Genomic DNA, 60,948 nt, shown 5'->3' with positions numbered 1-60,948 from the left:
GTTTGCAGTAAACAGACCTGACAGGTGTGGATCGGTTAAAGCTGACAAAGACGGATGGGCTGAAACGCCTCTGTGAGGAAACTGCCTGCGTGTCTGGCTGCAGTTCAAAAAGAGACGTGAGCTATGAGAGCTATTTTTATTGTGAGGAACGTGTGAACAGTTCAGTTTGGATCATCTTGTTTTACAGAATGTATTCAGTCACTATGATTTGCTGTTTCATATTGGAATGTGTTCAGAGTTATGAGCTGAAGAGATCCAGGTGAACAGGTTGCTTTTCACTAAGAGTACCACAAATACTGCAGTCAGGAAACAAGACTTAACGTTGGCAAGGAATCAAAAGGTGTTTCCAAAAAGTTATTTTTAAATATTTACATACGTGTTTGTAATTTATTAAGGACGATAAATACGCAACAGAGACCTGACATCTTCCATCCCTCTCATAATGTTGAGACCAAACAGTTCATTATTTTGGAGAAAAAAAATACCTCCCTGAATGTGAAAAATAAAAATAATAAAGTTTGTTTTGTCATTTTTATGAACTTTTCCAGCGTTACTTTGAAGGCCAGTAAAAACGTTATTTGCATTTATAGCAACAACAACTAAAAAAGTGTATATTGTCAAATATTAAGGTATTTGAATTGAACATATTTATAATAATTGTATTGTATTTAAGTTTTAAAATGTGTTCCCATTTTTTAATCACATTGTATTGTATTTATGTTGGATAATAGTCATGTATTTTAATAATGTATAGCTTTTTACCATGCTGGAATTATTAAAAGCTTTTAATTAACACATTATAATCATTTGTGCCTCTCGTGTATTGGTTTTAATGGTGAAGTCTTCTAATTATTGTGTCTGAGGAGGTCAATCTGTCTCTGAGCTGTTTCAGAATATCAGATCTGATCTGAAGGATGTCTGACGCTGGTTAACTTCACTCTGACGTGAAAACCACAGATGAAACTTCTGATAAAGACAAACATGTCCTCTGTATTTCTGTGACTATGCTTAATATATAATTATGTTACAACTATTATTCAAATTAAACTAAACAATTATTGTACAGATAACAAAAATGTAGTCAAATCATTGAGCTTGTAAAGATATAATGTTGATAAAGCCCTGTATGTGAATGTATCTGTATATTTAGGACTATTTTTAAGGCATTGCAAAAATATGTGTACCACTTAAAGCTATGTAACTTTACAATGGGAATAATATAATATATATTTAATGTTGCAGGCTGGCAGCTGTAAAGTTTGAATTCATTTTAGCTAAGTTTATATACTCCTATAGTTTCATATATAATAATAGTAATAATAACAAAAATAATAATCATTTTTATTAATAACCTGAATTTGGAAAGTAAAAAAACTTAAGTGACGTAAAAAATAAGAAGTAGCATGAAATTGAAATACTCAAGTATAGTACAAGTACCTCATGGTGCACCTTAAGTACAGTATCTGAGTAAATGCACCTACTTTTATTTCCAGCATGAATAATAACTCACTAATGTCAAGGTTGTGTCTTCCTGGTCGAATGTACTTATTGTAAGTCGCTTTGGATAAAAGCGTCAGCTAAATGCAATGTAATGTAATGTAATGTTTTCTGCCTCTTTATCTTATCAGCTTATTGGAATTCTGACTATATATTACTCTTTATAGTTTACTTAATCTGCATTAATTTCACATGTGCTCCAGCACTTAGTCTCAGTTTTATGACCGGTCAACTCTCGGTCACAGAGCCTGAGAGTCAGATAAGTGATTCAGTGCAGGTGTTAACGCCCCATCCCCCAATATGTGGTTTAACTCTCTGTAAACTAGTTAAATGGGCTATCGAGAGAGATACTGGGCAGATTTGACATGGCAACCCACCCGTGCAGTCAGAACCTTTGACTGTGTGACTTGTGAATTTCTCCGGCCGATGCTTGTATTAAAGATCCGTGTTTGACATCAAAGCTCCAACTCTCCTCGTGTCTCTCTGAGTCCTGACTCTCCATTGCTGCAGAAGTTTCCCTAACACTACTCTCTTGCACTATTTCTATTTTATTTTAATTTTTACCTTTGTTTTATTGTTTTAAGTCTTATATATATATATATATATATATATATATATATATATATATATATATATATATATATATATACTATGTTGCATTGTTGGAGGAGTCTGGGACTTCAGTTTTGCATTGCCATATCTGCACTAGCTCCTGAGCATATGACAATAAAGCAGGGGTGTCCAAACTACGGCCCGGGGATCAAAATGTGGCCCTCAAAATCGGCCCTCAGCAAATTCCAAAAGTATAATGACTTAAGTATAATTAACTTCAGTCAATTTAAGTTGAAAACATGTTCTAACAAATCTAAGTTGATAATAAAAAAGCCCAATAACTTATTTTCATAACAACCTTGAAATATACCCTTCATATTTCCTCTTATTATAGGCAATCTGAAGCTTCTGATTTAAGGAATGAGCTGCTAACAAAATAAATGAAACCCTATGGAGAGCTGTGATGTAGGCCGTTTTTCTCAAATATCAAGAATAATTTACCTACATTGGATTGATTTTTCCAACTTATAACGGAACTTATGAGGCAATATACCTCTAGGGAGTGGCACAGCCCTTCGTATATTTTTCTGTATGTGGCCCTCGGTGAAAAAAGTTTGGAAGCCTGTGAAAGTGAAGGTGCTGCAGTGCCCCCCGCTGGTCAGATGCCGCAAATATGTGCGCCAGTCTCCGCTGCTTTACGGTATTTGACGTGCGCCTCTACTACCGTACCTGAGACATGGCAGCGGCCAGCGAACAGCAGCTACTTCCAACTCACCGTGAGTCTACTTTTCCTGTTATTATCTCCTGAAATACTACATTACACTTCACATTGTTTCACCAGAATGTATGTGTGTATATCTGCTATGCTGTTGCCAAACCCCCTTTCTTATGTCAGAGTTTATTCAGCAGGACGGTGGTCTTTTATCTAACATTGTGGACACCCGGAAACGTCCTAATAAAAATTAACTGTCTGATCTAATATAACTCGCCATTCAGGTGTTTAATGTGATAGTCGGTGGTAGGATTAATGTGGTGATTCATTAGCATTATGCTGTCGTCCGTTTTCATTGTTGTTGTTTATTCAGAAACACGCGTCAGCTTAATGTAGCGTACTTGTGGCTTTAAAAGAAATTAAATACCTTATAATAAACAGACTGTAAAGGTAGGTATGTGTGAAATAGCTGGAGGGCACAGATTCTTAAGAGTTAGATCATTTATAGGTTTAAAACCCTTATGTCTGTCCCCTTTAAAGGACATGTTAACATGTTTTTATCTTAAGGGAGGGATGTGTTCACAGGGTCCACATTTTTAAGAGACTTGTAAAATAGGTTCAACAAGGACATGGATGTTGTAAATGCAGCTTCAATAGTAAAATGATCCATTCAGCGACTGTAGGGATACCAATGTTTAAAGTCAAGAAATACTATCTTGCTCATGGCCTTCAAACCTTAATGCTATATCCTATAGGTGATTTCAACATGTTAGCCCTGGGGAATACCTATTAGGATAGGAAACATAGCACCCTGGGGCTGGGAGCATAAATACCCTCTTATCTTAAGCACATACTCATATGAATGACAGAATAGTTGTGGTGTAATTCCTCCCCCTTTTCAAACTGACTGAGGAGATTATTTTCCAATTGTTGACATTGTTCTTGTCTTTGTGCAAAGGCTACTGTGACGAAGAAGTCTAACCAGAAATACATAAAACAGTCTAAAGGAGAGTCTACCTATTGTGTAGCTGCAAAGATGCCTGTAAACAAGGCATTAAACCCCCAACTATTCGTGGTGGTTCCATGACATATCTAAGCTGCCATGTTTATTATTGTAGCTTTATGTGATAAAATATACATGACATGTTTTTTAATATTAAGACTGTACTTCCATTTTATGTTAACTCCATTAATCCTGTTTTTGTCAGTTTTGGAATATCACCAAATCCAATATATGTGTCATTCTCCAATCTTGAGAAAGTTGATTACGCTTTTGTTTCAACACGTCTCAACTATTGCCACTCCCTGCACACACGTCTCTTTTCACATAAAATGCTGCAGCTCAGAACTTAACTCTGAAAACATGTGACCAAATTACACCTAATTAAGCTACTGTACTTTACTTTGCTTCCTGTGTATTTTAGATTTTAATTATTACCTATCTGGGTTAGCATCTCCTTATCTGGCAATATCCTGTTGTTCATTCCAAAGTCACGGCTAAAAACGTAAGCTAACAACTGTGCACTTTTTGTTGGAGCTTCAAGACTTTGGAAACGCCCTGTCTGAGGAAATCAGGCTTGCTGAATTAATGCAAAACATATTCAAAACACACTTGTATAAAACGGCTTTGAAGCTGTTATATTTTGTTTATTTAAATCCAAAAAAAGCTCCATTGAAATCACACCACTACCGTCTTTATTCCTCCGTTATCTGGCCATCTTTACAACACGTAATATTCATTTTATGAAAATATTAATGCTTACTAAATTAGCCCTATTATGCTTTTGGGGTTATCCCTTTCCTGTAGTGTGTTATGTAGATGTGTGTGCATTTAAATAGCCTGCAGAGGCTAACATGTCTGTGTTCCCTCCCCCCTCATTTGTTTCACGGCCTGTCTGAAAATGAGCATAGTATACGGCCCCTTTAAAAAAAACTCCTTGGTTTGGCATTCCCCTCCCCTCCCCTCCCCCTTCCTTTTTTACTTGTTTCAAACTAAATCTTCTACTTACAACCCCCAATCTGCTCTCCGTATCCTGTGGAAAGTTCCCAAAACAAGTACAGTATTCAGTCGGTCCTCTCCCTGGTCTGCTGCAGCCACAACTTGAACAATCTGCAAAAAATACTGAAACTAGACGTTTTTATCCCCAAGTCAGCCTTTAAGAACTCTATTATGGCCATTCTTGTTGATGCAGCTCCCCTAACCACTGAAGTTATCTAACGTCTGTCTGTCTGCGAGTTAAAGTGGTTCTATGCATGTTCTTGTTAGCTGTTTCTGTTTTGTATTGCTTGTCTTTCTGCTTGTGTACGCTGCTCTTGTTGGTTTGCTATGTCACCTGATGTTGTTGTTTGCTACTGACAAATGTTGTATGCCAGTCTGCATGTCTTTCACGTAACCATTGTTGTGATTGAATATCAGTAAAACAATGTCCTGTCAACCATATGATTGTTTTTACATCCGTTTTTGTATTTGCTTGCTTTATAGATAAAGTTATTATTATAGAATATATCCAAAATCCACATAAGAAAGTATGAAAATGGTTATGAAAGACAGGGTTATTATTTTCCACGGGATATGATTTTGATCTGTAGCCTGGGGCTGTGGGTTTCCTTGTTTACTGCAAATTAACATCAGTTGATAACAATTACTGAGAAAACGTCCTTTTTTCTCTTTCTACAGACACCAGAGCTGAGGCACGGGATCCAACGCTGAGCTGAAACTCACATCTATATTTACAAGAAGACGTGCCAACAGCTGATCAGGTTCATCAGGTTTCACTGCTGAGGGTTTTTCTAAAGCAAGCTTCCTGTTGGGATGACGCACATGTTGACCTGAACCTCTTCTTTTCATTTGTGTGCTTCCAGCCGCATATTACATCAATGCCTCGATGGAAAACGTTGTTCAGTCAACACTTGCGATGGTCCAACACCGTCACTCAAGCCCTGGTCCTGTCCGTCATCACGTTTTGCGTCATCCTCCCTTTGTGCTGCCATCGCCTGCTTTACTCTTACTACTTCATCAAGACTATGTACCTGGACTCCATGAGTGAGGAGGTCCTGCACGAAGGCCTTGTCCGAGGCCAGGACGCGCTTCAGTTCTGGCAGAGCACTTCCACCACAGCATCGTCCAGGTTCAACGACATCGCCCAGAACCCCGAGCTGCTGGTTATCGTAGTTTCAGTGCAACGAAATGAGGGGCGGGACTTCCACTACCTGCTGCAGGTGATGCGACAGATGAGCGGCCTTCTGGTAAGCTGTGGATCGCAGCGGTGTGCAGAGGTGTTGGTCTGCGACGTGGAAAGCGGTCCACAGGAAAACCAAGATGCCAAGATTCTCGAGGACTACTTCAAGGTGATCCGGCGTTCCCCTCTGGAGAAGCGGAGGAACAGGGATTCAGTCAACACCTTCGAGAGGGAGAAGAGGGACTACGTGTTTTGTCTCCGCAAGGGATGGGAGCTGGTGCAGCCCAAGAACATAGTGGTCCTGGAGGACGACGCTTTGCCCAAACAGGACTTCTTCACCGTCGTAAAGCACCTGCTGTCCCGTACGTTTGCCTTCCAGACTCTCTACGTGAAGCTGTATCACCCGGAGAGGCTGCAGCGATACTGGAACCCCGAGCCTTACCGCATCCTGGAGTGGGTTGGACTCGGACTTGTTGGAGCGACGGCTCTTCTCCTCAGCTTTTCTTACTGGAACCCCTGCTCCTTCTCCTTCACGCTATCGGTCACCCATCTCCTCTTCTTCACCCTCTACTTCATGGCTGCCATAGAGCTTCTGGGGCGGCACTACCTGCTGGAGGTTCGGAGGTTTTCCCCACAGCTCTACGCCGTCTCCCCGGCCACAGAGTGCTGCACGCCGGCCATGCTCTTCCCCGGAAACTCCTCGCTCAGGGCGGCGGAGTATCTGGACGGCTCGTTCTGCGTCAAGGGGAACGCCAAAGACATTGTTCTGTATCAGATGGCGAGGACGATCCCCGGGGAAAGGGCTCACAGCGTGGAGCCCAACCTCATCACCCACATCGGGGCCTTTTCCTCGGTCAGGGGCAACCCATTAAAGCCCAGACTGCTGTGAAAATGGACGCTGGATTTCATCAGGTTTCTCCTAACTTGGTTCTACTTTTCCTTTCTGTTGTGTCTCCTGCCAGACTCTTCATACATTCGAAGACAACGCTCAGAGAATATCGGTTTTGTGATTTGCAGGAGGGAAGTCAACAAGGCTCCAGGAGGGGAAATGAATCAAATGTTTGATTTGGTTGGTATTTTTAGATGTGAAGGTTGCAATTCACGGCTTGTGAAGTTGATACACGTATACATGTGTTCACCAGCAAATCACATGAACCACTTCAACTGAGCTTTGTTTTCAAATAGAGATCAATCGTCATCATCACTGCTGGAAATCTTCTTTAATCACTTTTCTCTCCTTCAGGTTTAGTGTTCAGGTGAGGGTCTAAATGTTTATCTACTGCCTGGGGTCATGAACTATTTCCACCATGATCGTCATCCTCCTAAACAAAAGCCTTTAAGAGCATAAAGATGGATTTCCTTACCACGTTTCATGGATATGATGGAAATGGTGTGATTATTAAAGGATTCATTCACTGTTTGTACACCCAAACCTTTTTAAAACTAAGGTTGGTGGACAACAGCATTTAATAATTTATAGAAGTGTTGTGCATCAATCAACATACTTTATTAATCCCACGGGGACATTTCGTTTTTTGACATTTGCACTACCATTGAACAAAAAAAAAAACATATTTATATAGACATAAGTTGAATTAAAAATGTGCAATTTTGACACGCAATATATATAGTTTAACTTTGTATGGCTTTTCAGATTGAGTCGACCATATGATATCGTGTGCAGACCGCGGCTCATTTACTACTGTTTTGACTTGTGTTGCTGGTTGCTGAATATACGAACGATATGGATGCTGGGTAGGCTAAAGTTGCATAAACGCTGGATTTAGGAATGTTAAATGGTTGCTGGATCTACTAACTGTGTTCACACCAAACAAGAAGCCACATTTTTGCTCGCAATTACACACAAAGTCAATGCAATAGACACGTTGGACGAGGTGAATGGCTCGGTTTGCTCAGGACACGAGGAAGTGCAATGTGGAGTGTGAATTTTATATGGGTGGTTCTCAAGAAAACTACAAGTACCATAGGCCAGCATTTAACAGTTTTAGAATAGGCTTGTTCTTCATTGGCACTAGTTGATCTAAGGATAAAAAGAGTTAGGAGATATGTAGTTTTGGATGTTAGCATCTGAGCTGAGGTCATAACCATATCAGAAGTTCATTGTGAGTTTCATTTTGTAAAACTAACTTTTCTCACTGGTTTTAAACATCCCTGAGTGATTACCAATCAGACATTCAAACACCACATCAGCCTACTTTCAGAAACCTTTTCTGGAAACCTGCAGTTTATCTTTCTTAGAACAGGTTAAGTTGACTTTTCAGTCAGCCACGTCATGTTTGGAATCAGGAAGTTGTATTTAAAAAAAAACACAATGAACAAATCTTTTAGGAGATAAATGTAAGGAAGAAAGGTTGCATGCCTTAGCAGTCTTTCTAATCCAGGATTCACTGATAGAATCTTAATAATGTTTGAGGACAAGATGATATCTGGATTTTCTGATTATGACCCTTTACCTTCTTTGTGGTTCAACAGAATATAGTAAAGCAATATTACATTGTCACGGTATTGCTGTAGGAGATACAGTAAGTCTTCAAAAGCAGAACCACATTGATAGTACCTCAAAATGTATGTTTAGTAGTGCAGCAGTGACACGAACAAACCTTCATACTGAAAAATGATGATAATAATGTTAGCTTAACGTTAGCTTAATGTTAGCTTATTCTTAGCTTAATCTTGGCCTAATGTTAGCGTAACATTATCTTATTCTTAGCTTAATGTTAGCTTATTCTCAGTTTAATGTTAGCTTAACATTAGTCAAAGGTTAGCTTAATGTTAGCTTAATTTATAGCTTAATTTATAGCTTAATGTTAGCTTAAAGGTTGGATTAACTTTGGTCTAATGTTGGATATACCATACAGACATGAGAGTGGTATCAATCTGACTCTATACGAGTAGAAAACAAATAATATTTAGCTAAATGTGGAAGTAAATATATGATATTCAGACATTTATCATGTTGCCACTCCACTGTGACAGTATGTTAGAGATAAGCAAACAAAATAATGTTTTTATAAATGTAGAAATTCAAAGATATGCTGGAAAATCACTGAATTTGCCTCAAAGAGTTTCACAGATTCATTATTTCCAAATTACAAATGTGGTTTTTTTCCGGACCGAATATTCAGCAGTATGTTTACAAAGAGAATTATTAATAATAAAAGTCAACCTAATTTATATACTGCCAAATTATAACTTGGGTCAACCCATGACACTTTGAACATGTCTTGATCGTACTATTAACTAGAATATATAAAAAGCCTTCATACTAGATATTGTTTATGAAATCTCTCAACTGTAAACTATATAATTCAGATTTTATTTTGGCACCTTATATTGATCATAAACATTATTTGTTTCAGCTTGCCTTATTTCTGACTGATAACATTTAAATTGCACTTTATTTAAAGAGTCACTATATAAGAGAAATACACAGTTTTAATTATTTTATAGAATAAATAAATATAAAATAGTTTTGAGATGATTGTTAGAATAAAATATATTAGTTTATTATAAATTAAATATCTCCTCGTACTTCAGTGTATATTTTACTTTTTGATGGTTTATTCAGATACTTTATCAGATCAGCTGAAGCTCAAATGAAATCATTTTATATAAAGTGTTAAGTTCCTCCACGCTGTTTGCTGCTAATGTATCTGCAGAGGAAATATGCTTCAATGCTTATATTCAAATTTAAGGATTAAAAAATGCGTTTAGGGTTTAATTTTGTGATTTCTGCCTTTTATATGTAATATTGTATAGTTTGAAGTAATCATCCAAATGTGTTCATCCTCTTCACTTCAACATTTAATATGAAGTTGTATTCAAGATTTAAGATTTTGAATATTTTTGTTCTGTGTGTTTGGTGTTTATTTTCTATCCCATCACTTTGTTGCATATTAATAACATCTAAGGACATTTATACTTTATGTATAATTTGAATGTAAGCATCAAATGATCAGCCATTATGCCTGAAAGCTCCAATGAACCAAAGATGGATTACAACTTCTCTATATATATATTATATATTGGTGAAATCTGACATTTTAAAATAATAAAGTGAGTATTATTCTGGTGACTGCAGGGTGATGCAAATCACATTTTGTTTTTGTGTTCAATATACCTTTTCACGTGACTACATTTAAACCACAATAAATCACAACGTTTGAAATGTCTTGGTTGTCTGGAAGTTTTTATTGGAGTAGATTAGATTAGACTAAACTAGTAAAATGTATTGTCCTTATACAAGTACAATGAGAAGAGTAAAGCTACTCATTTTAAGGTGCCATCAAAACATTCAGAATAGACAACATACAACAAAGACACGCAGCATTCATACTTACATACACTAATAACAAAATAAAGTGCAGGAAATAATCCAATTAGTATATGTATAATAAATAAGTATTGTTTTGCTTTTGGGGGTTTTCCCCTTTGCTGCAGTGTGTTGTATAGTTTGTTGTAATATTCTTAACGAGACATATGTGTGTGAGTGCATGACAAGTAGGCAAGCAATAAGAAATAAAGTTAAAATGGATAAATGGTTGAATTATGGTATCTACCCTATCTTCTGCCATTATAATTAAAGTGTACATTTGCACAAACACACACACTTAAACAGGGATATTTGTGATTGTATACTGTAACTATATTGCATACAAGTGTAAATACAATATATAAGTGTTCAATGACATCAAGTTTGGACAGATGGATGTAAAGAAGATGTCCCAGGATGCATCTGACAGGTATGTGTGGGGGGACTTTTAAAGAAAAAGGTTGGGAACCATTGGTTATGATGATTTCAGAGTGACCAGCAGGGGGCTGTAGATCCTCACAAATACTACAATATAAAAACCCAAAATGCATGAGAGTATTCAGTTGCAGTGTTGCAATGCTGAAATCACAACACTAGATGCCACTAAATCCTGCACACTGCCTCTTTACGTGGTGGTAATACAAAAGGAAAAAATGACTTTCACAGTGACACACAAGTAAGAATACTTTTCCTGAGTCATATTCAATTAGAATAAATGTAACTGCAAAACGTTTTTTTTTTAAAGATGGGCTTCATTCAGAAGCAGAGACATTCAAGTGTTTCATTTCAACAGAACCAGATGAGTTTACAGGGTCCTGAACGTGTCCATTGTGACGTGTAGGTAATCGTTTGCATGCTCTGCACCTTCACTGTCCAATCAATGGCTGTCCTTTATTATTTATTCTTCACATTTGTTCAGACACAGATACTCGTATTATTGTGTAAATGAATACCGTCCACATTTCCATTCAGTGTTTTTGGTCTTTAAATGTCTCCCTCTCTCCGTTTCCGTTATCCAGCTGCTTTGAGTCACATGGATCACATGACACCTTGTGCTGCATTCAATGCCTCAAAATAAAGTTCGAAAAACAAACGTTAGCCCAAAAACGAATTGACCGCAACCAGATGCTTACTTCCAAAACAGATGTTGTAGTGGCTATTTGTCAACAACAACAACGTTTCAAAAGGCCACTGAGGCACCAGTTAGCAGATCTTACGCAGATCTTACGCAGATCAGAGCCGGTAATTAATCCATTGTCCAGACAAGGCATAGACGTTTTTGTTGTATTTATTAGTTTCACCTTGCGGGAACAATACAGCAAAAGGTGTTTTAAATTACATTACATTGCATTTAGCTGACGCTTTTGTCCAAAGCGACTTACAATAAGTACATTCGACCAGGAAGACACAACCTTGAAGAAAACAGAATCATATAAGTACATCAGGTTTCATAGAGCCAAACATTTCAAGTGCTACTCAACTGGCTTTAGGTAAGCCAGTCCTTTATTAGTATAAAAGTGCTTCGTTAATAGTTCTAACGCTATGACAAACAGCTTCTCAGAGTTTGCTGCAAAAATTGAATAGAAAATCATATATAAATAGGAAATAAATAAATATATGTATTGATGCTCATTGGTTCCCAGTTTCGAGGAATTTAAAGCTTTTATTTACTACATACACAACAATGTGAAACAGCATTGTAAATAGTGGGTCTCAGGCAGGCGCGCCGGATTCATTTTAGAAGTGGGGGGGCCAAAAAAGGTGCGTGTGTATGGCCCAATCCCAAACCACGCCCTACACCTACACACACACCCTCCGTGACGGAGTGAACTCCGTGGAGTGACACATGAGGCTCCCTCCTGTCAGTATAGGGTGTAAATACAGCAGCAAGCTTTGGGACAAACTCCCCTCTCTCCAGCAGAAACAGGAAATGCGTAACTGTATGTAGGCCTAACAACGGTTTCAAATCAGCATCTCTTAGACAAAAAATGTAAATGAATAACTCAAATAAAACTCCAAACATCTTTAATTGTGTTACTTTTTTGTAAAGCTCTTTTAGTTTTAAACCTGATGTTTATAAGCTTCTTAGATTTTGCAATAGTCTGTAAATATACACAACTTTATAATAAAATGCACACATTTACCTTTTTCTAGACTAAACACAGGTATGATCCTAAGTTAAAAAAATATGAGGTTATCATGAGGTTGTTAACATCGCAATTTATCACTATCGTTTAGTGGTTTTGCAAAGAATGAACCACTCTCTGTTTTTGTACCATTCTGCGTTGAAGTACCTTCTCTTTGCTCAAATAATCTACTAGCGGTCTCCTTTTTTCCGATAGTTAGCTGTACAGCTTTACCCGTCTCAATGTCCCGACAACAAACCTCCATGCAGTCGGAACCAGCCTGTTTCGGTTCAACGACGGCGGCGGTGGGGGCGGCGGCGGTTTTGACAGTTTCTGCGGCCGCAGAGGTGCTGCTTTTGGGTTCATCTGGCTTCGCTGTTTCTATGATTGATGAAGGTCCAGGCTCCGGAGATGTGGATGTCAGGGATGTGACCTTCCAGTTGTTAAATTTAAGTTTAGATTGACTGTATTTAGTTTTCTTCTGTGCTGGTTCTTCTGACATGTTTGCAAGTGTATATATTATCTCTAGGTTAACGACTGACACACACAGAACAACGTAACAAATAAAGTAAACAATGTAACAAATAAACAAATCTAAGCTTTTTTATTGGTTGTAATTTACATGGATACATTTGAATGGTGTGACAATGTCCTATTTGATTGGGTTAAAATGTACATATTCTTCCTGTTATGTCTGCCTGCTTTATTTTACCTAATGCAAAGTGACCTGCTGCTCCATCGAAATCAGTCGCATTGACCCGAAGACACATTTTGATTCCTAGCTTTCTAATGATATCAGGATTGTTTTTGTACTCCAAATATTAAGCAAAATATGTCACATTATATAATGACTGTTACAGAGTCATCATTTTGAGAAAAAGGCCTTTAAAGTTTTCTCTTCTCTGGAATCCATCATTTCTCATCATCAATCATCATGATTGATTATTAGCGGAGCAAATGATCAAAATACTACGGAGGGAAGATATTTTCGTTTGGATTACTGCACTCACAAGAAACACCGGCTGTTTTTATACCTGCTTTGACGTTAAGCTACTCCGTTCTCCGCTTGTAATTATGCCGAAGCTTCAAAGTTGTATTTATCATCTGAATTTGCCGAAACAAGTTTAATATTCTGAAAGCCAAGACTTTGCTTATTTGAAAGCAGATAAAAACAAACTGTAACCGACCCTGCCGTGTTATCTATGATTAGCACCTTACATTCATAATTTCAGCTGGAGGGAGGGGGGGCGGCGCTGAGGAACAGCAGAGTGGCCAGTGAGAGCTGTCATCTTCCCTTTACAAGCTTCAAACATGCCTGTAGCTAGTGAGATTGAATATAACAATCAAAAATAACAAAATATATACAGCTAGATCAGATCACGTTTTAGATGCGACTTTAGAGTAGAGGGGAATTATTGAAACGGGATTTGTACAGTTTTCCGCGGCACAGTTTCATGGAAACACATCAGCTTTTGGACGACAGTCAATATGGATTCAGGAAAGATAGATCAACATCTATGGCACTAATGGAATTAAGTGAGGAAATAGCAAACTGCATGGACAATAAAAAACAAGCAGTGGGAATATTTATAGACTTACAAAAAGCATTTGACACCATCACAATATTTTACTGATGAAACTGGAACGGTATGGCATCAGAGGGGTGGGATTAAACTGGGTGAGAGATTATTTAAGCAACAGACAACAATTTGTTGAATTTGTTGAAAACCTAAAACAAATCCACAGATACAATTAATACTAGATAACATACACATAGAAAGAGTATATGAAATGAAGTTCCTTGGTGTGGTTTTAGACCACAAAATCAGCTGGAAACCTCATATCGCTCATGTAAAAGCAAAACTGGCTAAAACTATCGCAATATTGGGAAAAGCCAGATACATTCTGGACTATAACTCATTGCATACTCTATATAACACACTAATATTGCCATATCTGATTTACTGTGTGGAGATTTGGGGAAACACGTACAAAACCAACCTACAGCCGTTATGCACATTACAAAAAAGGGCTATAAGAGTTATCAATAATGTTGGATATCTTGAACACACTAATGTATTATTTTTGAAGTCACACATATTGAAGTTCATTGATCTGGTTAAATTTAAAACGGCACAAATCATGTACAGAGCCAGACATAATCTACTTCCTAGGAAATTAAAAACATTGTTCGTAGACAGAGAGAGTGGGTATACTTTGAGAGGAAATCTACATTTTAAACAACTCAAGGTCAGAACAACTCTGAGAAGTATGAGTTTAACAATCTGTGGGGTGATTTTATGGAATGGTTTGGAGCAGGAGTTAAAACAAAGCACAAGCATAATTCAGTTTAAAAGGATGTACAGAAACACTTTTTTGGAAAAATATGAGAATGAAGAAAGGTGATTGAAGACGAGAAATGATTGTATATGTATAAATGTAAATCTAAGTAGGAATAACTTGCATAATGATTTAAAGGACAATCATTGATCAAGTAAGGGGTGGGAATTAATAAGCATTTGCTTCCTCCTACTCCTTTCGGACACATATGATTTATTATTATTAATATGAAGACTTTTTTTTGTTTTTTTGTTGAATATACAAATATTACCATGAATGTGGATAAATACTGTATTATAACAATACGGTATTCTGTTTTTCACATTTGTTATTTTTTATTTGTTATTTTTGAATCTGTTCGAAATAAAGACTGAAAAGAAAAAAAAAAAAAAAAATCTGCTGCTGCGAAAATGTGGGGCAGGGCTGAAAAGTGGGGGGGCCAATGGCCCCCTGGCCCCCCCGCTTCCGGCGCCCTTGGTCTCAGGCATAGGTCTCAGGCCATCCTCCATCGATGCTCATTCAATATATATTTTTAAAAAAAGATGAATAAAATGTTATTAGAATTCGTGATAGACTCTAATGCAAAAAAGTGGGCTAGCTCTGAATGTAAAAAAGGATGTAATAAGCTTCAAATGTTAAATGATTATACAGCAAAAAAATAGTTTTTAGTGTCATGCAGCCCTGATACTACGTCACGGTCGGGCCCGGCGCCACGAGGTGGCAAAAGGGGGCATTGCCCCCTCAGTTGTCTTATTTGCCCCCTCACTTTGAGCATCATTCATCCATCGAAAAGTTAAATAAATGTCACAATTATTAAATAACTTTAAATAATTATTTCCCCCATCACACGTTACTATGTTTAGATCAGAGATGTGGGCAGGCAGTCAAGCCTCAACCCCAAGTGAGCTTGTATAGTCTTAATTAATGTTAGCATGTGTGCTTAGCTGTAAACACAGTCGCATGGGGGACCAAAACGTCCCCGTTTTCCGGACAAAGTCCCCTTTTTCGGAATGTGCGTTAAAAAATATAGAGCAAGGTGAAATAAAATGTTACATGTCAGTAAAAACAGAGTAACAGTGTTGTGCCTGTTTGTAGCATTAGCGTATTTCTTTTTCTAATACTTCTTCTTCTTCTACCTCTACTTCTTCTTCTTTTACCTCTACTTCTTCTTCTTCTACCTCTACTTCTTCTTCTTCTACCTCTACTTCTTCATTCTTCTACCTCTACTTCTTCTTCTTCTACCTCTACTTCTTCTTCTTCTTCTTCTTCTTCTACCCATGGATGTATAATAAGAAGCTTTTACCTCTTCTTCTTCTTCTTCTTCTTCTTCTTCTTCTTCTTCTTCTTCTTCTACTTCTAATTCAATGTACCTTCCCGCAAAATATTGGACAAAAGAAAGTCGGCTAGTAGTGTCAACTAAATCCATAGTTAGAACGAAGTGCTTTAAACGAGGTAAATTACGAATGTATGTTCTCAATCGTGATATTGAGCAATTTTATTCCTCTGAATGTTTTTAAAGCAAGTCTAAGTGAAATGCTCTTTGAAACTATGGGTATTTGTAAATGTTGATAAGTATGTAAATAGCTTGTAAATATGTTGTATGATATCCTCTATTGTTTTATGTTGTTTTATGTTTCATGTGGAACCTAATTGCTGCAGGTCTCCCTTGAAAAAGAGATCTATGATCTCAATGGGACCAATCAAGGTTACAAACAAACAAACAATCGTCATGTGTGGGATTGAATATTAAAGTAGTTTAGATTAGATGTATTGTCCCCAGGGGGAAATTCATTTGCACAGCTCTGTGAAAACAATATGAAATCAACAAAAAATAAGACAGACATCTACAGATAGCACCACACATGATGGTTACTTGTTATTATTTAGGGCTGCCTGTATGGATCAGGATGTTGCCAAAGCGAGCCCTTTTACTATAATAATAATAATAATAATAATAATAATAATAATAATAACAATAATAATAATAATATGTTATGTATTATATAAACCGTATTGGTACAATGAGCGACATCTAGTGACGGATTGTGGAACATTGATTTGATTTTTCTCATGGCAGTTAGACTCTAGAGACAAACCAGGGGACTTTACTTTTAATCTGTCTGTCCATTTGGTGTAGTGTTTTATCCAATATTACATTTGGTTTATATATTAGACACTTTCTTATGCAATGCCAGGTTTTAGGCCTTGTTTTGAACATTCAATCTTGGAAATAAAAAATCAACCAGATTAATGTTTCTTTAATCCTGACCTGAGGTAAGTAAATCTGATAGGAAGACGAGTTAAGGGATAGAGAAGAAAAGGTTATGGTATAATTACAGAGCCTGTCAATGTATACATTGAGGAAATCAATGTTAGTCTGTTAACCAAAGTGCAGGCATCTAATCATGTACTATCTATTATTAAAGATCAGAGGAAAAGAACAGAACGAGAGGGGTAAATCCGGAATACAAATAAAGAAGCAAAGAGATTGTAGAGCAGTGAGAAGCAACAAAACTTGGTGTGTCAATTCATTACATTGCCAGTATTTTTCGTTGTTGTGAAAAAAAATCGCCCCCTCTGATTTTTTAACAGCCCCCTCAGTCATTTTATCCTGGAGCCGGGCCTGGTCACGGTCTCTTTCCCCTCCACATTTCCTCCGGTCCCTGAAGGCATCACGCTCCCTGGTTTATTAGAGCCGCTCAAATAGAGGATCCGATCACAGATCAGTCAGTCTGAGCTGATGGAGGCAGACTGTCCCTCTGAAGAGCAGAAGAGAGGAAACATGTGATGTGTTCCCGCACAGATGGACGATTACAACTCAAACTGAGAGGGAAGGCACGACTGGACTTATTTCCTGCAGAGACACAAACTCTGAGGACTGGGAACTCTTTGCGTTAAAACAACTTCTGGAAAGTCGTTTTTTTGGGGAGGGAGAATCGTGTTGAAAGTTTTGAGGATGTCCGAGCCAGAGAAGATTGAGGACATTCCAGATGTGTCTGCGGGAAAAGGAAAAGGAATTCCTAACGGAGGGAATGCTGCAAAAACCAAAGAGGTGAGCCAGAGTGCAAACAATCAGCTGATGCTCCTATGGACCAGGGTTTGTTACTCACAGAGGGGGAGAAGTACTCTGGTCTTAGGCAAAAGTAGAAGTACCAGAGTGTAGGAATACTCTGTTACAAGTAAAAGTCCTGCATTCAAAATGTTCCTCAAGTAAAAGTACAAAAGTATTAGCATACAAATATACGTAGTAGTACTCATTGCGCAGATTGGTCCATTTCAGAATAATATATAATATATGTTTTATAATGATTGATCATGAAAGTGTTCTCAAAGCTGGTAAAGGTGCAGCTATAGTTGTAATGTCTTTGTATACTGCAGGGTAGATGGTGAATTTACTCCAGGTGGAACTAAAGTCTGATTTAAGACTTGATTATATTTCACATCATTCATCCAGATCTGTAAAGTAACTAAAGGTATTAAATACATGTAGTGAAGTAGACATACATGATTTACCTCTGCATTGTTGTTGGGTAGCAGTACGAAGTAGCAAACAAAGTCCATCGAAATTGTACTTAAGTACAGTACTTGATTAAATCTACCTTGTTACTTTACACCACTGGTTACACATGTCTGTTTATTTCACATGATAGCAGTTAACTGGTGGACTTTTGCCTCATAAAGCAGAGAAGAAGACACTTCCAGCTCTCAGTAAAAGTTTGTTATAAAGTCACCACTGCAATAAAAAAACTCTAAACTCAGTCAGGTCTTAGCTGCTCTCCAGAGGTGGAAGTAACTAAACATTTACTAAGTACTGTACTTCAGTACACAAGTGAGTTACTTTTACTGAGTGTTATCATTGTAATACACTTCTACATTTTGGAAGCAAATGTTGTACTCCACTACATGTATTGATATGTTACTTTACTAATTCAGATTCTGACACACAATACTTGGGAAAAGCTTTTCAAATATGATTATTTGGCATAGATTCAACCATCCAACATATCTGTAGGTAACCCAAACCAGAGGTGGGAAGTACATTCACTCAAGTACTGTACTTGAGTACTAGTTTGATATACTTTTTGATGATAATACTTTTATACTTTTACTTGAGTAACATTTGTAATGCAGGACTTTTACTTGTAACAAAGTATTCCTACTTGTGTCCTTATTGTAAAGTATTTTTACTGTATGTACAGCACTTTGGCTCGACCAAAAATCGTTTTAAAAATGTGCTATATAAATAAAACTTGATTTGATTACTCTCTGGTACTTTTACTTAAGTACAATTTCTGAGTACTTCTCCCACATATGAATAAAACCACGAGTGGGTTAACCGAAAATGAATTGATTGTAATTCTCCTGAGACATTCTTTGTTCAAAAATACTTCACAGTTCCAGCTTCTTAAATGTGAATTGCTGCTTTTGTTTTAAAATATTTAAAAAAAGAGTACTTTAAGTACATTTTCCTAATTTGACTTAAATGCTACTTAAGTGCCGTTCTCGGTGCTGTACTTTTGCTTGAAATTGAGTATTTATTTATACAGCGTGGTATTAGTACTTTTATCCCTTTCTGATACGACAGATTGTGTTTCCTGTTTTATTTTTGCTGCTTTAAGTCACTTTGGGGACTGAAGACGGACACCTGGCATTACTTTTAACAGTTTTAAAGAGTCTGGAGGAGTTATTATAACACGTGTGAATGATTAAGATAAGTTTTCACCCTTTTTAAATTCCTTACAGTGTTCAAATCACAAAGTCAGACATGATCACACGATCAGAGGCCCCTTTATTACAGGAACACCTTTACAGGCTCTGCAACTGTAGGGTATTATTCGATGTATCAGTGGACTATGTAAAAGTACAAGGTGAAAGAACTTGGGGTATTTATTTAGTAGTTACTAACTCTTAATTGGTGTGCTTCTTTTAATTCATTGTGATGTCTTTATTTTTCTTGTGCTATATGGTCCCCACCCATGAGATGCACCCCTCTACATTACAACTCTGAATTGAATAAGTCTACGTTTTTCAGGATTTCGACCTGGCTGCTATCTATGTGTCGGACGCTCAATACAACCGGAACATTTACTTTGACACGTCGCCTGAAGCTGTGAGGTGAGATATTCTTATTTATAATCAGGAGTTTTATCTCCCGCTAGTTTTAAATCAACATTATAGTGAATTAAAATCTCAGAAGCAGGGATACTGAACTCCACACGTGCACGCCTGGTGATATTTGATATTCTTCCTTATGTTCACACTAAAAGATAGCATGAATGAATCCACTGTAAGTATCCTTTGTCTAATAAAGCCTTGTATGTATTATTAGTATGTGCCATAGCGCTCCATTACTGTCCAAAAAACGATTAAAAACACATCAATTAAACACATTTTATTTTGCATTGGGTGACATGAACTGTTTAGTTTATGTTGACCAAATGTATATTAATCCGCTGCAGAAAGTAGTTCTTTTACAAACACTCAACTTCCACCAGTTTTTGTTTGATAAAAAACGACAGTGAGAAGATGTTTTAGGGGATTACAGAGCCCTTTTTTAAAGCAACTATGTTATGTTTTTAAAGATGAACATCTACTAAGGATTTAGTTGTATTATTGATCAATCTACTGATTATTATCTATTTAATGATTTGGTCTAAAACATGTCAGAAATAAGTGAATATGTCCAACCTAAAAAAAAGAAGAAACTTCCATATTTGAGATCCTGAAAAACTTTTTTCTTGCAATTTCCACAATGTTTCTGTCAATCAACTAATGTTTGCATCTCTTATATTGAGCAATGCACTGCTACGTTGATGGTTTCAGTCAAAACAATAATGAAGGTAATAGAAATAGAGATTAACAGCCATGTTATACTTAAATAATAAATCTGTTTCTTCAGCAGAACGTCATCTTTTAGCTTCAACATTTCCGCTTTGTTTTAAAATGTGTGTGTGTTTCAGATTGTATCTGCGCTACAACCACTGGCTCCCTCAGGTGCTCCTCTACTTCTTCATCCTGCTCGATCTGTCTCTGGCCGTCTTCGAGGACCCGGCCGTGTTCCCTCTGCCGACATGGGTGAGACGGTTTCTGCTGACTGACACCAAAACGATTTCCTGCTTTCACACTTCCTCTTTTTAATGTGCACAAGAAGAACATGCATTCGTCCGTCAGGTAGAAGAAGCTTTGTCTGCCGCTTTTGTAACAAATCTGTACAAAAGTCAAAACATACTTTTAGGATTTACAGTATATTCTGATTTCTTGTCAAAGATATTCATTAACAAGCATCTCATTTGGTCATCACTGTCAAGGCTTTATTGTTTAATTCAAACGATTGAAACGTATCAAAAGTCAGCAGGTGCAACACAATCAGCCTCAAAGGAAACCAGTCAAACAAACACCAGAGCGCAGTGCGTGTTAAATTCAGATGTTTCATCAGTGTGTGTGTTTCTGTGTTCTCAGGCCACCATGCTGGTGGAGCTGCTCTGTCTGCTCGTCTTCACCATTCGGATCGTTCACTACGCCAAAGTGATCCCTCGAGAGAAGTTCTGGAAAGACCCCAAAAACATCTGCATCATCGTCATCATCGTGGTAAGAGGCGCTGATAGAGCAGTGCCGGAATGAGTCCTAAAACCAAGAAATTAGTTAGAAATTGAACACTTCTAGTTCCTTTGTCTTGAAGTCAATTTTTTTTTTAACATTTGTTTTGTTTGAAATAAGGTCTGTGGTTAACACAAGGTTGTCACGTTGTGTTTGACGACATAAAATACGTCAGTAAATACTCCACTGGTGAATTTCTGAATCTTATATGCGTCATAGAAGCAGCCGTTGCTAACAGTTTGCTAAATTAGACTTCTAAACTACATGACGCGGGACATTAGCCGCCTTTAGCTTAGCGATGGTGACATGAAGTCATGTGACCGTGCTGTAGTTCCTTTACTTCTGGCCATTGCATTTACGCTCCAAAATTGAACAAAACATGTAAGCATCATAAACGCGTGTTAGACAAATATATTATTTACTGCAATTTTTTATCGAGGGGCGACTGAACCAGGAGGAGTAAACTGATCTCAGTAAATCTGTAAATATAATATTCTGTTTGTCAATTAACCTTTCTGTTATGCAGCACTCAAGGCATTGCACAACAACAAAAAAGCATTTACACAACAGATCAAACCACATTTAAAACTAACTCTAACACTATACATAATTAACACCTGGATATCCCTAAGGGGATCAATAAAGATTATCTCATCCTAATAAGAATACATAATAATCAACAACAATAAGACTTAGTTATTTAAAGTAAACTTGTGCTACTTGTTAAAAGTGCTTACTGTTCAGAAGTCTGACCCAAGGCTGCAAAAGGTTTCACATTTCTTGATTAGTTGTTAACTCTTAAATTAATAATCAACTGCTTTGATTGAAGATTAAACGGTTGAGTAATTGTTTAAGAAAATACTCTTTTTAAATATGAATATTTTCTGGTGTCTATTCTTCTCTGTCCCAGTAAGCTAAATATATTTAGAGTTTTGGGTGACACAAGACATTTAAAAAACATGGTATCTCGAAAACAAGACAAAACAACTATTGATTGGTCAGCGATTAAAACACTTGTTAGTTGCAGCCCTAATGTGAACAACCTAAATGAGAGAATGTGTAGATAATCCCAGTGAAACTTGTGTTGTGCTACAGATGAGTTATATCCTGGTGACGGTTGTTGAGTTTGAACGGACACTTCCTGGTTTTTGCTGCGATCAGAGTTCCTGTGATCTGCAGAGTCAGGATTTGCTGAGAAGACTTTCTGTCTGTTGTTGTGAAACAACCTTTAGCCGGAGAAGTCGCCTCGTCAGCGCCTTTTAAAGCAGAAAGGCTTCCTGGTGACTCAAAGAGACACACCACTCAGGATCACAGGATCCATGAAATAATCAGAATGCTCTTTCTCTTCACTAGCTGAATGTTTTTATTACAAACAGCAGTATTTTCTAAATTCTGGTTTTACTGTTTACTTTTATTCATTTAATGTCAGATTATTGAAGCTTGGTTTGCTGTTATGTGACGGTGCTGTCGATGCAGGGAAATATGTTCTTTGTTTAAGGGACATTGCACATTAATTAACACCAGCACTTAAGTTCATAATGTATTATGTGTTAAATAAAACCCGAGAGGCACATTATCACCTCAGTTTGATGGCATTGTGGTCAGGGGCGGTTCTAGGGGAGGGCAGGGGGGCCAGTGCCCCCCTAACTCTGACTTTGGACCCCCCTGTGGCCCCCCTAAAAATGAAAAAAAAAAGTTTATGATTAAACGATTTCTTGGCTGACGGAATAGGCGGAAGTAACGATATTTGTCATTCTAGTCTGGCCATTAGAGTAGGGGTCTCCGAGGCGTCGATCACGAGCTACCGGTATCTCGCAAGCCCTCAATAGCCCCCACTTTACAAATATGTTTTGTTTTTTTTTAACGCAAGCCGTCATCGCCACGGAGGAGCACACAGCCTCTGTGAGCGAGTGAGACAGAGAGAGAGAGAGAGAGAGATAGAGAGAGCACACCTTTATCTATTTAATGTGTTGTAAAAAATCAAGAAGTCATTCCAATGTGTACTATAGGACAGTAAAAAAAAAAAAACTGTTTGAAAGGGGAGTGATTAGTAAAATATGCATAAATAAAAAGAAAGAATACTAACTATAGGTAACATAAGATAAGAATAAACTAGTTGAAATGATTTGTTATTGGTTGATCATATTCTAAAGATCTTTTGATTATTGAAAAGTATTCATCTCTCTTTCATCGAGTGTTGAGAGCTGTATCAATAAATTCATTTTGTGCTCAAAGTGCACCAGATTGATGCATTTAACTTCAACATTTCAAAAAAAATCTTCTCGGGGCTACATGCCCCCGGACCCCCCTAGAGAAGGTGAGGTCCACCCCCAAATAAAGCAGGTTCAAATAATTAAATTGCATACATTTTCTTTTAGTAAACACTGAAAACGGGTCCCACAGACCCAAACAGCACACAAAGGTAAGCATATAATAATGTGTAATGAAACAAATACCAATAACTGTATTGCATTGTTTTCTTAGGTGTATGCGCAATTACTTCATACTGTCTTTGTCTTTTTCGTCCTCTATTTATTGTGCCCCCCTCAGAAAATAACTGGCCCCAGCTTGGCCCCCCCCAGTCAAATGGTCTAGAACCGCCACTGATTGTGGTATTATAAAGATGAAGTCGGACATGTGTATTTTAGCTTTTATTTCAACCATTCGATGTGCAATGGTCCATACTAGAAACTCGAAATTAAAGGCTGGTGGATAGGGCTGTTTGTTGGAGAAAAATATGGCGTTACATTATATATCATGATGCAGGAGTTACAATTCACTATTTTGCGATAGTATAGAGATTTAAAAATATTTTTGGGGGATAAAATGTCATAGTAAAGTGAACAAACAACCATATGCATAACATCTTAGTGAAGTAAGTTTAGTTTATTTTGTACAATCTTTGCAAGTACGCTATATACATTAAACATGTACACAATGCTTTTGAGAATCTATTCAGTTTTGCAGAACATAATCTTGCGCGGATTCAAGCGGCCGAGATGGGTTTTCTCCGCAGGGTGGCTGGCGTCTCCCTTAGGGATAAGGTGAGAAGTTCAGTCATCCGGGAGGGACTCGGAGTTGAGCCGCTCCTCCTTCGCGTCGAAAGGAGCCAGTTGAGGTGGTTCGGGCACCTAGTTAGGATGCCACCTGGGCGCCTCCCTAGGGAGGTGTTCCAGGCACGTCCAGCTGGGAAGAGACCAAGGGGTAGACCTAGGACCAGGTGGAGGGATTATATCTCTTCGCTGGCCTGGGAGCGCCTTGGGATCCCCCAGTCAGAGCTGGTTGATGTGACCAGGGAAAGGGAAGTTTGGGGCTCTCTGCTGGAACTGCTACCCCCGCGACCCGACCACGGATAAGCGGGAGAAGATGGATGGATGGATAATCTTGCGATACTTAAGGATATCAATAGTTTTTTACATCCCTGGTGCTAGTTGTGGTTTTTCCAGATCAGTGTTTGAGTCTCCTTATAAAGTGTCTTAATGAGACATCATGTGATTTTACTCATTTAACACACACTTACATACTGACTGAAGTTTGGAAACATATATAACATGGAGAAGAGATTAGAATGTATTCCAGCTGAGGAAAGATGAAAACTGAAAAGGGCTTTGTTATATTTAATGTATTTATTGTGTGCTATATAATTATATTACAATGAATCTCATGAATGAAACTGTGTGTGTTGGACCTCTGTGTGTGTGCAGCTGACTCTGGTGGATATGATCATCTACGGAGCGCTGAAAGCTACAAACTATTACGGGGTCCGCTGGTCCAGAGTCCTGAGGCCGCTGCTGCTGGTCAACGTCACCGAGGGGCGACAGGTAACCCTCTCACCTGTCTCACCCGTCTCACCCCTCACAGCTCTCTCACCCGTCTCACCTCTCTTAGGTGTCTCACCTGTCTCACCCCTCACAGCTCTCTCACCCGTCTCACCTCTCTCAGGTGTCTCACCTGTCTCACCCCTCACAGCTCTCTCTCAGGTCTCTTACCTGTCTCACCCCTCACAGCTCTCTCTCAGGTCTCTTACCTGTCTCACACCTCACAGCTCTCTCTCAGGTCTCTTACCTGTCTCACCCCTCACAGCTCTCTCTCAGGTCTCTTACCTATCTTACCTGTCTCACCCCTCACAGCTCTCTCACCTGTCTCACAGCTCTCTCACCTGTCTCACAGCTCTCTCACCTGTCTCACCTCTCTCAGGTGTCTCACCTGTCTCACCCCTCACAGCTCTCTCTCAGGTCTCTTACCTATCTTACCTGTCTCACCCCTCACAGCTCTCTCACCTGTCTCACAGCTCTCTCACCTGTCTCACAGCTCTCTCACCTGTCTCACCTCTCTCAGGTGTCTCACCTGTCTCACCCCTCACAGCTCTCTCTCAGGTCTCTTACCTGTCTTACCTGTCTCACCCCTCACAGCTCTCTCACCTGTCTCACCCCTCACAGCTCTCTCACCCGTCTCACCTCTCTCAGGTGTCTCACCTGTCTCACCCCTCACAGCTCTCTCACCCGTCTCACCTCTCTCAGGTGTCTCACCTGTCTCACCCCTCACAGCTCTCTCACCTCTCTCACCTGTCTCACCCCTCACAGCTCTCTCACCTGTCTCACCCCTCACAGCTCTCTCACCTGTCTCACCCCTCACAGCTCTCTCACCTGTCTCACCCCTCACAGCTCTCTCACCCGTCTCACCTCTCACAGCTCTCTCTCAGGTCTCTTACCTGTCTTACCTGTCTCACAGCTCTCTCACCTCTCTCAGGTGTCTCACCTGTCTCACCCCTCACAGCTCTCCCACGTCTCTCACCTTGATACTTTTACAGATGTAATCTTTCAGAAACACGTTTTTAAGAGACAGACAATCATCATATTTTACGATTATATAGCATACTGATTTTTCGACTCACTTTCTGATATTCAGGGAGAGGTATAACCTCTTTTTTGTATACTGAAAAACGTCTCACCAGTTATAAACTCAACCTGACAGAAGACATAACAGTTTTCCTCTAAATAAACTTCCATATTTGTCCTCATGTTCATGCCGGCAGGTGTCTCTCAGGTAAACCGTCACATGTTGTTGTTTTTATTTGTTATCTCAGGATCTTGAATGTCCAGTTTAAACTTCCTGCTGCTAAACGTGGACATGTTTGCCTCTGAGCTGACGGCGCCTGAAGGCATCATTAGTTTGTTTTCCTCTGAGTGGACGCAGCGTTCGTGTCCTCCTTCATAAACTCTGCTTGTTTGTGTTCAGCTCCGCAGGGCGTTCAGAAGCATCCGGAACGCTCTGCCTCAGATCTTCTACGTCTTCCTGCTCTTCATGTTCAGCCTCCTCATCTTCTCCCTCATGGCGCTCAAACTGCTCGGCAAACGGTGAGAAGACTTTCTTTATCTCGTTTTAAAATCTTAGACAGATAAACTGCTGTGAACGCTGGAGAGGAAACACGAGTCACATGGGCTCCAAATTCAAAGTTTAGAGATGCATTTAAACGTCAATAAAAGCTACTTTGATTGTACGTCTAAGAAACCAAAACTTCTACAAAATGTCAACATTTGAATGAACTGAGATTTGTTTTAGGTATTAAAAGTAATGAATAAATGGTTGTTGGTATTATGTGCATTAATGTGTTATTTTCCTGATTAATTAACTAATCGTTTGCATAACATTTAAAAGAAATACCGAAAAAAGTCTTCCATCTCCAAGGTGCCATCTTCAAATTGGATATGTCTGCCCAAAAATGTAAAGAGAATCAGTAACGGAGAATGAAAACAAAATAAAAGCCGGAATCAGTGAATGTGTCGTCAAAAAAAAAAAATCTACTATTTAAATGATTGCTCTCTTTAAATGTACATCAATACAAATATACATACACAGTAAATGTATGCTGTTTATCTGACCTGTTTATATTTGTTGGCATTAAGTATATTTGGTATGGGCACCTATAATGTATATGTATTTTATTTTTGAAGTATATGTACATTTGTTTTTGCCACTGGTATTATAGCAACCCACTCAACACACAAAGGTCATGCTCTTTAAATATTGAAAGGGACTAAATAGCAGGATTTACTTAAGTTAAAAAGTGCTGACTTGATTGTTTTTAATCAAGGGTGCATCAATCGACATCCATGTGCCGACAAATCGTCAGTAATAAGTAAATACATGAACATTAGTGATGGTGTTGTGGAATCAGTCTGAAACCCCACTGCAGTCAGCATGTCGTTGTGTCCCTGGGCAAGACACTTCACCCCAAATTGCTCCTGTGGTGATTATCCACAGTATTGAGTATGTAAGTCGCTTTGGATAAAAGCGTCTAACAAGTGACATGTAATGTAATGTAATGAAGTTCTTTTATTGTGTATTTTCTGCAGAAGTCTGACTACCATCAATGGATCTCCGTACTTCACAAACTACCTCGAGATCATCTTCGATCTGTACGTCCTCGTCACCACGGCCAACAGCCCCGACATCATGTAAGACTTCTTCACTACTTCTAGCACCAACATTAGTTTAATATTCATCCCTTTACCTTAAAATGCCTTGAAATCAGGAAAATCTGTGAAATATTTTAATATGTAAAAGATGTGTGCCTCCTGTTATAAAGAAGGAAGTTGATGCGACATTTAAAAATAATATTAATTATATAAAGAAATGAAACAACATATTTTCTTATTTTAAATTCAACGTTGTTATTAAATTATTAAGTAGTTTGCATTGGACTAAACGGCATTAACCACCTTCAGAGTGTGATCAAGCATTACTGCAGCCATCTTTATTTAAAAAAGCGAGTTGAATATTTTCTTTGAGGATGAATTATGAAGGCGTTTTTTGTTAATTACACAATGTCATGCTACCGTCAAAACATCCATGTTTTGAGAAGAAGGAAGTTACTTTTTCGAAACATTTATCTGTCCGTCTGCACCTTTTGACTTCTCTTCTTGTTTGCAGGATGCCGGCATACAACGCCAGCTATTACTTCGCCATCTTCTTCATCCTGTACATCCTCATCAATAACTACATCTTCATGTCCGTGTTCTTGGCCGTCGTCTACAACAACTACAAATACCACCTGAAGGTATCACGGCCTCTCAGAGGATCTCTATACAGTTTGAAACATGCTATGTGTGGGGGAAACTTCTGTTGCAATTGGAAACAGGACTCGGAGAGACACGAGGAGAGCTGGAGCTTTGATGGCAAACACTGACGGTGTATTTGGAGTTACGGCCGGAGAACTGACGAGACAGGTGGTGTGTCACAAGTTGACACAGCAGTTGCCAAACCAATTCTGAAGAACTCTTTCTGTAGCTCGAGGTTTTAAATAGTTCGGAGTGTAATAATCAACATTCTTCATCAGTGAGACTAAACAATTATGGACCCTGAATCTAACTAGAGCTCTCGTCCATAGGAAAGAATGTGCGCCAGGGAGCCTTCGTCCCTGAACAGTAAACTACCTCATGGCGGCTTGTGCTCTGTCATAGACTGGCATCAACAATGCGCCGAAGCTGCCCCCCCTTAAGAGAGAGAGCAGCAATACCCAAGGCCGTAGACCTGTGCCATGGGAAAAGAGACAGTGAGAGGAGAACATGATGAACTGTGTCGAAGGATGAATACCTAAGCAAATTATTCCCTAACACTATGTATATATTATACTTTATTGAAATGTAAAAACTATTAAAACTACTGTAGACAACTCTACTTTTTTTGTAATTTGGGGACAAATAAGACAAACATCTACACAAAGTAACATATCTACATTTCACATTTAACTTTGAGACTCTAAAATAGCGGTTCCCAACCTTTTTCCACTCAGGGCCCACTTAAGAATCTAAAAAATGTTCGCGGCCCACATTCAATCATAAGCAATATGGAGGCTAAATAAAGTTCTGATCGGACCGCTGTCAAGGACTGTAATGATCGTTGCTAAGGAGGACCAAGAAAGAGAAAGGAAAAGTTAGTTACATTTACATTTAGTAATTAAAATAAATCTTAATTACTAAATGTTTCCACACAAATCATAATGTCTTGCAAATTATTTGGCGGCCCACTTGCAATGCCGCGGACCACAGGTTGGGAACCGCTGCTCTAAAACATCTCTCTGTATTTCTCAAGCTTTCTCCTGTTCTACCTCTCGCTCCACCAGGAGGAGGTACGGCAGCTGGTGAGGGCCAAAAGGCACAAGATGGTGCGAGCGTTCGCCGTGCTGCAGGACCAGAGGGAGGGGAGGGAGCCGGTGGTGAACCAGGCCAACTGGAACCAGTTAGTCCGACTGGTGCAGCCCGACGTCAGCAACGCTCACCGAGAGCTGCTGTGGAGCGTCTGTGACAACAACAACCAGGGATACATCGGTGGGACACACACACACACACACACACACACACACACACACACACACACACACACACACACACACACACACACACTCATACACTCACACACACACACACACACACACACACACACACACACACACACTCACACACTTATACCAGACTCACTTGACTACACCCAATAGTTTTTACAGTCTGTGAAAGAGACACATGTTTTGTTGTTGAGGAGATTCTTCAGAGTTTATTAAACTGACCTTCTAGGATAAAGAGTGAGGTAATACAGTAAATTCATAATAGGAAGAACAAGAAACACGTCTCATCAAACCTGAATTATTACTGAAAATGGCCTCTAAACATTGTCTATTTGAACTCCAACTATATTACATTTTATTTTTCCATGAGGATAAAGAGGAACAGGATCAAACAACGATTGGATTCACCAGTTAACATGGAATCGGTCTAAGAGTTTTCTGTGTTTGAGGTCTGCATCTAAACTGTAACTGAACGCAGCCGTGAGGCCCTTGCCGAGCTCTTTAAAATCTCCTCTCTTGGTAAATTAACTTTGGTTAAATGCTCAGCAATGCTCCATTTTGCACTGTTACAACCATAGACTGTTTATACGGTCACAACCAACCAGCCGTCTTCACCTTCTGCAGAGTCACGATCTGCACCCTCATCGTGGAGGAAGTCAAATCTGCTTCATCATTCACTTCAGCTCTAATCTGAGAACAAACTGAGTAGGAGAGCTGATATCACATCTAGCCAGACGGACAAAGCATTGTTTGTTTCACTTTATTTCCTTAACACAGGATATGCACACTGTATTGTTTATTCACACTCATTTTACAACTCGGGGGGGGGGGGGGGAGAGAAGGTTATTTTAAAGTGCAGCAGGGAAATGTGAGAGTCAAATGTCATCAACAACTACTGCTACTTTGTACTTATTCACTATATTATTGGAAGGATGAATGGATAAGCTAGCTAGCTAGCTAGTTAGTTAGATAAATGGATAGATGGATAGATATACAGATAGATAGATAGATAGATAGATAGATAGATAGATAGATAGTGAACATTAGCTAGCCTGAGGAGATAGCTAACATTGGCTAGCAAGCTTGTTAAGAATATGGCTAATGTTTGCTAGGTGGTTTAATTGATGGATACAAATTGTTGGCTAGCCAGTTTTAAAAAGAGAGATGACGTTCTCTAGTTAGCTTGTTCGATAGATGTAAGTCCTTTGTTGATCAGGATATTTAAAGAGGATGTGAGGTGTTGCCCATGATGCACATCCAGGATAGTTTTGGCAGCTTCCTCTTCTACACAAGATCGATCTCCAGGGTCCCAAGAACAGGAAATCGTAAGAAATAGGAAACCTCCTGTTGCACACATGAAAGGATCTGCATTTCCACAGGAAGCAGAATCCGCTCGGTCCTTTCCTGTAAACAGCTAATTCGAGAGGCCCTTGCATCATATGTTCCTCTCCTGAAGTTACAGCTCAGCAAAGGAGGACATCAATAATGTTTAAATCCTTGCGATGTCACAAGTCTCTCGTTCATGGATAGATGCGTACTTCATTCTGTGCGGTGATAATGTAGATAACAAAAGTTTCTTCATGAAACTCAACAAGGTCTGTGGATTAACTGGAGTAACCAGGTCATGATTTCTTATTCAACTATTTAAATGTATTTTTGGTTTCTTTGAGCGTCACAAGTTGAGTGCCATGTAGTTTTCATTATATTCCAAAAAAGCTGACATCTGTACTGTCGACATCTTCAACACACTGCAACTCAAATCTAGATTGATATATAGCACTTCAGATAAGAGGAAATATGTGTTTTGGATTTTAAGGTAAACTTTCCCTGTAATGATGCTTTGGTGACATTTTACATAATTGTTCTTGTTCTATTTTGACTGTTATTTGATTGACAGGTAAGGTGGCGTTCGTGCAGCTGGCCGACCTCCTGAACATCGAGGTGATCACGCTGAAGTCCAGACCTCACCCGCTCCAGAGTCTGTGTCCAAGCCTCTACCAGTCGGCCCCCAGCCGCCTGCTCTGCAAACTGGTCCAACACCAGTGAGACAGAGAGACATCTTTTATCTGTTTGATATTCACTGTGTACAACTGGGTATTTATGAAGTTGTATAGATGTATGAACAGTGGTGTAGTGGTCGTTGGACGCGGGGGGTCGCCGTACCCCCACTTATTTGGAGCCCCCACTTTTTTGAAGCATGATTTTTATTAATAGTCTAATAAATATAAAATCATTGCCAGTGTTATCAGTTGCAAGTGTGTATTTGTTGTAATAATGACGAAAACATAACCTACATTTCACAGTAATTATAATAAAAACGTAGCTCAAGCATTTATGCAACTTGATTTGAAGCCTGTGTGTGAGGGGCAGCACCGTGTGTGTGTGTAGGGTGACCAAGTGTACAGCATTTTTATCATTTGTTCCGCGTCCCACAAATTAAGACGATGTCCCGCTTTTGTCGCACTAGTTGCGCAGAAAGGCCGGCTCGGTTCGCAGACGGCCGGCACCGCCCTTTAATATTATATTTTTTAAACGGCATCATGTAAGTTGCAGGTCCAGAGTGTACCCCCCCGCCATCCGCACCCCCCCCCACCCCCCCCACCCGTTGACAGTTCACGAGCGCGTCCATATTGTCTCCCCTCCCGTCCACTCAGTAAAAAAAATCCCCACTACACCACTGTGTATGAATGTCCATTTTTGTCCAATCCAGTGACAGACATCAAACCAGCTGCAGTTAGTCAATCTCTCCATACACACACAAGCAAAAGACAATTGCTAACCAACTTAAAGCAACAATAAAGTAGGTTTTTATAAATAAAATAAAAAGAAATATTGGTTAATAATTAAATGCACAATTAAGGTAGCGGTAGTTTATACAGAAAATACAAAACAATTAGTTCCCCTTAAACAGAAAACAGTTTTTATTGTGTCATTAGATTGTTTTGACTTTCTGGTGAGTTGATTGAACCTTTAGTAACTCAAAATATGATTTTAAAAGTTAGGATAAGATATACTTTATTGATCCCAAATTGGGAAAGGTTTTCGTTGCAGCAGCATGTTAAACAAAGTATTGCACATATAAATAGATGTCAAAAAAGTAGAAAATAAACAATTATACAATATAAACATCTCAAAATCGAAGATAAAACCGAACAAAAAAAGTTAAAATATAAAAGTTGACCGTGAAGATATCTGACGATTAAAACACTATTGAATGGCCAAATTACAGCTAACACGATATAAAAGTAGGATATTAGTTACAGTTAGTGTGCAAGAATGCGCATATTAAATTAAATATGAATGTAAAATGTACAGTGTTTATTGTTATATTTTTCTGAAACTGTGATGTGAGATCAGATCTCAGAGACTGAACAGAATCTTTTGGAAATACTTTCTTAATTGCTGTCAAAACCATCTCACTAGCTGACACACAACTCCTGTGTGTTTTCAGGGCCTTTGTGATCGTGTACGACCTGATCATCCTGGTGAACGCTGTGTTCATTGGTCTGGATGAGAAGAACCCGCTGATTGCTAACTCTGAGTGGGCCTTCCTGGCTCTCTACCTGCTGGAGATCCTGCTGAAGCTCTACGTTTTCGAGCCCCGAGCGTTCTTCTCCAAACACAGCTTCTGGAACTGGTGAGAAACACCTTCACTGCCGCTGTCTGATACACACTTACACAAGGTTGGTTGGAAATTAGTGAAGGATTCTGGGTAATCTGGCAGGCAGTGGTGGGAGAAGTATGCAGATCCTTTACTGAAATACAAGTATTATTACCAAAACTACACATATTTATGTATAAAAGACAGGAGAAAGTGGATTTTGCATAATAGGTGACCTTTAAAATACATTAATTATGTGGAAAAATGTTTCCTGTCACTGTTTTATTATTATATAGGATTTTATTTGGGATTAGAATTATTTATGCATTAATGTTTATGTTGCATTTTACTGCTGTAGGTGCATACAGATGTTTTAATTTGACATTCAAATTATGAGTAACCAAACTTGGAGATGCATGGTTTTCACTTGACAGGAAGGATAGGATAATAATACATTTCAATTTAATACATTTTTTAAGCCGTCAGACAATGTAGTGAACACTACAACACTTCCCTCAAGGATGTAGTTAAAAAAAATATAGCATTAAATGGAAAAACTCAAATAAAGTCAAATAACCACTTTTACAAGTGTATTGACTTGATCTCGGGTCAAGAAAATGTGAATCATTTACTAGAAAATACCAATAATATACATTTCATAATGTTTAATTGTGTTTGAAAAGTGCTTTTCAGGTTCTCTTCCAATGTAAGATAAACGTTTTTCTGATTAAACTTTATATTGAAACCTTTTTTAACTCAATGAACGAGCTGTGTCCATTTCACACAGCCTATCTGCGTCCCAGATAATAAGTACGAGGTATGTGACACGTGTTTAATATCTGCTGCTTCTTCAGCGCTTGGACCAGCTCAGTGATGCTTGAGACGCCATTCTACTTTTGAGTTATCGTTTTTTATTTTAAATGCTGTTTTTGTGCCATTATGGAGTTAAAAGAGCTAAATTATGGTACTGGATTTTAGGACCACAAAAGTCTGAAAGTAAAAACTACTGTATAAAAGGTTGTTTAAGAAAAAAATCCTTCATAAGAATTGAAAACACTGGAAGACCAGAAACTGAAATTGTGAGCAAAAAATGCGAAAACTCACTAAAGAGTAAACTGTGAGGTCTCGACTTGTTATGAGAAATTCCTTAAAGTTTTGTTTTCTCATTAAAAGTGTTTTTCTTTCAGACTTTTTAATCACAGTTTCCATTTTATTAGGCTTATAAAATGCCTTGCAATTGTAATGCAATGCAGCAGCTCCTTCGAAATATCTATTATTATTTAGTTTATACAAACTTCCTTACGTACAGTTTTTGTTGACATTGTTGGAAACGTCTCAATTAAATTGTGTAGTAATAATATCTTATTAGTAACACTTTTTTAAAAACAAACCTGTATATATTGTGATATTGATGTTAAATATTGTAGCACATTTGGTCTTTTAGTGGGCATTAACATTGTATACATTTCTTTATTTTATTGCAATCTTTATTTTAAATGGAGCAACTGTAACAAAATTAAATTTCTCCTAGGATAAATAAAATATCATTTTCAACAAAAGCTGAACATTGTAAGCTTCACAAATGTATTGCATCGCAGTGCAGTTGCACTATGGGCCCTGCAGGCTGAGACCGAAACGTTTTTTTGCTGCAGCTGCTGAGGTTCTCTTTGTTTTCAGCATTGTGCGCCCCCTGCTGGTGAGCAGAGCAGCTGCAGTGACTTCAGTGAGAGTGTTTGTTTGTTTCATGGATGTATTATAAGAACTGGATATCCAAATGAAAGATGGCCTCTTCTCATTTAAATGAAAAGTGCTTGCCACTTTCAAAAACACAATAAGTTTTCTTTACGCCAAAGAATATTTTGGACTTTGGGAAAGTGTTACTGATGGACCTTAATGGGTTAAAAAATCATAAAAATTGAGTGATAATTGTTTGCAGTTGGATATGTCCTTTAAATCTCTTTTATAATGGAAGTTTATAAAGACACTTCTTTTGTGGGGTTTATGTATTGCAATACTGCGAGTGACCATAGGGGCAAACTGACAGTTAGGCTCGGATCAGATCTATTAACGCATCCATGATATAAAGCTGTTCAACATGTTGGCGGGGACAGACTGACATCTTATGAAAACGAACAGGAAGAAAAACCTTCAGCTTCTTTTACGCTAACGCCGGTTTTGCTTTCAGCATCATCGCTGTCGAAGAAAAGTATTTACGCTCAACTTAAAAAGTTTGTTTTGTAATATTCGATTTGTGTTTTCAGGTTTGACACAATCATCGTCATCTCTGCTCTCATCGCCACTATCATCAACTCCTCCGTGACGTCAGGTAAGTTCGCTTTTTCTATATTTGAATCCATTATGTAAAGACAGGGGCGACTGGCTTTGAGGGAGTCGGTCGTCTTTCAACCAGAAGGTTGTTGGATCAATCCCAGCCTGGCAGTGAACATGTCGATGGGCAAGATACTTAAAGTGGAAATGGAACCTCAAATAGTTTCGTTTTAACTTATATACAAGCATAATTACGTACCAAAACAATCACACCTGATTAAAAAAATATAATAATTGCCTTACGCATGTTAGAAGCACTTTATTGCAGCTTCCCCGAAGTTTTTTAGAAACGAAATGTTCGACTCAGCCAAACCGGAAGTGACGAAAACTCAGGAAGACGATACGATAACAAACTATGGCGTCTATGCAGAATGAACGTGGAAGGGCAAATATACCAGACAAAGAAGAAGGATTGTACGAGGTATCCAGTGATGATAGCGAGTCAGAAACATCCTCTCGGCTTTCCTACGAAAATGTCGTTTTAGGAACTGAATCTGAATCCGGTTCAGTAAGCGACGATGGTGACAATATTGAGCCAGACGATGGACCATTACGTCCTTATTTGTTCGAGCCCGAGCCCGAGGTGATGGTTCACGGCATGGGCAATGGCGAGGATGACCAGGAGCCAGATGATGCACCCCTACGCACAAATAATCTTGACTGGTAGGTCCCTAAGCATAGCTCACGCATCTTAAGATCACCTGTAGCCTTTACAAATATTAATCATTGTTAACCAGTTAAGCCCGAAGGTCCCCCCAGTGGACCCCTCCCACAGTTTTTTTCCTCTCACAGTTTTTTTCCTCTCACATGTCTCAGGGCTTCTTAACATTTATGAAACTATTAATGTTTCATACCCTTTTAAAGGTAAGAAACTCCGCTAACTGACAATAAGAACAATTGTTAGCTAGAAAAAACACAAGAGTAATACCAAGCCTTTGAATTAGCATTGAGCGAAACAATGCTAACTAATGCTAACGCTTTTTTACACACAACACACGGTGGAAATGCCCTTATTACTATCTTAACTGCACAAACAAGATATACGATTTAAAGCTGAGACTCCACAGATGTAATGTCATCACTGTAAGACCTCGAATTCCTGGAGCTATCAGCCAGAAAAGAGAAAGTAAACAACATCCGGTTCCAAAAATATTACAATAATTACGTCTTACCTTTTTTGATTTGTGATCAAAAGTTGTGTTCAACGGAATAAAAACGCATCTCAAGGTTAATCCAATGTCGTTGTGTCACGTAGAATTTTTTTACTGATAATCAATCATCATATTTATGGCAATATACTCGGTATAAAGTATTGCCGTCTTACAGTCTTATAGTATTACCTATAGTGAACATTTCTGAACAAATTTCACCCACTGACGACGAATGGCTGGGTTTCTTGGAAACGCATGAGTCGATACGCCATTCTCTGCATTTGCTGTCGCACTACAGAAACACATCTATTCACCATAATAAAGGTCGGCTATTCACATGCAAATGCTATTGAATGTCCGCCATTGTTTGTGCCCGTCTTCCTCTGCTCTCGTCATCACCCGAAGATTCCCGACGATTCCCGAAGTATTTCGTTTCATTGAGAGGGCGCAGTAAAATTGAAAATAAAATGAAACTAGGCGCATGAAATTTTAAAAAATTGTTTATTATGCTTATTTTTAATACAAATACATAAGTTAAACCCAAAATTCGCGGATTTCCACTATCCCTTTAATCCTGAGTTGTTCGCGATGAGTAGTGTGTGAATGTGTGTGAATGTTAGTTTCCCTAGAGCAAGTCATACTACTCTACTACTACTTTATGCATGAATAAAGTGTGAACGGGTGAACTACTCATAGCGCTTTGAGGGGTCGAAAAGACCTGATAAAGAGCTATAGGTAGGTCTATTTACCATTTACAGTTCTGCTTTGTTGATCTGGTAAATGTGAGAGTCAAAATCCCGAAGAAAATAGTACGTGTATCCATCCTATGATTCGGATCCTCTCCTGTACTTCTGCTGTTATATAGGTTCGCCCTTAACAAATGCTACACCTTTCCACCAAGTTGAAAAGGCCATCCGGGAAAATAAAGACATTTTGCCTTTCTGAATACTTGTTTGTGTCCTTTTGTAGCGGGCATTTACACCAGCCGTCAGATCCTGGACATCGTCTTCATCCTGCGAGTCCTCAGACTGATCCGAGTCGTGGACAGCATCAAAAGGTTTTAACTCCTCTTTGACTGACTCAACCCTAGTGGTAGTTCTAAGTTATTGCTTGAGGTATTATATAATAATCTGCAAAAGTAAAGGATTAGACACCGTGGATAGACTCTGACTTACGTTTGGACACCAGGACACGTTGTATCATCGGTCACTCTTCTGTCTTTATTGGTCCATATTTCTAGAGTTGTGATATTTGTCTGAATGTGTTTCTTTACTCACAACGACACCTTTCTTCCCCGTTAGGTTTCGTACGATCATAAACACCCTGATCAGGATCGGACCAGCCATCCTCACATTTGGACAGCTGATCCTTGTGAGTTACTGATAGCAGATTGTCATATTGTTAGGCTTCAAGTGTTTAGATATTCCCCTAAAATATCTAATATTGGTGGTGGTGTAATAAACAAATTGAGTCAGCTGCTTTATAAGGCTATTAGTGCCTTGTGCCTGGATTCTCTCTAATATCCAACAGGGGGCGACTCCACTGGTAGCTTTAAGGAGTCTGTTTGTATAGAAGCCTATGAAAATATTACAGTACATCCTACTTGAATGATGACATCAGTTATCTTTTCTTTTTTTTTACGAGTTAATGGTCTCTTAGCTAGTTTCATGTATTCTTCCTTACAGCATGATGTAATTTTATAAAATGTTGGTCCCATTAAGAGTAAAATGGATAAATACTGTAGAGTATGCTTCAAGATGGGGCTTCATTGGGTTTGACAGGTTGCTATCACACAGTGTGGTGTTTTCTGTGCTATCCCCCTACAACTTTAACCTTTTCACATCTGTTTTCAATTCATCAAAAAGGGATTTTTTAAAACAATTTTACCCAAAATATCTTGTTCATTTTTGCTTGTACTTAGCTCCACCCTCTATTGTGGTTCCAGCGTTGGAACAGGCTTTCATTTGTACTAGTCTTGCTATTTAATTCTCTAATAGTAGCCAACTTCCACGCATCATACTTACATCAGCTTGCTTAAAAAAAAAAACCTAATGTGGGCAGATGCGTAGGTTCGGTTGTGTCAAAAACTTGTAACGAAGCTGCCGCTGACTGAAAGTCCTCCCCAGGTGGTGTACTACGTCTTTGCCATGGTGGGGATGGAGTTGTTCAAACACAAGGTGAAGTTTTACGGGAACTCCAGCGACCCGGCGAAGGCGTACTGTGGAAACGTTCTGCTGAAAGGAACGGACTTCGCTCAACTCAACTACTGCAAGAACAACTTCAACAACGTGGTGTCGTCCTTCATCCTGCTGGTGGAGCTCACTGTGGTCAACCAGTGGCACGATATCCTTCCCCTGAACGCCTCTCACAGGAAGTTAAACTGTTGGTTGGGTTTTATTATAGATCCAGAACTGCCCCTCTTTACTGGGTTTCCTTTCAGGTAGTCTGTCACCATTTGCAGGTAATTTAACTTCACCTGAAAGGTTTTTTTACACTATGTATTCATCTCTAATGTAAAAGATAATACCAGGATAATTGCTATTCCAAACCAACTAACTCAAATGACATTTAAAGTAAATCAAAAGCAGCAATCTTGTCACAAAAGCAAGAACATCACTGCTGTCGTGAAATTAGCCAAATGTTTAGCAAATTAAGCTGGATATGCTGTTAGCACTGAGCTAACATATACACCTCACAATAGTGTAAAAGCAAAGAAAAGATAGATCATTTTAATCTTCTATGCAACTGAATGCTGTAAAATATAATCAGATAAGATACATAATGGTGTTTCTGTTCTGATTGATTCGAATGTTAAACTCATTTATTCCTTAACGTAACTTCACTGCTCAGCAGCGGATTTGCTGCCGTCACCCACGGGTCAGCCAAGCTCTTCTTCGTCTTCTTCCACATCATAGTCGTCATCGTCATCATCAAGTAAGACTCTGGCGGAGAAGGAGGGGGAGGGGAGGGGGCGGACAAAAAAATACACAATGTGGGGTGAAGGTGCACTCAGGTGTCTTAAAATCAACAGGAAGTTTGTTATTGTTATTCTGCTCGGAGATTTGGCACAGCAATGCCATATTCACATTCTCAGATTCATAAATCAGTCATGTCCAACACACAGACATAATAAACAAATTTAAATTCAGATAAATATACTATATCTGATTCCATTACAATAAATGTCCATTCATCATAGAACAAGCATCCCCTTACCTGCATGCATTCAGACACAAAGAGGGTGTGGCTTAAGTAGAGGGGCAGGGCTAACGCACTTAAAAAAAGAGGGACTCTTTGCCCAGTGCAATGTTTGCTCCGACAAAAGTTTGGTTGAGTTTTGGTACATCGGTCAATTTGGAAGTTATGCACCTTTTAGTAATAGGCCGCTCTCTGCCGAAACCCCTTTTTTATTATTAATTAATTATCCCTCCTCCAATTAAAATGTTAGCCTCCTTGGGCATAAACTGTGCACATCAAAGGGAAGGGAAATGTTTTGTGGATTGGCCATTCAATTGACCGATAACAAAGTTACTCTTACAGCTGCAGATCCTCCCTGACAGCCACCATGATTTCTAGTTTTCATAATTATTCAATTAATCCCGGATAGATATCTGTACATCCAGGGGCATGCTGCTAACGGGGAACAGCTAAGAGCTTTTTACTGCAGTCTTTAAATCCTGGCAACAAGAAAATATAGATCACATTTATAATTTGCTGTGGTCTTTCAGTATCTTCGTGGCGTTCGTCCTGGAGGCGTTCTTCGTGGAGTACTCGGTGGATAAGAGCGACCTGCAGACGTCTCTGGAGAAGAAGATCGAGGAGCTGGAGCTGGCTGTGGCACAGTACGTTACCCATTTTAATGCAAAAACAAACTCCTTTAGATTAAACATGTACGGCTGAATATCTCCAATATATATTCTCATTCTAGCCATTTTACTTTGTGCTGTTAAATGTAGTGGGCCGGGCTTTGAGGATTATCCAACATTGGTAGATGCAGAATTTCTTAATGAGGGAGAGAGCAGAGTTATTGGATCATACCTTTGGATTTCAATTCTGAACTTAACACCTACTTTACATCAATGTTGAGTATTTTCAAGTTATTTTCTTTCTTTTTGTAAGTCTCTGCTTGCTCTATAAGAGCTCTAAAACCCTGAGGAAATATTTATACTACGATAGAACCTAAACAGGATGAACTAGATAAATATATATAAAACAGGATTGTCCTTTAAAGGTCCCATGTCATGGCCATTTCTACTGATCATAATTCCATTGTTGAGGTAGAATAGATTTATATTGTGCAATGTTCCAAACTCACATTGGTTTCTCATACAGCATCTCGGTAGAGTATGTGTATTCACTCTCTGTCCTAAACGGCTTGTTGGAGCTCCTGCCTCCCTGTGAGCCCAGTGTGCTCTGATTGGTCGCGAGGCTGAGAGGCTCGTTGCTGCTCGCAGCTGCGTGGAGCAGACAGGGCTTCCGGGTCGGCGATACAGGAGGAGAACAAGCGAAACTCATCCTGAGCACACACAAACACTCACAGCCGAAGTAAAAACAATAAGTGTGGCTTGATATTGAGTAAGAAAAAGGTTTATAACGCTGTGAGCATGGGTCTGCGGAGAGCATTTCTCCGCGATCCCAACGTAGTAGCCCGAAAAACGTTTACCCATTTAAACAGTCGTGGTAGATACCTTGATTGTTTTAAACATCATAAATACACAAACAACAATGAATACTCACAGGTTGTGTACCCGAATCTCCCGCTGGTCCAAACAAAGTAGGAACAGCATCGTCCTTCAGTGCCCTACACTGTACATATCCGGCATGAATCGCTGAAAGGTGGCAGAGGGTGTGGCCTCTGGGTATCCCCACGTCACAGTACCCAGGAAGAAAATGAGAAATCTCCAACGAGGCGTTTTGGGGAGGTATTTTCTGTGTTGGAGTTTTATTCGCTACAGGGTGTACTTTGAGGGTTTTTGACTCTGCACACCGTTTACATGCAGAAAAGCCTTCATAACACACAAGGGGACGGGTAATAACTGGAAAAGCATGACATGGGACCTTTAAATAGAAATTATTTTTTTTCAGGCAGATTACTGAAAGTACTTTAGGTAAATGTTCTTTACAATGTTCTCTATGAAAAAAACTCTCTTGACTTTGTCCTTGTTTATGGGACTCCATTAAACATGTTTTGATTATCGTCCTTGTTGTTTTGTCTACCAGGGAGACGCTGGAGGATAATTTGGTGAACGCCATGGAAACCATCGACAGCGATCAGGGAACCGGCCAATCAGCAAACAACAAACCCACCCTGATGTTTAAAATCGCTTCAAAAAGTAAGAAACACTCAGAGCTGCAGGCAGAGTTCACATGGAGACAAGACGAGATGAGTTTACAGGACAAGAGATTAGGGAGTTTATAACAAGGAGATGCTTTTATTTTGGGCCGACTCTGTGGAGATCAACACAATCTGCAGATCAAAGAAACAGAGGGTCACAAACTAAATTAACACATTTTTCTCCTTTTTAAAATGTTTTTTTCTGATCAACAACCTCTTGAAGATATACAAAAAATTATAAATACAGCATTTTTTGTCTCAGACCAACTTCAATGGATTTTTTTAGTTGTGTTATCAAACATAGCATCTGATGGTCGAAGAGTAATGAATCCCCAAATTAAAAGGATTTTAGATAATAACTGCTTCTGCAAAGAACATCCTGTAAAAAACATGTTGAGTGAGTTGCCATAAAAATGCATGTTTTGTTCTTTGTCCATTTATAACAATTAGACATATCATCCTTTATTTGGATCTAGGGGAATTACAATTTGACGCAGCAGTACAAGGGAATGAAGTTTATCAAAGAAATATTTCCATAAATACCTATACATCCAAAACATTATCTAATGTGTAGCCCGGGGTGTAAATAGCATTGTTAGCTACGAACACCCGGGTGTAAATAGCATTGTTAGCTACGGACACCCGGGTGCAAATAGCATTGTTAGCTACGGACGCCCGGGTGCAAATAGCATTGTTAGCTACGGACACCCGGGTGTAAATAGCATTGTTAGCTACGGACACCCGGGTGTAAATAGCATTGTTAGCTACAGACACCCGGGTGTAAATAGCATTGTTAGCTACGAACACCCGGGTGTAAATAGCATTGTTAGCTACGGACACCCGGGTGTAAATAGCATTGTTAGCTACGAACACCCGGGTGTAAATAGCATTGTTAGCTACGGACACCCGGGTGCAAATAGCATTGTTAGCTACGGACACCCGGGTGTAAATAGCATTGTTATCTACGGACACCCGGGTGTAAATAGCATTGTTATCTACGGACACCCGGGTGTAAATAGCATTGTTAGCTACGGACACCCGGGTGTAAATAGCATTGTTAGCTACGGACACCCGGGTGTAAATAGCATTGTTATCTACGGACACCCGGGTGTAAATAGCATTGTTAGCTACGGACACCCGGGTGTAAATAGCATTGTTAGCTACGGACACCCGGGTGTAAATAGCATTGTTAGCTACGGACACCCGGGTGTAAATAGCATTGTTAGCTACGGACACCCGGGTGTAAATAGCATTGTTAGCTACGGACACCCAGGTTTAAATAGCATTGTTAGCTACGGACACCCGGGTGTAAATAGCATTGTTAGCTATGGACACCCGATTGTAAATAGCATCTGCCTTATTTTTCTCGTATAAATATTTATGATTTGATTCGTGGAAATGCTGAATTTGTGTTTATATTGGTCTGCTGTCTCCTTTGATCCCATTATATTTTCATATTTAACAAAAGTCTTTAATGGACCATAAATGGGTTTCTATAAAAGCCTGTCAGGATTTCTAAGTTTCTGATTGAATCGGGACGGAAAATAAAATGTCCTGCTTTGTTGATCACAGTATATTAATGATCAGTTTTGATAACGTTGCTGCCTGTTTCCTCTCAGGATATCGGACGGTGGACGCTCTGCTGCAGCGGATGTTCGAGTCCGACCTCGACCCCGAAGACTTCGCAGAGAACGACGATCAGAACGGGAACTTTGCAAACCCGGCGTTCAGCGCTGCGTAGAGACATTAATGCACACATACTTATAAAGGGAAGCAGATTCTAGGATTTATATACAGTTTTATACTCATCTCAAATGTTTATCCAGTGTTGTATTTTTTATATTTCTGTACTGCAGCTGTGTGGAAACGCATACAAAATATTTACACGGATCATGTTTTGTTTATTTTTTACCCTGTTAGTGGTAAAAACACAAAAAGAATAAACAAAGTATGTTGAACAGAATTTTCACAATGAACACAAATACAGCAAAGGAGAGGAGATTTAAAAAGGGCATGATGGAAATATGTGTAAAAGATTATTAAAAATATTTTCATTTATAGAACAAATGGTCAGTGTAGTGTGTTATATGAGTTTCTCTCCCCCCTGCCTGAAATGTCTCCATTGAACTCCTCTGTTTACTTCCAGAACATAGTGACATCATTATGTAACACTTGTGCTTCTATTGGCTAGCGCTCCAACACACTGTACGAGATAGGCAAAGAGTCGGGACATCTCTAAGTTGACCAATCAATCAGAGTTCATTTATATAGCCCACTATCATAAATGTTACATTTGTCTCAGTGGGGACTTTACAGTTTGTACTGAATATGAATATGACACCCTGTTGACCAATCACAACAGAGCCATCCAGCTAACCAATCAGAGCAGACTGGGCTCTGGTTTCAGACAGAGGGTGAAAAGAGGTGCTGCAGCACAGGCAGTATGAGAAGAATAAGGAGCTTTCTGAACATTAAATCATGGAGGCATGTCACAGTACATACTGATATGAACCTGAACATGAGCACAATAGGGCCCTTTTAATAACTCTTCTGTTGAAATTGAATAAAATGTTTCCACCTCATTAGATAATATATAAGATAACTATAGGTTTTTTTATAGTATTGGCTAATTGGTCATTACAAAATAATTAGATTAAAAATATGTAGTAATCAAAGAAAAACAAGACCCTGATCTTAATGATATACATTAAAAAATACAAATATTTATTTAGGAAGTTGCATTTACTAAAAGACCATGGGAACAAATTAATGAATTTGGAAGTAATTTTCTAACATTTATCATATATTATTTAGCTAATAATTTAGCATTATATGAGCTCGGTCAGATTAAACATGTGATAAGAAACTAATCAAATAATCTAGATTTAAAAAATAATAATAATTGATGGGAGCAACATTTTAATGTGGGTGTAAAACTGGAATTACAATTATGAAGATGTGTCGATAACTACAAAACCAGTCGGCCTATTATGGGCTACGGTCAGTTTAATATTGAATTCACAGGCTTGTTCCATAAAAAGGTTTGTATCATAGTTGTGTTGAGCATCTCCTCTCTTATTATAACTGTATTTTGGTGAAATGAAACCTAAGTGCTCTAATAGGTCCCACAGATGCAAACAGCTGATTGGATGTGGACAAGTGAAATTTAAATTCAGATTATTTTGTTGATTATATTAAAAGAGCTGCAGCAGAAGTGAAGTACATTTACTCATGTAGTGTATTGGTGTACTGGTAAGTATTTCCATTTGATGGTATACACGATATTTCTACTGCGTTGCATTCATCTGACTGCTTTTTATAAAATATTACTTCTGTACAATGATAAACATGTGGTTGTGTCAAAAATACTGTGTACTTTTACTACATGAATACCTGTGCTGCTTACACAGACTCCATGTCAACAGGGGGCGCTATGGGGCTCTAACATGCAGACACCGAGGAAGTGTGTGTGTGTGTGTGTGTGTGTGTGTGTGTGTGTGTGTGTGTGTGTGTGTGTGTGTGTGTGTGTGTGTGTGTGTGTGTGTGTGTGTGTGTGTGTGTGTGTGTGTGTGTGTGTGTTGTGTGTGTGTGTGTGTTGTGTGTGTGTGTGTGTGTGTGTGTGTGTGTGTGGTGTGGTGTTGTGTATATATATGTGTGTGCGTGTATGTGTGTGTTTGAGTGATGCTGATGCTGTAGAGATGGAGCAGAGGGAGTGGAGGAGGAGGATCCTACTCGGCTCCGGACAGAAAACAACATTTAAGTAAGAAAAATTAAAAATAACACATCAGAAAATGTTTAAATCTGATGATGGCAGCGAAACATCGAGCAGGGAAGCGAAGCGACTTGATGCTGTAGACTCGGGGTGTGTGTCGGTGTGTGACACTGTGTGTATGTGTGTGTGAGGCCACAGACAGGATGTCGGATGAGAGGCACTAACCAGGAAACAATCGATGGGATGTTTGGTGCTTTTATTGAGAATAAAGGCCTCCTGCTGCTCCGGTAGATGTTATTTGGTCATCGTTAGAATAACATTAGAATAACATCAGGAAAGGCCCGACGGTGAGTGGGAAGATGAGGCGTTCAGGTGCTGGTTGAAGGGTGGGACTGAACAGCGCTGCCTGCTATCTGTGATCATCAATAAAGGAGCGTCAATGTAAAGATGGAGACAATAAGTTCACCCCCCAGCGTCCGCTCGGTATTCTATAAAATAAAGAAAATACTTAATTATAAAGTCTACAAGATTATTTAAAGTAAAATATATAAATATTTTTTTTAAAAGCACGAAAGGTAGGCCTATTAGAGGTGGTTTGTTTACAGTTGAGGTATTTTTTAAGTCCTGAAATAAATACAATAGTTACATTAAACGATAAAATATAGAATGCAATGTAACATGTATATTTTCTATAAGGACATCAAATAAATACAATTCAGTAGGCCCACCATAATGTTAAAACAGTTATACAATAAAAAGCAATAAAATAATTAGATTTTAAATACAAATAAAGTTTAAAAGTTAAGTTACATTTGACATAACTTGTTAAATATTCATGGGAAACCTACAATATAGAGTAAACTACAAATACAAAAAACATGAAGTTTAAAAGTTTAGGTATTTATTTTTGAAAGGTCTGAACAGTGGGGGTAGCTTCCAATGTGTCCTGAAATTAAATCAATACTGCAATATATATAATAAAATATCAAGACATTCATATTGTAAAAAAATATATTAACATTTAAAAAAAAGTAGAATATAGTGGAGAAATGGAAGTAGAGCAAGGACAGAGACCATTCAGTCAAAGTTTAAAGGTCCCCTATTATACTGTTTTTCATCAGTATATTATAGGTCATGTCTCTGAAGTGTTTGGCTCCAAACCCCAAACAGATCATTGCATCATCCCATAATCCCCTCTGTTTCAGCCCTGTTTCCAAAGTGCTGATTCTCTGTCTGTGACTTTAGATGAAAATAAGGAGCCCCTCCCCACGCCCCTCTGAGAGAGATTTGGTTAAAAAGAACTCAATGGTGCTCTAGGAGGAGATGCAGGTGATAAGGGGGGGGGGTTACCTTGGTTGGTGATTGGCTAATGGTCACACAAGCCAAAACATCGTAATGACATCATAAAGTGGCCAAAATCTGATCAGCTCATTTTCAGACAGGTTTTTATAGAAATGGATCAGGACAAAAAGTGAGAGAATCTTTGTTCCGGAAACTTTCAGAGTCTCTTTTTACATTACATTACATTACATTACATTACATTACATTACATTGCATTTAGCTGACACTTTTGTCCAAAGCGACTTACAATAAGTAGATTCGACCAGGAAGACACAACCTTGAAGAAAACAGAATCATATAAGTACATCAGGTTTCATAGAGCCAAACATTTCAAGTGCTACTCAACTGGCTTTAGATAAGCCAGTCCTTTATTAGTATATAAGTGCTTTGTTAATAAATCTATCGCTCGAAGTGGAGTCGAAAGAGATGAGTTTTCAGTCTGCGCTGGAAGATGTGCAAGCTATCTGCTGTCCTGATTTCAATGGGGAGCTCATTCCACCATTTTGGAGCCAGGATAGCAAACCCATGTGTATTTGCTGATGGGAACTTGGGTCCCCCTCGCAGTGCGGGTGCAGCGAGTCGTTTGGCTGATGCAGAGCGTAGTGCACGCGCTGGGGTGTACGGTTTAACCATGTCCTGGATGTACGAAGGGCCAGATCCATTCGCAGCATGGTACGCAAGTACCAGTGTCTTGAAGTGGATTCTAGCAGTTACTGGAAGCCAGTGAAGGGAGCGGAGGAGCGGAGTGGTGTGGGAGAATTTATGTTACATGTTGATGTAGAAGAGACACGAAGAAGGGGATTATGCATCTAGGTGACCTTTCAATAACTACGGAGATACATAATCAAAAATGATGTAACACTATAGAGGATTAACTTAATCAGACTTTGTGGAGCAAATAGGTTGTTGGAGCCAAAAGAAAAATAAAGTAGAGAAATAAGTAAAAGCAGTAAAAGAGAAAACATTATATTTAAACGGGAATAAAGTGAACAACTGTGCAGACACAGAGGGGAATAATTTAGTAAGAAATTAAACATTTGAAGTCATCCTATTTACATTTGGGGAAACACAATGGCCAATTTTCAATATTTTCGGTCATGTGGGAGACCATTAACAATCACCTAACTTATTTAGAAAAATAGCGTATTAGCTGATATTTTTATCTGATTTAAATTCAATTAAATCAGATTTTTTTTTAAAAGTCCTGGTCCAATTTTAAATATACACAAAGGATGATTAAATGTAAAAAACCCAACCCTTTCTAATAATTTTAAATATTAGAATTAAATGTTTAAGCTTTATTAAGAATAGTTTATCAAGAACTGGAAAACAAATACTTATTTAAGACAAAATAAAACATATTTAATCATATTTATAACGTTTTGTATACAATGTAATTACTAAGGTCAACTTCTGAATGATTAACTAGGAAGTCAAGGTTGCTAAAGTAAATTCAGCTGTCATCAGAGTGAGTTTTATTTCGAAATCTTGCACCGGATGTTGTGTCTGTGCGCGGTGACGCTGGTTTGGTGGATGCGGCTCTGCAGTGCGGACAAACAGGCTGGAGCCGGAGAACCTGACTGCCACAAAACCGCCTCTGTGACAGCCGGCCCGGGTCCACCTCACACGGGTTTATGCATCTGCTTCTGTCCCGGGTTTGACTCCCGGATCCCGGTCCTGCAGGAGGTGGACCAGCCCGCATCCTCCCATCTTCCTCCTCCTCTTCCTCCTCCACCTTATCTGCAGAGAACCGGAGGAGGACCAGGGCTGCAGGTTTTTAACGAGCGCTCCAGGACTATAAGGGGACATTATTTTTATTTCTTTGTTTGTTTCTGGTCCTGGTTCTGCAGCTGGTGTGTTCTGCACCTTGTTTGATATTTGGGGGACTGTTATTTAGAGGAGAGATAAATGGTGGTTTAGTCCTGCGGGAGACTGAGGCCCAAACCCCGGCCCCCATTCTAGAGGAACGGTGGGTTTTCTGGACCAGGGCGTTTTGTGCCGAAATAAAATCCCAGATGAAGATTCCCAAAAGGCGGAAAAGGAGCGGACGGTGCGCCAGGTAGGCCTGATCCGGACCAGGTCTGGGACTACATGCATCAGTGTGTGTGTGCGCGTGTGTGCGTGCGTGTGTGTGTGTGTGTGTGTGTGGTGTGTGTGTGTGTGTGTGGTGTGTGTGTGTGTGTGTGTGTGTGTGTGTGTGTGTGTGTGTGTGTGTGTGTGTGTGTGTGTGTGTGTGTGTGTGTGTGTGTGTGTGTGTGTGTGTGTGTGTGTGTGTGTGTTTGTCCGTGTGTTATATGTCTGTGTGTGTACGTGTGTTTGTCCCGCAGTGATGCGTTAACCCAAGTGCATTTATTCATCCTGCATCAAAAGGCATTATGGGCCTGATGATCACTTATTGGACCGGGACTGGTCCGGGTTGTGTCTCTGTGCTGATCTTTAATTCATAACTCGGGTCAGTCCGGGCCAGATTTATCGATCAGCAGGATGTGATGGTGCGCATGCGCAGAGTGTACCCATGACTGTGCACTGCAGAGGGGAAAGATTCAATATGGGTGATGCAGAGAGAGAGAACGAGAGGGAGGGAGGGGTAAACCTGGACCAGAGCGGAAGTGTGTCTCTGAAATATTCCATCTTTTAATTTACAAAAAGAAATCTACTTTTGTTAGCAGAGCTGGATAAAATGACATTATGTAACAAAGGTTAAATATGCAGATTTACAGTCTGATGTACGGAACAAGTTCAGTGCCAAAATTAGACACTAACATGTGATGACAGCAAATAATGGATGACATTCATACAAATATATAACTTAAAACCATCAAATATACATTTCTACAACATATGTTTCTCTGTTGATCTGACATCTCTTTATTTGTTGTCAACCTTGGTTGTTTTGAACATTGCAAGTTTCAATCACGGATGAGAGCAATTTATTATTGAGAAATCAAATATTGTTTGCAGCGGAGAACAAATCAGCATTATGTAACAATGGTTACATATGCAGAATTAAAATCTGAAGTACGGAACAACTTCAGTGCCAAAATTAGACAAACACTTACAACGCAGGATGACAGCGAATAACGGAAGATCTCTTAAAAAACACATTGACAAACTTAAAACGTTCAAATATTTAGACGTGAAACCCTAATTTCATTGCAGGTGTAATCATTTATGAGAGCAATTATTTTTGTTGAATCACTTACATTTATTACACATGATGACAGCGAATAATGAAGACATCTCATAATCAGCACAAAACTTAAAACCATCAAACAACACTAGGATAAGTCCCATATTTAGACTTAATTTAACTTGAAATGGTAATTTCCGACACACTTTTTATGCTGATCTGAGATTTTAATAATTGGTGTCACCCGTTTTTAACTAAACAAGTTGTAATTGTTAATTAGAGCAATTCATTTTATTACTACACAAAAGTTAGTACCATGCAGAACAAAACAAAAATGGTAGATTCACTGTTTGATATACGGGATGATTTTTTGTGCCAAAATCCAACTCTAACGCTGTGTTCACACCGGACGCGATGCGATGTTTGGGGGCGGCGCGATTACATGTAAAGTCAATGCAGAGATGCGGACAGACGCGAATTCGCTCCGACAACCGCTCAAGTTCAATTTTTTCAACCCGAGCGTCAAATTCCCGTGACGTGATCTCGCGGTAGCCAATCAGCGGTGAGGATCTCAGCCTGCCTTAACTGACGTGGAACCAGAAAACCAAAACATTAGCTGTTAGCAGTTAGCACTCAGAGCTCACAGCTCCTCATATCTGTTCAGAAACTGGACAAAAGTTAAACATGTACAAACCACAGACTGTCTGTGTCATGGCGAATACAGTCGCTGGTTTATTTATGTCTGTAGGCCGTTGTTATGAGTGTGGAGTGAGCATAGACAACGTTAGCTTAGCCTGGTCGATCCGATCTACATTAAAAAAACACGCATTTTAAAAGGTTTTTCGCCTGCCGTCTGTCTGCAGACTTGTCAAAGCATTAATTCATGGTTTTTACTAACCGGTATCAGTATGTTGTTACTTCGACATCATTTAGAAACGTGTATTACAATATAATTACGGTAAAATATGTTCATTTTTTTGTAGTTGTAGCCCCCGAGCCAGCACGTCTTCTTTGAATGATGCGAGTAAACACAGCTGACAGCCGCGGTGAATAGCGAATATTCGCATCGCGTCCGGTGTGAACGCAGCATAAGAACTTGATTTAATGGAAAACACTTTGATGACAGTAAATAACCCTTTACATCTTCAGATATATTAATATTCACAGATAACATCAACAAATTGGAAAATGCCTGAAAATTAAGACCTTACTTATTTAATGTAATTTAAAAAATAATTTGTATTCTTATGTATTCTTTATTTGTTGTTACCAGTTGTTATTTGAAAAACAATGTATGTATTGTTTTAATAGAGAATAGAATAGAAAAAGTTTCTCACTAATATCTTACTTTTTTTCTAAAATAATAAAACAATAATTTAGAAGTATTTGAACATCTACAATGTTTATACCATATTACCTTTTTACATTATTTTGGATTTTAATGTGTATCCTTGCTATTATTGTAGAGTGGTTTTATAATATGTTCAGACTCTGCTGGTGTTTCTGAGCAGCAGATAACACATATGAAACTGTTCTGTGGATATTATTCTCTCTATTATTCTATCTGTCACATTCACCAAAACACTTCGGTATGAAGCCTTGTGTTATGAAAGCTTCTCTCGCACAATGTAAACAGTTTTTTAAGCGAACAGGAAGACATCATACTAAGCAGCTTGTCCTGTTAGCGAATTATATCATGAAAAATCCTGAGAACATATCAGAGGCAGTTAAAAAGGGAATTATGAAGAAGCTCAGAAAGATATTTTGGCTGTATAAGGCTAGCGTGTTTCCAGTAAGCTAGTTAGCTCTCAAACTACTACTAGTACCTGCAGCTGGAGTAGTTTGAGAGCTAACTAGCTTACTGGAAACACGCTAGCCTTATACAGCCAAAATATCTTTCTGAGCTTCTTCATAATTCCCTCGTGCAGCTCTTTAGGGGTTAGAAATCCAAAGATCCTAAAACGTCAATGACAACCATAATCATAGGGATTCCCATTCGCACTGATGAATATAATCTGTATAACCTCTGTGTTTGGGAAAATACGGCACAATTTGTGAACACATTTTAAACAGTGAAACAGTTTGAAACGGCCACCAGGCTAGCAAACGACCTTAAAAATATATATATATATATTTACATTTATTTTGTAAATGTGTATATTGCTATAGCTGTCACAAAGTGTAGGAACCACTGTGCTAGAGGTCAGAGGTCACATCCCTCGGTCTCATCCTCTTATTCCAGCAGGCGAACTGAAGGTGTTTTGGTGAATGTGGCTTCACGTGGATAAAGGGTGCGGTTCGTGGATATTTGCTGTTGTTCTTTAACCCGGTGTATGAAGGCGTGTCCCTCCAAGCTCCTCCCCCTCTGTGATGTCACTGGTGGAGCCTTCCTCCTCTGTCTCCTCTCCTGGTAAAAACTGTGCCCTCTGTTTTGGCTTGTAGGCTAACACAGGAACAGGAAGGGTTTTGTCCCGCTCAGGATTTGTTGTAAGCCGTCAGGTTTTCCGGGAGCTCAGAACTATGGTGAGCTCTGACTGAATCATCAGATAAAAAAAAACTGGAATGATGCAAAACCGGCTTCTGGCAGATCACCCCTCCCCCTCCCCCCTCAGTAACAGACTAGTAGACTTGTAGGTGGTGATGAAGAAGAGAAGAAGAAGAGCAGACTGAGGTGTGACGGTAGAGAAAGTGTCTGTAAGGATGTTTCTGTCTGCTGCTGAGACGCTGCGGGACCTCAGAGTTTCTCTCGTTTGGACTTGTGTTACACGCCAGTTGTCAATATTATACTGAACAATACTTTACTGTAGGTTAGGAAACAATAGAGCAACAGGAGATGATACAAAACATCAGGATATTGTAATACAAGACTCCACAATTATTTGATATTATTTGCTGCTGTAGGGAAAGCCAGTTTCCTGTTTTACAGGCAGGTAGGTGTGAAAACATATTCATATAAGTACGGTAATTTATCTATTTTTGTTCTTTTAAGAGTTGAATTCCTGTTAGTCAATTCAAAATATACTATAAAAAACACTCTCTACCATAAAACATGATATGATTTAATGTTTTATACGAACCTGATAGCAGTAACATTACTGTAATATCATTTGTAAATCTATAGTACAACATACAATACTATATATATGATACTAATAGTGACCATATAGTATAATACAGGCACATTGTACTACTTTGTACATATCCTACTCACACACACCTCACTATAAGATAGGATACTTTAAATTTGATATCAACACTTCACTTTGTTATGCTATACTATCATGATATAATAAGTTAAATTCTATATCATACTTTGCTTTTGATTATACAAAACAATCAGATGTGTTGCTACAGTATGCTTTGTACTACTACTATTCATTACTATTAGAATTATAACTATAACTATACTTCACTATATAACAATACATCATACTACTATATTGAATGCCATTTATCAGTTCTGATCGGCTGGTTGTTAGACTTCCTTAGAAGAAACAAAAAACATGATACAGCACAAGAAAAAAGGTTGAGAAAAATAAGAAAAGCAACAACACCAGCAAAGACAACAACAAAAACAACAACTTGGTGTTGCAGTGTATTCAGAGGAGCTCTGAGGTCCCGCCCTCTGCAGTGATTGGCGGCTCAGCAGCGAGTTGAGGCCTGCAGCAGGTTTCACTCTCCAGAGTTACAGTGATCCCAGCTGCTGGCGGCTGCTCAGCTGATGATGAAGGTGCTTCTTCTGCTGCTGCTGCTGTGTTTACACATATCTGTGTGTAACGCAGCTGCAGAGAAGCGTCCTCCCCTCCTTCCCAGTCCGTCCAGTCCTCTGTCAGAGCTGGTCTGACTGGAAACACAGCGGACACTCTCCATTTTATCTGCAGGCCGCCTGAGCTCTGCATGCACTGATGACGGCCCGTGGCATTGCATGCAGAACAGCATGGTTTGGGGACTGACATGCATCACTTCGAACTTCAAATTTCCCCACGAATCCACTGAAAACTGACGACCATTCACGGCAGACATGTTGTTTCAGAGCCGAGTCAAACTGTTATCAGGTTAGGTTGCAGAGCACTGAAGTGACAGACAGGTGTTCACAGGCGGTCAGAGTGATGCTAAGTGAGCAACCTGCCTGCCACCACATCCTCCTCTACTAATCCATATTCAGTGTGAAGGAACAGACTTCATGGTTGTAGACTAATCAGCTCCTTCAGTGCAATAATTAACCCACTTTAACCACATCCAAGTCTTTGCAATGACCCCATCAAAGGCTCAAATCAGAAAACACGCTTTTATATATAACTATTTAAGAGCCCTTTTTGCAGAAGATATTCAAGTGTACAACCACCAATATGAGCTCAGATCTTATCATTCTTGACACATATATAAAAAGACCTGTGGGATTTTAATTCCCCTTTAGTCGTCTTCTCAGGCAGAGATCACCCTCCAGAAGCTTGGTGTCCAACTAGCTCCTTGAATTAAAAAAAAAAAGGATTTAATAACATGTGACCGGAGCTCATCCAGGCTACCAGTCTAACCATTTAATTTATGGAGCTTGTTTGGAGCACTACTTCACTTGGGCGTGAAGACTATACCTGCTATGCAACACTCAGGGACAATTTTACCCCAATTACCAAGTTCAATTGTATAGCTTATCTTCTTTTGACAACATAAACCCTTATACATTAAAAGCATTACCACTTTTTAGTCACCCCATTTCAAAATGAAATTGGCGCCCAAGTCATATAGAGGAAAGCCAAAACAATTCATTTTTGTCGGAATGTTAATACATCTTTCTGTAAATCGTTTCCTAAGAAATTATTACTGAGATGATTCGTAAATAACAGACCTGTCAAACAAAGCTTTACTGAACTTTAATTACTGAAGTTTGTAGTGTTTCGTTGTGTTTGAGTAAGATGTTCAGATCACTCTCATGTCTGTACATTACATATGAAGGTTAGCTTAGCTTAGCATAAGCATAAGGCTTACCCAAGCTTAGCATAAGGATAGCAACATATTCTCAAAGGTAACAAAATCCACTTACTAGTTATTCAAAGCTCCCTATTTGACATATTATAGCTTGTTGGTTTATCTGTAGTAACAATATTTGTGTAAAAGCAACATGTTTTTTTTAAATTAAACTAGTTGATTGCTAACAGCCAACTAATTTGTATACAAGGAAGGTGGATATTAGGACTTTTAGACAGTGTTGGAGGACTTTCTGAGATCTTCTTATCATAAAGTAGAGTTGTGTAACATACCTAACAGCTTAACACAGCTCTATATTAAAAGGTACTTAATTGAACCCAAACCATGATCTTCCTAAACCTAAGTTCTTCTGTATTAGATGAGCTGCGATTGAGAACATGTTACACATTTAATCTACAGACATGAGAAATTATATCCTTTTGGATATCATACTATCAGAGAGCAAGCGGAGATTCAAGTGTCCTAACATGTTGACCTTAAACTTAAGGTAATAAAATAATGTGAAGTCAATCCGAGTAGCTTTCCAGATCAGCCTCTTTCAGTTCAGCTGGATCATGTTGGACGAGCATGATGAATAGAATAGAATAGAATATATCTTTATTGTCATCGTACAAAGTACAACAACATTTCTTTGGCAAGTCTCACTGCAGTAAACGAGCTCATGATGCTGATGGTTGTTAGTTCAGTCGGTCGATTAGGAACCAGAGCGTTGTGATCTCTGATGATTCGGAGCAGCCGATTGGCCGTCGGGCCGTCCAGCAGTCAGCGCAGAGTGTCCGGCTGCTTCCTCTGCACACATGATATTTGCTCCAGTTACTGCAAATACCATCACACCCCCAACCCTAACCCCCCCCCCACCGGCCTGTAGCCTGATCCAGCTGAAGAATGGCTTCTAATGGCAGCCAGCCATTTCTAATGCCTGTTGTAACTCGGACTGCACTGGGGTTTAGAGACTGGGAGCCTCCCAGTACGTAGACGGTGTGTTTGAGGTACTGACTGTTTCTGCCTCCCTTCCCCTCTTTGTCTCCGCCCCTCCTCCCCCCAACAGATAAATGGCTCTTTTAAGCTGGGAGCTGCTCGAGTTCTGTCTGGCTGGCAGATGCAGTGCCTAGTCCCCGGCTTCCAGGACAACGCCAACATGAACGGGACGTCCGAGCAGGCCGACATCCTGCCGCCCAACTGCATGGTCAAAGACCGTTGGAAAGTGGTGAGTCAGGAACTCCTTCCCCCCTCCACTCTCAGCTCACGTTACTGATTCAAAAGCTTCTCAAATGATGCTCATTTTCAGGGTCATAATTGTATTTAGTGTCTATACTGTGACAAAAAGCCAACCTATAAGACTTAAACCTAAAAGGAAGGCAATCAATGTTGTTATGGAAGAAATGACCATGTAGATTCTTAACTAAAAAGTCCTAACTCTCATATTTCACAGCGTCCAGGAATGCACCAATATGAATTTCTATTAAGGAGTTTCCAAACTGGTCTCTGCTCAGAAATTAATGTGAGAACTTAAAGGGGCCATATTATGCTAATTCTCAGGTTCATATCAGTATGTAGTGTCTCTACTGGGACATGTCTCCATGCTTTAATGTTCAAAAAGCTCTTTATTGTTCTCATACTGCCTGTGCTGCAGCACCTCTTTTCACCCTCTGTCTGAAACCAGAGCCCAGTCTACTCTGATTGGTTAGCTGGCCGGCTCTGTTGTGATTGGTCAACCGCTTAGAGATGTCCCACCCCTTAGTCTATCACGTACAATGTGTTGGAGCGCTAACCAATAGAAGCACGAGAGTGAGAGAAACTCCCTCTGGAACGAACTTTGGGATTTTAACCTTTGCAGACCATTTACATGCACAAGAAAACGATACAACATAACACACTAAAGCAGGGGTGGGGAACCTTTTTCCTCTCAAGGGCCATTTCAATTTTTTCATGACCACCAAAACAGAAATATATGGACACAAGATGTGTGCAAATGTATTTAGTTTCCTATCCATGTGGACATGATTTTAGTAGGGGGGGACCTAACCTCCTCTAGGGGGGTCCGGGGGCATGTTCCCCCGGGAAGATTTGTTTTTAAATGTTGAAGTTAAAAGCATCAATCTGGTGCACTTTGAGAGCAACATTAAGAGATCTATGGATACATCTTTCAACATCCATATGAAACAGAACTGGAAGCAGATGTTCTTTTTCTTTATGGATATTTTACAAATCACTCCCCTTTCAAACTGTATTCTTGTTTATTAATAACAACTTTTTTTTACTGTCATATAGTATTTTATACCTGTTTACTTTATTATCTTATTTTTTTATAACTAAAATGATCATATAAAGATGTGCCTTTCCCTCACTGGTTGTAGAAAAAGCTTCTTATATTCGTTAGCATAGCTAGCTAACCAGATGCTAATAACAACAAAGTTATTGACTGTATGATCAGTATGACAGATCGCCACTGGGCTTACAACTAAAGACACAGCCACGCAAAAACTGCGGCATGTGTACAGCTCCTCCTTATGGGTACTGCACTTTCTGAAGTGCCGGAGCGACGTTCTGGTGCTCTCCGGCAGAACTGCACCCCTGTCAGACGAGACATATACCACGTGATGACACGTTAGGCTCGTGTTGTGTTCAAGGACCCTGACCTTGGCCAGGAAAAACAGGCACTCGCTTGTTTAATTATTTTGCGGTCTAGATATCTTTAATTTGTTTCTTTTTTGCGTGTGTTTATACATTTCCTCGAGGGCCGTACCAAATGGTCTCGCGGTCCGTATACGGCCCGGAGGCCGGAGGTTTCCCACCCCTGCACTAAAGGAACAGGAAAAACCAGGGCCTCTATAAGGAAAAATAAATCAAGAACAAATCCAACATAAAGCAGCTGAAATGAATACATCTGAAATGATAAAACACCAGCTGGCTTTTCTTTATGCAATATCTACTTGAAGCTCCATTACCACTTGAACATAAAACACATTTGACGCAAATCCATTATTATCAAACGTGAACTGAGATGGATAACCTGTGATGTTAAAGACGGACTAAAGACAAAGTGTGTCATTTAATAATTAAAGAGCTAATCCATATAAATATAATGTCTCTATATAATTCATATGAACAGCCACCGCTGTCGTCCTTTTGAATCTGAAATAAAAAGTTATATAATGCAGCTCCTGTCTCGGCCAATCACATCGCAGCGTGGAGCCTGCAGGGTGTTTGCACTTCACTGATCCATTTACTGTCTGAACCACTGAACCAACGCAGAGCTTCAACATGCATATACATATATTTATACATATTTGGGTGTGTGTGTGTGTGTGTGTGTGTGTGTGTGTGTGTGTGTGTGTGTGTGTGTGTGTGTGTGTGTGTGTGTGTGTGTGTGTGTGTGTGTGTGTGTGTGTGTGTGTGTGTGTGTGGTGTGTGTGTGTGTGTGTGTGTGTGTGTGTGTGTGTGTGTGTGTGTGTGTGTGTGTGTGTGTGTGTGTGTGTGTAACCGACAAGTAGAAGAGGGAATAAGGTGAGGAAAGGAGGTAAGAGAGGAAGAAAGACTAAAAAATTGAAGGAAAGGTGAAGTGAAACCTTTCTTTAAACCTCATCTACCTATCTGAAAATTCAAGCTTACACTCGAATTTTCACTTGAAAAGGGGATTAAGGTGGTAAAAATAATCACAAATCAAGGAGGTGAGAAGCATTTAAAGATGCAAAGGAAGTTTGGGAGAATAAAAATATTGAAAATTAGAACAAAGATTTAATTGAAATTCAAAGGTTTTATGGTCATATGGAAAATAGCTATGGTGTAGTTTTGGTATTGTAGGTTTCTGCTACAGTGCAACTCACACAATACTTTGGACTTTACAATAAATAATAATGCAACAAGGACATATGATTCAAGAGAATGTTGCAAGGAATGGATAAAAGACAGTCAAAGTCATGGGGGAAAAGAAAGATGGGAGACAGAGAAAGAAGTGGGGAGAAACATATCATAAAAAAGGGATGAAAACTATTTAACAAACAGCTGTTTTCACTGAAAAAGCCTCAATGTTTCTTGTAGTTTCCAGCTGAACCCAGAAGCTTGCATCTCAGTTTTTCTTACAATGGTTTTTAGTTTGATGGAAGTCTTGCTACCCCAGTTTTAAAGTTGTACCTCCTGCGTCCTGTCCCCAGCTGAAGAAGATCGGTGGAGGCGGGTTCGGGGAGATCTACGAGGCCTTGGACCTGCTGACGCGGGAGAACGTGGCGCTGAAGGTGGAGTCGGCCCAGCAGCCCAAACAGGTGCTGAAGATGGAGGTGGCGGTGCTGAAGAAGCTGCAGGGTGAGAGTCCAAAAACACACTTTTTAAAACATGGCTCAGGCCCGCTGTAACATTTCAATCTAAGCGATACATTTTGTTCTCGAAGTCGTGGAAGATTTACTCAGAGCTTTTACTCTCAGCTGACGTTGCTGATTCAAAAGCTTCTCATATGATGCTCATTTTTAGGGTCATAAATGTATTTAGTGTCTCTACCTATAAGACTTAAAGGTCCCCTATTATGCAAAATCCACTTTTTCTTGTCTTTTACACATCAACATGTGTAACCAATCAACAAGTTTCAGGAAGAAAGATTCTCTCTCTTTTTGTCCTGATCCATTTATATAAAAACCTGTCTGAAAATGAGCTGATCAGATTTTGGCCACTTTGTGATGTCATTACGATGTCTTGTCTTGTGTAACCATTAGCCAATCAGCAACCAAGGTAACCCCCATCCCCCCCCCCCCCCCCCTTATCACCTGAATCTCCTCCTAGAGCACCTTTGTGTTCTTTTTAACCAAATATCTCTCAGAGGGGTGTGGGGACGGGCTCCTTATTTTCATCTAAGGTAACAGACAGAAGAACCAGCACCTTACCGTGGTAGAGACAATACGACACCCTCTGTCCTTAGACCCTCACATCCTTGTACGATGTGAGGGTCTAAGGACAGAGGGTGTCGTATTGTCATACTGATATATTGTACAAACTGTAAAGTCCACTGAGACAAATGTAACATTTGTGATATTGGGCTATATAAATATACATTGATTGATTGATTGATTGATTGATTGAGAGGTTTGTGTGCCCTGATGAACCTGGGGGCTGTGTTGTCTGGAACCCTGTGTTCCTGGTAGGGTCTCCCATGGCAAATTGGTCTCAGGCAAGGGGCCAGACTAAGATTGGTTCAAAAGACCTCATGAAAGACGACACAGGAAGTGAGGATACCCGGCCCGGAGGCCGGCCGGGCCCAGCCCGAAAAAGGCAACGTGGGCAACACCTCCGCTTCTCCGTCCCGCGGGCCCACCACCTACGGGAAACAGTGATGGGGTCGGGTGCGCTGCCAGAAGGGTGGCAGTGAAAGCGGAGGGTCTCGACGGACCAGACCCGGGCGACAGAAGCTGGCTTTGGGGACGTGGAACGTCACCTCTCTGGGGGGGAAGGAGCCGGAGCTTGTGCGGGAGGTGGAGCGTTACCAGTTGGATCTGGTTGGGCTCACCTCTACGCACAGCGTCGGCTCTGGAACCTTACTTCTGCATAGGGGTTGGACTCTATTCTTCTCCGGAGTTGCTCAAGGAGTGAGGTGCCGGGCGGGTGTGGGGATACTCACAAATCCCCGGTTGGGTGCTTCGTTGTTGGAGTTTACCCCAGTGGAGGAGAGGGTCGCCTCCCTACGCCTGCGGGTTATT

General features: G+C 39.4%; 3 protein-coding genes across 5 annotated transcripts in view; all 3 read left to right on the top strand.

Annotated features, from left to right (window-relative positions):
- The first annotated feature begins 2,764 nt into the window (after positions 1 to 2,764).
- Positions 2,765 to 10,133, top strand: pgap4 (post-GPI attachment to proteins GalNAc transferase 4). Of its 2 annotated transcripts, XM_034227368.1 has the most exons (3): positions 2,786 to 2,825; positions 5,439 to 5,521; positions 5,624 to 10,133. In XM_034227368.1, exon 3 carries the CDS (start codon positions 5,639 to 5,641, stop codon positions 6,827 to 6,829), a length of 1,191 nt encoding a protein of 396 aa, XP_034083259.1. In that variant the 5' UTR covers positions 2,786 to 2,825; positions 5,439 to 5,521; positions 5,624 to 5,638; the 3' UTR covers positions 6,830 to 10,133. The 2 variants fall into 2 exon arrangements, with proteins under 2 accessions (XP_034083258.1, XP_034083259.1); XM_034227367.1 differs by having other exon boundaries at positions 2,765 to 2,825; positions 5,439 to 10,133.
- A 5,968-nt stretch (positions 10,134 to 16,101) lies between these two features.
- Positions 16,102 to 44,162, top strand: tpcn3 (two pore segment channel 3). Of its 2 annotated transcripts, XM_034227355.1 has the most exons (21): positions 16,102 to 16,191; positions 17,332 to 17,791; positions 19,772 to 19,854; positions 20,700 to 20,814; positions 21,199 to 21,327; positions 25,041 to 25,157; positions 26,575 to 26,693; positions 27,693 to 27,794; positions 28,270 to 28,396; positions 29,462 to 29,666; positions 31,578 to 31,722; positions 33,132 to 33,317; positions 34,069 to 34,098; positions 35,543 to 35,607; positions 37,730 to 37,817; positions 38,062 to 38,131; positions 38,887 to 39,103; positions 39,604 to 39,694; positions 40,489 to 40,602; positions 41,981 to 42,093; positions 43,715 to 44,162. In XM_034227355.1, the coding sequence occupies exons 2-21, from the start codon at positions 17,696 to 17,698 to the stop codon at positions 43,834 to 43,836; spliced, it is 2,334 nt and encodes a 777-aa protein (XP_034083246.1). In that variant the 5' UTR covers positions 16,102 to 16,191; positions 17,332 to 17,695; the 3' UTR covers positions 43,837 to 44,162. The 2 variants fall into 2 exon arrangements, with proteins under 2 accessions (XP_034083246.1, XP_034083247.1); XM_034227356.1 differs by lacking the exon at positions 34,069 to 34,098 and having other exon boundaries at positions 16,104 to 16,191.
- Positions 44,163 to 52,514: 8,352 nt separating this feature from the next.
- The window catches only part of ttbk1a (tau tubulin kinase 1a), a gene marked incomplete in the record, with an annotated part of 29,574 nt that continues 21,140 nt past the window's right edge, over positions 52,515 to 60,948 (top strand). The window contains 3 exon segments of the mRNA XM_034227358.1: positions 52,515 to 52,801; positions 56,313 to 56,471; positions 59,419 to 59,566. Of these exon segments, the coding sequence (XP_034083249.1) occupies positions 52,799 to 52,801; positions 56,313 to 56,471; positions 59,419 to 59,566 (310 nt within the window).

Source organism: Gymnodraco acuticeps, unplaced genomic scaffold (genome assembly GCF_902827175.1).
Source record: "Gymnodraco acuticeps unplaced genomic scaffold, fGymAcu1.1, whole genome shotgun sequence".
NCBI classification, from domain to species: Eukaryota; Metazoa; Chordata; class Actinopteri; order Perciformes; family Bathydraconidae; genus Gymnodraco; species Gymnodraco acuticeps.
Note: the sequence above shows the minus strand (reverse complement) of the source record. Positions and strands in the feature narration are given on the sequence as shown.

Excerpts from the sequence above, each read along its gene's own strand:
- pgap4 (XM_034227367.1), top strand. The coding sequence starts at position 5,639 with ATGCCTCGATGGAAAACGTTGTTCAGTCAACACTTGCGATGGTCCAAC.
- tpcn3 (XM_034227355.1), top strand. The coding sequence starts at position 17,696 with ATGTCCGAGCCAGAGAAGATTGAGGACATTCCAGATGTGTCTGCGGGA. Across the intron at positions 17,792-19,771 it reads ATGCTGCAAAAACCAAAGAG|GATTTCGACCTGGCTGCTAT; the intron begins GTGAGCCAGAGT and ends TACGTTTTTCAG. Across the intron at positions 37,818-38,061 it reads GTCGTGGACAGCATCAAAAG|GTTTCGTACGATCATAAACA; the intron begins GTTTTAACTCCT and ends CTTCCCCGTTAG.